The sequence below is a fragment of the Stomoxys calcitrans genome, chromosome 4 (genome assembly GCF_963082655.1).
Source record: "Stomoxys calcitrans chromosome 4, idStoCalc2.1, whole genome shotgun sequence".
Taxonomy (NCBI): domain Eukaryota; kingdom Metazoa; phylum Arthropoda; class Insecta; order Diptera; family Muscidae; genus Stomoxys; species Stomoxys calcitrans.
The window spans coordinates 6857909-6929997 of record NC_081555.1 but is presented as its reverse complement, the minus strand read 5'-3'; the positions used below and the strand labels follow the sequence as shown (position 1 = coordinate 6929997).

The window sequence follows — 72089 nt, the reverse complement described above, 5'->3', positions numbered from 1 at the left end:
CACTTAGCTTTGAAAAATCGTGTTCTACTTTCCCCCATACACACTTTTTCCCGAATGTTCATATCAGATTCGTGCTCTAGTCCTAAAAACCTTTTATTTGAGTCCCATATTGCTATGGTCGATAAACTTGTCCTCTTTGGGGTGTGTTTTGGTGGACGAGCGGCCCCCCAAATACTTGGTCCCACATTTTGATATCAGATTCGTATTCTAGTCTCAAATACCTTATTGTCGTGATTGGCCTATATATATTTTTGGTGGGTTGTGGGGGTGGTACCCCATCCGAAATTTGTATACAAAATTTGTATTTTTTGGTTGCTATAGGAGAGCACACAAAATTTCGCTTAAAATGCACCACCCATTACCGAGATCTGGCGTGTCTGAAAATAAGAGTAAGGGGGAGGGTCCGCCCCACCTTTAGGTATCAAAAATTGAGTACCCTGTTTTCACTACGGGATCATTAGGCAAAATTTCAAGAAAATCGGTTGAGCCGAGTCTATACGGAACATACAAACAAACACAAGTTGATTTTTATATATAAGATTTAGTAAACATTTTATTTCTATAGAAAATTTTGTAAAAATTTTATTTTTTTAGAAAAGTTTGTCAACATTTTATTTTTTTGAAAATTTTGTCAAAATTTTATTTTTATAGAAAATTTTGTCAAAATTTTATTTTTATAGAAAATTTTGTCAAAATTTTATTTTTATAGAAAATTATGTCAAAATTTTATTTTTATAGAAAATTTTGTCAAAATTTTATTTTTATAGAAAATTTTTTCAAAATTGTAGCTGATATTCTCCCTGAGGAAGAACATCGATGATGTATCGAAATTTTAGAGAAATAAGTGATTAAAACAATTAAAAAAACATCGGTTTTTTATAAATATATGGCCTCAAGGCAGACAAACAACGACGAATAAAATTGTATTTTTATGGAAAATTTTGTCAAAAATTTTATTTTGATATAAAAAGTTTTGTCAAAATTAAATTTTTATGGAAAACTTTGTCAACATTTTATTTTTATAAAAAATTTAGCAAAAAGTCGATTTTTATGAAAAATTATGAGAAAATTATATTGATAAAAAAATTTGTTGCCTAAATTTAGTTTTTTTACAAAATTTTCTTAAAATGTTATTCTTGGAGACATATTTGTCAACATTTTATTTCTGTGTGTTTCCCTTACTTATGGAAGCGGCCATACAGATTATGCCACATTATTATGGCGTATACGTAACAAAAACTCAAACGGAGGTCTTTGACAACCAGTTGAAAAGGAGTCGCTGTCGCCAAAAGTTGGTTGCCTCAGTCGCAATGATAGATAGTCAATGAATGCGAAGAGATCTCGTAAAGCACAATAAACGATGGCAGGTGACATGAAACAATCCAAGCAGCAAACAATTCCAATGGTAAATAAGTTTTCTGCATCGAATTGTTCGAATTGGATTGGAGTCGCAAGGCATTTCTCTTGATGGATAAGATTGAGATTGAAATAACAGCACCCCGCACAGGCTATTGCAACAATTGTAACGCTGCATGTTGCAGCATAGACGCAGCAGCAAAATTTAAATGTTTGATGGCAAAATGTTTGAGACTCTGTCTGCGGTGTCTAATATACATACTTGCCTTAATTCAGTATCATGTGAATATTATTTTATGCCTTTGCCTCCATATTAAATTTTGTTTGCTAGCAGTTGCAGTCTGTGACTTTGCTGCTGCCGCTGCTGCTGCCGCTGCTGCTGCTTACTGTCTACTGCTTACTCCAGCCGCCTATCTATCCAGCCAGCAACATGTCCGTCCATCTGTGTGCCTGTCCATGGATCCACATCCAAGTTTGTTAGTTGTTTGCTGGGGGTATAAATCGAATCTGGATTCCAACCATAATCACAGTCAAAGCCAAAACGTCTTAGAGCAACGTACTCTAAGTAAGCCCAATTGAAAAGCAAAGTAGCCTAACACTTAATCTACAGCCTTTTGTGATATACCTTGTAATCTTTTGAATCGCGTGCCTAGGAAGCGAGTTCAGTGTATTTAACATAAAAGAAAGTTTAATTCAAATCAAATTCGAAAAAAACTTGTTGTGTAAGAGAAAGAAGGAAATTACCAAGAAGCAACAAACCAAGAGAAAAAACAACCCCAAAACAAGAAATTATAAAAATGAAGTTTCTGGTAAGGAAGTGTTTTGCATATCAAATCAGTGAAATAAACAGTGAGCACAATAATCCTTTGTACAAAAAACTCCCTTTAGATTGTTTGCTCCTTGCTGGTGGCCTCCGCTGCTTCCTTGAAAATCCATGAATATGCCGAATATAAGCATGAGGGTGGCGAACATGAGGCCCACCATGGAGGCGAGGAGATCGAAGCCCATCATGAAGTTGAGCATAAACACGCCACCTCCCATCAGAGTGTAAAATTCCATCATTATCATCCCGTGCCGGTGTACATCAAAAAGGAAGACCAGCATTTGGTTAAGAAGCCCGTGGAGATTGGAGGCACCAAACAAAAATTGAAGATCCTCCATCCTGAGACTAAGAAGAATCATAATCATGGTTTGGTTTTGGAAGAGCATAGCGAATCGAAATTCCATCACATCGGCCATCATGAGGAGGAGCCCGAGCATCATCATCACGAAGAGGAGCATTCGGCCCACTATGAACACTACTATCCTCATCACCATGAATAGATAGATGATTAGATTTAACCAAAAAAAAAACCAAAACAAAATATCTCCCAAGCTCTATGACTTAGTTAAAGACTATCCAGAGATTTCGCTTAAATATTGCCAAATTATTCCATATGTTCTAGAAGTGTTAATTTGTATCTGTTTGTTTTTATTTTAATAAGTGTGTTAAGAATATAACTTTCATATACAATGTAGTAGTTCATTTTATTGTTAGTTTATTTTTTTTAATAACAAAAAATCTTAAATTTTAAGACACAAAGTTTTGATTGAAGGGGAAGGCTGAATACAAAATCTCCCAAATGAAAAAATTAAACACATTTTGAACCTTAAATAATAGTCTAAATTATTTTCTTTATAAACATGGCTTAAATTTAGGGAAGAGGCAAAAAGAAAATCATGGAAATTTTTTAAATTTATTCGTAAAAGAAAAAAGTTACCAAAACAAACGTCGGGTTAAACTTTTATTTTAAACAAAAATTGATTAATTCCAAATTTTCAACGTATTTTAAATTTTATTTATTTTCTTCTTTTTATATATTTTCTAAAAAAATATTATACTTTAGTAAAAGTCAAATTTTGGCGAACATTTTCCATTAAATCTGATTTATACACGATTTCTATGAAAGTGAAGAATAACTTTGGCTAAAAGTTTCCATACAAATCAAATATCGACAAAATTTTCCAAAACAAAAAACAAAATTTTGAATAAAAATCTTATTTTTATGCGAAGTTCTAAAAGCGAAAATTTCTTTAAAAGATAAAATTTTGATTAATTGTTCTGTTTGAGTAAAAGTCAAATTTCGGCGAACATTTTTTATTAAGAATTATTTTTGCACGATTTTTTATTAAAGTCAAATTTAAAATTTTGTTTTTTTTTTTAAATGTTTTCAAAACTTGGTTTTCTAAAATATTTAAGATTTTTTTGTTTCATTTAAAATTTTAAAATTTATAAATTAAGAAAAACAAGTGTTGAAAACATTTTTCAAAAAAAAAAATTACACAATTTTCGATAAAAATCTAATTTTTATCAAATTTGTATTTAAAGCAACTGTTGTCAAAATTAAAAAAATCATAAATTTGGCCGAATTTCCCATAATAATTAAATATTGAACATTTTTCCATACAAATAATTGAAAAAATTTTAGATTCAAACTATAACAAAAAAATTTTTTTATCTAAAAATAATGATTTTACAATTTTCTATCAAAGTCAATTTTGTCATTTTTTTTGCAAAAAAAAAATCAAATTTATCAAAATTTTTGACAAAAATTAGTTATTATAAAATTTTGATTAAAGCAAATTTTGTCAAAGTATTTCATAGAAATGAAAATTTGACATTTAAGTACAGCGGTGATAGTCTCCCATAAACAATAGTGCTCGAAAAAGGGTATTTAAACTACTATTTCTTTTGAGAATTGGTACCTAAACTACCCTTTTCCTTAAGTAAGGGTACTAAAACTACCTTTTTCCTTGAGTAAGGTTACCAAAATCAACATTTGTCTTGGGTAGGGGTACTAAAATTACATTTTCTCCAGAGTTACGACACTAAAAGTACCCTTTTCATTGGGCAAGGGTACTAAAACTACCCTTTCAATTGAGTGAGGGTACTAAAGTTACCATTTCCCTTGAGTAAGGGTACTAGAACCATACTTTCCCTTGAGAATGGGTACTAAAATTACCTTTTCGCTCGATTAGGGGTAGTTTTAACACCTATTTCCTCGGACAAGGGTTGTTTTAGTACCCTTTCCCTGGAGCAAGGGTAGTCTTAGTACCCTTTCCCTCGAGCAAGGATGGTATTAGTACCCTTTTCCTTGGCCAAGGGTACTAAAACTAACCTTTAAATTGAGTAAGGGTACTAAAACTACCATTTCCCTTGAGTAAGGGTACTAGAACCACCCTTTACCTTGAGTATGGGTACTAAAACTATATTTTCGTCTAATTATGGGTAGATTTAGCACCCTTTCCCTCAAACAAGGATAATTTTAGTACCCTTTCCCTGGAGCAAGAGTGGTTTTAGTACCCTTTCCCATGAGCAAGGATGGTATTAGTACCACTTTCCTCGGCCAAGTATGGGTACTCAAATTACCTTTTCGCTTGATAAGAGGAATTTTAGCATCCTTTTCTTCAAAAAAGGACAGTTTCTGTACCCTTTTCCCCTCAAACAAGGACAGTTTTAGTACCCTTTCTCTGCAGCAGTCGTAGTTTTAGTACCCTTTCCCACGGACAAGGGTAATTTTAGTACCCTTTCCTTCAAACAAGGATAGTTTTAGTACCCTTTCCCTGGAGCAATGGTAGTTTTAGTACCCTATCACTCGGGCAAGGGTAGTTTAAGTACACGTTCGCTCGGGCAAGGGTAGTTTTAGTACACTTTCCCTCGGGTAAGGGTAGTTTTAGTAGCCTTTCCCTCAGGTAAGGGTAGTTTTAGTAGCCTTTCCCTTCAGCGAGGATAGTATTTGTTTCCTTTTCCTCGAGCAAGGATGTTGTTTGTACCCTTTTCCTCGGCCAAGGGTAGTTTTAGTAACCTTTTCTTCGAGCAAGGGTATTTTTAGTAACCTTTCCCTTGGGCAAAGGTACCAAAACTGCCCTTTCCTTAGGCTAAGGGTACTAAAACTACACTTTCCCTATGGCATTGATACTAAAACTACCCTTTTTCTCGGGCATTGGTACTAAAATTACCCTTTCCCTTGAGTAAGAGTACTAAAACTACCCTTTTCCTTGAGTAATGGAATTAAAACTACCCTTTCCCTACCCTTTCCTAAGACTACCCCCTTCCCTTGAGTGAGGGTACTAAGATTACGCTTTTCCTTGAGTTAGAGTACTAACACCATTTTTTTCCTCGGGCATTGTTACTAAAATTATCATTTACCTTGAGTAATGGTATTAAATTATACTTTTCTCTTGAGTAGGGGCACTAAAACTACGATTTTCCTTGAGTAATCTTACTTAAACTACCCATTTGCTCGAGTAAGATTACCAAAACTACCCTACCCACTACAACTACCCTTTTCCTCGGTCGAGGGTACTACTACTACCTTTTGCTTGATTAAGGTTCCCTTTCCCTCGGGCAAGGATAGTTTTTGCAACCATTTCCTCGAGAAAGGTTGGTTTTAGTTCTTTTTCCCTCGGCAAGAGTAGTTTTTTTCTCTGGAGAACGAGTAGTTTTAGTACCCTTTCGCTTGGGAAAGCGAAGTTTTAGTACTCTTTGGCTCGGACAAGGGTAGTTTTAGTACTCTTTGCCTCGGGCAAGAGTAGTTTTAGTACTCTTTGGCTCGGGCATGGGTACTAAAACTACTCTTTCTCTCGGGCAATGGTACTATAACTACCCCTTCCCGCGGACTAGGGTATTAAAACTACCCTTTCCCTCAGGTTCGGGTACTAAAACTACTCTTTCCTTTAGTAAGGGAACTAAAACTACACTTTCCCGCAGTTACGGGACCTAAAACTGCACCTTCCCTTGAGTAGGAGTACAAAAGTACCCCTTCCCTAGAGTAAGGGCACTAAAACTACCCTTTCCTTTGAGTAAAGTAACTAAAACTACTCTTTTTCTTGAGTAGTGGTACTTAAACTACCCTTTCTCTTGAGTAAGGGGACTAAAAATACCCTTTGCTTTGAGCAAGGGTGTTAAATTCACTCTTTCCCTTAAAGTTCTTAAAACTACCATCTCCTTGAGTAAGGTTGCTAAATCTAACCTTTTGCTTGGGTAAGTGTACTTAAAATTCCTTTTCCCTTGAGTAAGGATACTAAAACTACCCTTTTCCTTGAGTGAGCATACTAAAATTATCCTTTCCCTTGACTAAGAGTACGGAATTTCACCCACTTCAAGTTTGTATGACCACACATCTATGACAGTAATCAGTTTTTTGTGCACTTGAAGAAATTAAAAGATATTGTAAATTTGGAGGAACTCTGTACTCTTCACATTTTCCCTTATCATCTTCCTTTTAGTCGTTTCAAGTTTGTTAAAAGGTGCGATCCTTTCCGGTAGGGCCTTCCTCTACCGAAAGCAAGGCATATTATCTTTTCTTCGTTTCCACACTCTATACACACTCCATCTCGAATGTATCACATGCTAATGAGCCTGCAAGACTATGTCTACCGTGTAGTTGACGAGTACTGAGATAATTCCTTCCTAGACTTCTCCGTACCTGCCACCTCGTCTTGGATATGCATAAAAGATCTTTGTCGTCCATCCAATGCTCAGTATAGTCTATAATTTCTAAACGGATCTCAAACGGACATTTGTACGAGCTTTGGCACAGCAATAGTTGAAGTGTTATCCAAGTGATGGTCAAAACACAACGGCCTGGAGCCTATTGTTAGACCTTCAAAATTGGTCAATTTGAAACTTGTTTTGGCTTTAAGAGACGCATTTGTTGTCCAGTTGTCTAACTGTTATTTCTGAATAATTATTTGAGTTCGTCGTTAACGAACCTTTTGCCGTTATCGCCAGCTTGTCTGCTTATTTTTTTTTTCTCCATACTCGACTGTGGGGCCTTACCATATGTACCGAAAGCATTCATCATACTCTTGCTATCCAAAACGATGGTCCTGATTATTTCCTCCATGGCCACGGCTGCGCAGTTGAAATTTTGGATTCGGAGAATTAGCTGGAGTCTGGCTCGGAGTTGAGCAAATTTGCTCCGACTCTAAACGGGCAAGTTTGCTTAGCTCCTAGTCGGAGTCGGAGAATTTACACGGAGTCCGGTTCTGAGTTGAGCTAAATTGCCTGAACTCTGGACGGGATTGGGAATAAATTCTAGGAATCCGCAACCCGATTACGCAATATACTCGTTAACGTATACCATGATCACTTGGTTTTCCGCCTGCATGCCTGGGTGCGGCAAGCTCTAGAAAAGCTCAACCTCTTGCTTTAGACTGCTGACACTCAGATCCTAGCTTGGAGCAAAGCGTGTAGCAATTGATTTAGGGTTTCTCCCATCCAATCCTGCATCCTTGAAAATGAATAGCTGAGTCTGTAACGGACAATTACTTTTACCAAACCTAACATAATCTTACTGGGGAGAAAGTCCCTTCACCAAAACCCCAACGGGAGGCCAGATGCACAGAGCGGGACATTGTTTTGACTCCATTTCTTTCGTTACCATTACCAAAATTGCTCAATCCCATGGCAGCTGGTTGTGCGTACCGGATTGGCCCGATTTAGTCTTTCATCGCCAACGGTTGCCACCCCAGTGTAAACACACTACTACAACAACAACCAAAATTGCTATTGAAAAAGCTATGCAGACTTCTAGCGTCGTCTATTCACAATAACAAATTTTTGCATTAACAAGTGGTATTGTGAATGACATAGCATACCTTAAGGAGCTCTTCAAAGTTTTTAAATATTTACATTTTTTAGGTATTTTTATCTCTTTTATTTTATCTTTTAATAATAAATAAATCAATAAAAAGTAAAATAAGGTAACAATAGGAGTTTTTTTGAATACTCATAAATAAATAAAACTATAAAATTAAAAAAATCGTTGTAATTTTTAGAAAATTTTACATTTTCCAAAGAAAGGGATTTTCAATATCAATTAAAGAGGGAGAAAAATAATAAAATAACTAATTTTACAGGAAATAATAAAAAAGTGCTTTTAACTAAAATTTAAAGAGGCTTCTTGCCTCTCTTAAACTTTTGGTGGAGGACGTAGTGCAACATTGGCCTCAAACTCCTTCATGGAACTATTGCGTATTGACTTCTTGCTTTGACTGGGATGAGGGGCTCCACCACGTTTTCCTCTTTTACCGGGGGCATGGCGACTAGTCAAATGGGTCTTGTAGGTCTGTTGATAGCCATAGCCCTCAGGGTTATTGTTGTATTTTGGGTTATAGCTATCGAATTCTAGGGACTTGTATTTATGGCTGCGTGGCTGTTCAAAGCTGGAAGAAGCTTCCTCATATTTACTGGGCATGGCCTCCTTTTTCAAGACATACTGCTGGTAGGGATTCATGACAGGATAGCCATCCTCGGACATGCCAGAACTGGACATATCTCGTTCTGCCTCTCCTGTGGGCGGCTCAGCATAATAACCACTTGTTACACCCGAATAGCCTTTATAATCTGGATGTGGCTCTTGGCTAGAGGTCTTCTTGCGATATTCAGGACGATACTCATTTTCACTTCTTGGCTTTTGTTTATATGGCATGGAATTAATGTCGTGGTAGATCTCCGAATTGAAATACAATTTGCTTGGTTTACTGGTGGAGGGGCTAATGGATTGGTGGTCTTCGGGATCTGGTGTAGTCACCACATGGGAAAGATCGAATTCTTCGAGATTTTTCAAAGCTGTTGAATGATCAAATTGCTCAAAATTATTTTTGATAGGTAGACTGTAGGGTTTGGAGACTGTCTTCACGGTGGCTGTGTGCAGAGGGGCCTTTGTCTTAATTTTGTAGATGAATTCCACATTTGGGGCGAGCACATCGGTGACATCGTGACCAGAATTTTGGTAAACATTTTCATTTTCCAGTAGATAGCTATTTTTGTTGCCTACTGCATTTTTACTGTATTTCTGGCCATGGCCTGCTTGAGACGATGAGGGGGCAGGTGCGGCTGGAGCATGTACTACGGTATGTTTGTAGCCTTCACCATAATTATTGCCCGAGGAGGTGTATTTCGGTTTGTAGGTGGAAGAGGCAATGTGTTTCTCATCTGTTCCAGGTATGGTAACCACTTTGAAGTAGGTTTTGGGTTCATGGCTTTTAGGAGCGGCTACAATTTTACCCTCTGCCTCCAGTTCCTTCATATACTTCATGACAGATTTTTCGATTTGTTTCATTATCTCTGCCTTGGGTATTTCTGTGGAAGCCGAAACGCGTATCTTCTCCTCATTCTCATTCGAAGCGGTGCTGCTGAGATAAGATGAGGAGGCGGGCTTGTATAGATACTTGGTGCGATAATTGCGTTCCAAATGTGCTGGATTGGAGCCATCATAGCCTTCGGTGTGATCCTCATAGATGTTGTAGGATCTGGTGACGGGATCCTTTTCATAGTTGCCGCTCTCCTCATTGGCTTGTTCTGACTGTTGCTGCTGTTGTGGCTGGGCCGGCTTCTCATGTTCTTTGGCGGCTATTTGGGCTTGCTGCATTTGTTCCTGCAGCTGAGCTTGCATTTGAGCTTCTAGCAAAGCCTTTGCTGCTTCATTTTCATTCTGTTCCTGGGCAGAGGCATAATGGTACTGTGGAGGTGCTGGACTTTGACTTTCCTCCTCCACAGGAATAATGGGTCTTTGGGTATCTTTGTGCGAGAACGAGTAGTAGTCATATTGTTGGGGCTTCTCCTGGGCTTCATGGAGATTTTGTAAATGTTGTTGTTCCTGCTCTTGTTCCTGTTCATGCTGGTGTTGGTGCTGTTGCAGGAATTGTTGATGATTATATTGTTCCTGCTGTTGCTGCAATTGTTGTTGATGCTGCAGTTGCTCATGCTGTTGTTGCAATTCCTGTTGGGCCGGTGCTGCATGGTGATGGGCAGTATGATGCTGCTGGTAGTGATGTGGCCTTTGCGAGGGTTCCACTTCCGGTTCACTTGGTATACGTATAGGTTCTCGCAAACGCGAACCATACATGCCCATAGCCTTGGCCACATATTCTTCGGCGGTTTCGGTATCCTCCAAAGAGTCTGAGGGTATGCTTATGCTGCTGGTATATTTGGCGGTAATTTTAGTGTGCAAGGGCTTACTTTCGGGTCGTATTAGATTTAAATCAGCATTATTATAAGAATAATCTGCAAAGTGTTGGAATGGAGGCTTTAGAAATATATTTTGTAAAATATTTCTTTAGACTTACCTCCCGCATCGGTGGAATAGGCTCCTCCTCTACGATATTGACTTGGCTCGGTGTGACTTGAAGCCGCTACCACTTGATCGGTTTTAGATTTTTCCGTCACTTCACTGGTAGTGGTTTTAGTGCTGCTGGCGGTTGATGGTCCAAAACGACGCCTACTTCGTCCATTAGCTATAGCATCATTGAGGCCAATGGAAGCTAACTGTAACGAATAAGGAGTAAAGGGATTATTTAAGGGCCCGCACCTCAAAATTCATATTTTCCGTGTGATAGTTTGCACATCTTGAAGGATGTGCACAATTAAGGTGTGGTGTGGACCCACAGATACGTGGTCCACAATGTGGGTATTAGTTTCATTCTCTACTCCCAGATACCATTCATTTGAGCCCCAAATTGCCATTGTCGGTAAATACGTCTGATTTAGGGCTGTTTTGGGGAGTGGGGTGGTCCCCCAAACACTTAGCTCTGAAAAAATATATGCATCGTGCTCTACTTTCAAATATCATTTATTTGAACCTTGAACATATTGCCTTTCAGATATTTCGCCCCAATGTGGATATCATATTGGTTCCCTTTTTTCAAATTTCTTACATTTGAGCTTCATATAGATATGGTCGGTGATTATGTCCGATATAGGGGTGTTTTTGGGGGTTTGGTGGACCCCCCTGTATCAGATTCGCGCTCTAGTCTCGAATACATTTCATTTGAGCCTAATATTATCATTATTGGTCTATATTTACATTTGGCGGGCTTTAGAGCTAGGGCGGCCGCCATAGATATCCTACCTCAAATAAGTATACCAAATTTATATTTTCAAGTTATTGTAAACAAACTAAATTTCGCGTAAATTGCCCCACTTATCTCCGAGATCCGATATTACAGCTTCTTCATTCTTTTGGTTTTGGTGGTGGTTGGAGTAGCCAAACCCTTTGCCCCGAAAGTGGATATCAGATTCATACTCTACTCCCAAAAACCACAGTTGAGGTACATATTGCTATAGTCGGTATATATGTGTGGTTCAGGGGGGTTTATATGAGTGACGACTCATATAAACCTGAAACACTTGGCCATAAAAGAGATATCAGATTTGAGCTCCATTTTGCCATTATCTACAAATATGTCCAGTTTGAGGGGTATGTAGGGTGGGACGGCCACTCACGCACTTAGCCCTGAAAAAATATCAACATCGTGCTCTACTGTTAAATTCCTTTTATTTGAGCCGCAATTGGTTTAGGGGGAGTTTATGGGGTGACACTACCCCCAAACACTTGGCCTCAAAATTGGGTATCAAATTCGTTTGAGCCTCTTATTACAGTAGGCAAACATGGCCGGTTTGAAGGGAGTTTAGAGGGCGGACCCTGAAATGATTTCAGCATCGTGTTGGGCACGATTTTGTTTGAGCCCCATAATGACAAGCATTTTGAAGGTGGTGATCAAGATATCCAGGGCTACGGGTCTCGTTCAGATCCACACTAATTATTTTTTTTTGTACTAGTTATCTACATTCAAAATCAAATTTCAAAGCTACCACTTGGTATGCCACATTTTTAAAGGTCCGCAGGTCCTGCTGTGTCTTTCCCAATTTGAGGGTAAAAATTGTACTCTCCTACAAAAGACCTTTTGTTGCTGTCCTATTCTATCCTGATGGGCCTTATTTTAATATTTTTTTTTTTAATTCCTTTTTTTGGATACGATGGGGGACCACGATTGCCCTCTGACACGTCCTTTCATTCGAATACAATATATTCTCGGTCGTTCTACATGACAGTTTTGTGTTGTTTTTATCGGAGTCGGTCCGACTCCGACGCTAAGACCTAAAAGACAACTTATTTGAGTTCTTTAATGTCGAGAGCTAGACATCCGGCTGAACGGCAGGACGTGACCTAGATACTTGAAACCTTATATCAACATAAGATTCAAACTGCATTTTTATAGACTGTAAAAATTCGTAAAATTCCCATATTATCCCGATCGGACTACACGTCCAAATGTGTATATCAGATTCGTAGTCAACTCACAAAGAACTTTAATTTTATACCCATTTTGTGACGTTGGACATTCATGGGGTTTTTGGGGTTGGAGAAGCCCCGTAGACACCTTGGATCAAATTCTTTTAACAGATGAGTACTCAACTTCCAAAAACCTTTCATTTGACACGCATATTGCCCCAACTGGTAAATATGACCTGTTGAGGGATTTTTGGGGGATGGGGGAGCCTCAGACACTAAGGAATAAATTTTTATATTAGCTTTTTACTATACTTTTAAATTTGATTCATTTGATATCCGTATTGTCCCAATCGGTTCAGATGTGTCACCCCAGACACTAAAGGTGACATTTTCATGCTAAGTACGTACTCTACTTATAAATTCCTCCCATTTGGTGGGGTTTTTGGGGGTTGGGTACCCCCCGACTCTTAGGTTGTCATTTTTATGCCAAGTTCGCGCCCTACTCATAAATACTTTTCATTTCATACCCACATTGTCCTAATAGGTAAACATTTCCGTTCGGGTGGGTTTTGGGATGGGGCGTCCCCCCAGGTTATTTGACCCCAAAGTTTTATACCAACAAACAAACAAAGAGTAACAATTTTATACCCTCCACTATAGGAACCCTCCACTATAGGATGGGGGTATACTAATTTCGTCATTCTATTTGTAACACCTCGAAATATGCGTCTTAGACCTCATAAAGTATATATATATTCTTGATCGTCATGTCATTTTAAGTCGATCTAGCCATGTCCGTCCTATTGTCCGCCCGTCTGTCCGTCCGTCCGTCTGTCTGTCGAAAGCACGCTAACTTTCGAAGGAGTAAAGCTAGCCGCTTGAAATTTTGCACCAATACTTTTTATTAGTGTAGGTCGGTTGAAATTAAATGAGTAAATGGGCCAAATAGGTCCATGTTTTGATATAGCTGCCATATAAACCGATCTTGGGTCTTGACTTCTTGAGCCTCTAGAGGGCGCAATTCTCGATTAGACTGAAATTTTGCACGTAATGTTTTGGTGTCATTTCCAACAACTGTGTTAAATATGATTCAAATCGGTTCAAATATGGTATAGCTGTCATATAAACCGATTTGGAATCTTGACTTCTTGAGCCAAAAGAGCGCGCAATTCTCAACCGATTTGGCTGAAATTTTGCATGACGTGTTTTGTTATGACTTCCAACAACTGTGCTAAGTATGATTCAAATCGGTGCATAACCTGATATAGCTGCCATATAAACTGATCTGGGATCTTGACATCTTGCGTCGCTAGAGGGCGCAATTCTCTTCCGATTTGGCAGAAATTTTATATGACGGCTTCTTTTATGACCTTCAACATACGTGTCTAATATGATCTGAATTGATCAATAGCTTGATACAGCTCTTATTAAAAACCTATCTCCCGATTTTGCTTCTTGAGCCCCTAAAAGGCGCAATTCTTATCCAAATGAATTGAAATATTACACAATGACTTCTGCAATGTTCAACAATCATTTATGGTCCGAATCGAACTATAACTTGATATAGCTCCAATAGCATAGCAGTTCTTATTCAATATTCTTTGTTTGCCTAAAAAGAGATACCGCGTATAGAACTCTATAAATGCGATCCATAGTGGAAGATATATAGGATTCTGCCCAGCCGAACTTAGCACGCTCTTACTTGTTATATATTATATCTACATAACTCTTACAATAAAATTTTTTGTTTTATGTAGTCCCGTTCATTGTAGTTGTTCCTAAGAATAACAATGGATATCCTTTTTTCATTGCCGAAAACTATGCGTGTTTCCTGCCTTTCAACCGTACATATATATCCTTAAGTGACATGTTGTTCATACCTGTCCATGATAAGAATCTAATCACTAACCTAACATGGTTTTCTGATTTGAGAGAGGTTTCTTTTTCGGTCTTTGTGTAATGGAAATAAATACTATGTACTTAGGAAAAACACAACCATTGATATTTTACTGTTTTAGAAGTTTATTGTTTCTTGGATGAATGAACTGTAAATTCAAGAAAAATTGAGTCTCAAATTAGGGTCCCTTAAAAATTCAGACCACATTTAGTCAGAGCAACATATCAAAATCTCTACAGTCGTTCCCTTGAACAGGAATTCAAAACTTGGTGATTTATGAAGCTGTAAAATAAGAAAATATGTTAGGGAATCAAGGTTTCTATTGAATCAAGAAGGTTTTGGTCGATATCGAAGAAGTTTTCCGTATTATACAACAATAAATGTTTTATACAATTCCAAACTAGAAGTTTAACAGAAAGAATTCGTTCTCTCGTTCCTTTGGTAACACAATGGACTAAAATCCTCAAGTTAGTCTAGATTGAACCATTGCTAATTTCGCTACCATTTTTGCTAGCGTCATGTGCAGAAGAACCACTTTAACCTGCATTGTATTTGCTGATTTTTATTTTTGCAATTCTTTATGATATTATTTGAATAGCTTCAATTACGTCGTCAATCCTTTTTTTGATAATATAAATAATATCCATGGACTCATGGAGATCCTTTTCACTATATGCTATTATTAAAGGACAAGGGCAATACATTTGAATTTATTAATCTGTAATCGTTCAATACGTGTATCACAATCTTTTCATTATCATTCATCTTCAATGTTGTTCATAACATCAATGTTCTATACACTTCCTTGGTTTTTCCAAGTTATTGACTCTTGTTATGTGTGTTGTTGTTTTTTGTTTTTGCTAAGAAAATCCAAACTTTCGCCTTTTTTTCTAATAGACTATGATTTGATTTATATTTGGCACGCTTGGTTAACATTTAACGCCATCATTCATTGGATTGGCTTGGCAGCGTTGGCATCAGCAACACCACTATTCATTCATCCAGCTTTGGCTGGGTGGTTTAAACGGCCGAGCAGTGTTTTTGTTTTGTATTGTTATGCTGATGGAAAAGTTCATTAACACAATATTTTTCAAAAGTGATGTATGAATGCATTGTAATTGGCCACAATTAATTGAATAGCACATTGAACACATATTAAGTAACAATCAGAGGGGTCCCAGAGTGTTATTAGTTACGAATTAAGTTTTTATAAATGGCAATTATCCTTTCAATGCAATGAAAGGAGGAATGGTGGCAATTCAATTGTCCATTTCACTAGAGCTTGTTTGTTTGTTTTTTTTTCGTAGCCAACACTTTAATCCAGTTTTTTTGTTTATTCGGGTTCCACTTTTTGTTTGATATTTGAACTTTATTATTGGCCAGGATATTTGATAATATGTTTGCAAAGTCTTTGTATTGTTGTTTAGCTTAGTAGGCTTTTCATCACTTGTTTTTCAAGTTGTCTTGTTTTTTTTCTATAATTAAGCCTTTGACTTACTATAAGCAAAGCTGTATAAATATATCTCAACTGTAGCGCGTACATTTCACGACGGTATCTAAACATCAATTGTTTTCGCAACATGTCCAGTCCATAGCTTTTATAAGGTGAATTGTGAATTTTATTTTGGATGAATTCCGATTTGTTTCCATTTCAAAAACTGCGTTGTTTCGGCGGCACAACGAGCCAGCCCGCCACAGTTTTGCCCAACGAGCAGCAGCGTGTTGATGGTGTTTCCCTCTTGCATAGAAATTGCATGCAAACATGCAGTCACATCACATCCAGGCAGGTAGGCTGGCAGCGGCAACAACATTTCCCATACCATTCATATGGAGGAGCTGTGTCCGCCGTCCATCTGTCTGTCCGCCTTAGCGTTAAGGAAAAATTAGTGCATTTGAAATGAGCAAACAAACAAAAAAAAAAACCCGAAACGAAACAAAAACTTGGCTGTGAAACAGTTTTTTTTTGCAGTTAGCCAAATGTTGTTTTGTTGTTGAATTGTTTTAATACATAACATCAATTATATTTATTTTAAATTAGCCAAAGACACAAAAAGTCTTTTTAAAATGCGGCTATTTAGTCTCTACTCTTTATCCTGTAATAATGGCTAAACTATGACAATTTTCGAGGTTTCGTTAATATGTTGCATGGTGACTAGCTGCATTGCCTTTACTTTGGGGTTTAAGGTTGAAGCTGTGCAAACAGTGTTGCCAGCTTTGAAAAATCTAAAAAAGGCTACGTTGGAAAAAAATTAAATTAAAGAAGATTGATCAACTTTTTTGTAAATCATCGAATCTTGGTCTGAGACCCTTGAATGTATCCATGTACATATATTATTGGTCGTCGTGACATTCTTAGTGCGTATATCAATGTCGGTCCGTCTGTCTGTCGAAAGTATGTCGACCTTTTGCATTATAAATTAATATTGAAATAGGTTGTTTGGAATTGTAAATGAACCAAATAGGTTCAAATTGGCAAATTGACTTCTTGGGATCTAGAGGGCGTAATTATTGTTCAACATTGTAAAATGTTTGGATTTGGTGTTCTGTTATGATTTCCAAAATCCATGCGAAATCAGTCCATAACGTGATATAGCATCCACGTAAACCGATCTACCGATTTGACTTTATGGAGGCTCACTTCTTATCCGTTTTGTCTCAAATTGTTTGCATTCTGGTATTCTGCTATGACTTCCAATATATATGCCAGGTATGGTCTGAATCGACTCTGGAACTGATCTTCCGATCTTGAGTCATGTAGTAAACCAAAAGCACGAATATGACATTAAAATGCTGATGCAGTATGTAGAGGAACAGATCCAATCCAAAACAACCCAAATGGTGGACAAACAGAAAGATAAGCAGATAAAAAGACTGATAGAGGGAAGAATGACCAGACAGAAAGATGGATTGACAGAAGGATGGACTGACAGAAAGATGGACAGACAAAAGAATGGAGAAGCAGAAAAATGGACAGACAGAAGAATAGACAGACAGAAGAATAGACAGACAAAAAGAGAGACAGAAAAAATGAAAGATAGAAGGACGAACAGACAGAAAAATCTACATAAAGACGAACAGATAGAAAAACGGACTGACAAAAGGATGGACAGACAGAAGGATGGATTGAAAGGCAACCGGACAGGCAGAAAGACGGACAGAAGAATGAATAGACAAAAGAATATAGAGGCGAAAAGAGCGGCAGACAGAAGAATTAAGAGACAGAAGGACGAATAGACAGAAAAATAGATAGAAAGGTGGACTGACAGAAGGATGGACAGATGAAAAGAGGGACAGACAGAATGACGAACAAGCAGAAAAATAGACAGAAAGACGGACTGACATAAGGATGGACGGACAAAAAGACGGATTGAAAGACCAACGAACGGAAGAATGAAAGAAAGAAGAATGGATAGACGGAAAAACAGACAGAAGAATGGACAAACAGAATGACAGATAGAAGGACGAACAGACAGAAAGAAAAACAGAAAGGCGGACTGACAGAAGAATGGACAGATAGAAAGAGGGACAGACAGAAGAATAGAAAGATAGAAGGACGAACAGACAGAAAAATAGACAGAAAGACGAACAGATAGAAATACGGACAGGCAGAAAGACGGACAGAAAAATTAATGGCCAGACGGAACAACAGACAGAAGAATTGGCATACAGAGTGACAGATAAAAGGACGAACAGACAGAAAAATAGATAGAAAGGGGAACAAATAGATAGACGGTCAAACGAAAGGATGGACGGACAGAAAGACGGATTGAAAGACAAATGGACAGAAGAAAGACGGACAGAAGAATGAAAAGACAAAATAACGGACAGACACACGGTAAAACAAAACAGAAGAATGGACGGACAGGCAGAAAAATAGACAGAAAGACGGATTGACAAAAAGATGGACAGACAAATAGTCGGATTGAAAGACAAACGCACAGGCAGAAAGACGGACAGGAGAATGAATATACAAAAGAATGGACAGACAAAAAGAGGGACAGACAGAAAAGCCGATAGAAAGACGAACAGACAGAAAGCTGAACAGATAGAAAGGCGGACTGACAGATGGATGGACGGACAGAAAGACGAATTGAAAGACAAACGGACAGGCAGAAAGACGGCCAAAAGAATGAATATACAAAAGAATGGACAGACAAAAAGACGCACAGACGGAAACGAACAAATAGAACAATTGACGGACAGAATGACAGATAGAAGGACGAACAGGCAGAAAAATAGACGGAAAGACGAGCAGATAGAAAGACGGGTAGACAGAAAGTCGGACTAATGTAGGGATGGACGGACAGAAAAACAAACAGATGGATAGGCAGGAGAATGGATAGGCAGAAGAATGCGCAGAAAAAAAGCCGAACATACAGTAAAACAGACAGAAGCATGGACAAATAGATGAATGAACAGACAGATTGGCGAACAGACAGTGGGACGAACATACTGATAGTCAGACAGAAAGACGAACAAACAGAAAACATGAAAACATACTTAATATTAATGTAGGCCATTGGGGATTGCAAATGGGTTTAGATTTAGATTTAGCTCCCATATAAACCGATTTCCCGATTTGACTTCTTGAGCCGCCGCAAGCCGCAATTTATGCCCGACTTGGCTGAAATTTTGCATGTAGTGTTTTGTTATGACTTCCAACAACTGTGCCAAGTACGGTGCGAATCGGTCTATGACCTGATATAGCTCCCATATAAACCAATTTCCCGATTTGACTTCTTGAGCTCTTTCAAGCCGCAATTTTTGTCCGATTTGCCTGAAATTGAGCATGCAGTGTTTTGTTATGACTTCCAACAAATGTGCCAAGTACGGCCAAAATCAGTCTATAGCCTGACATAGCTCGCATGTAAAGCGGTCTCTCGATCACCCTTGCTAAACATAAACTTTAAATTCGTGTTCTAGTAGTTTTACATATGTGAACCATATTGCATCGAAATCGAGGGGCGCTCTATACAGCGCTCTTTTCATAAAAATTTTAATAAAACATTTGAATATTTTCAATTAAATTTTTAATTGATCCAATTAAGAAATTAATTGGATATCTCGGAAAAGTCAATATATTTTTTTTTTTTAAATTGGATCAATTACAAAATTACTTGCAAATTTCAACAAATTCCATAATTTTTATACCCACCACCAAATGATGGAGGTATATTCATTTTGTCATTCCGTTAGCAACACATTGAAATATCAATTTCCGACCCTATAATGTATATATATTCTTGATTAGCGTAAAAATCTAAGACGATCTAGCCATGTCCGTCCGTCTGTCCATCTGCCTGTTGAAATCACTGTAGTTTTTAAAAATAGAGATATCGAGCTGAAACTTTGCACAGATTCTTTTTTTGTCCATAAGCAGGTTAAGTTCGAAGATGGGCTATATCGGACTGTATCTTAATATATCCCCCATATAGACCGATCCGTCGATTTAGGGTCTTAGGCCCACAAAAGCCACATTTATCATCCGATATTGCTGAAATTTGGGGCAGTAAGTTGTGTTAGGCCATTCGACATCCTTCTTCAATTTGGTCCAGATCGGTCCACATTTGGATATAGCTATCATATAGACCGATCCGCCGATTTAGGGTCTTAGGCCCATAAAAGGCGAATTTATTGCTTGATTTTGCCGAAATTTGGGATTATGACTTGTGTTAGGCACTTCGACATCATTCTTCAATTTGGCCTAGATCGGTCCAGATTTGGATATAGCTGTCATATACACCGATCTCTCGATTTAGGGTATAGGGCTCATAAAAGGCGCATTTATTGTCCGATGTTTTCAAAATTTGGGACAGTGAGTTGTGTTGGTCCCTTCGACATTCTTCTTCAATTTAGCTCAGATCGGTCCAGATTTGGATATAGCTGCCATATAGACCGATCTCTCGATTTAAGGTTTTGAGCCCATAAAATGCGCATTTATTGTCCGATGTCGCCGAAATTTGGGACAGTGAGTTGTGTTAGGCCCTTCGACATCTTTCTTCAATTTGGCTCAGATCGGTCCAGATTTGGATATAGCTGCCATATAGACCGATCTCTCGATTTAAGGTCTTGGGCCCATAAAAGGCGCATTTATTGTCCGGTGTCACCGATATTTGGGACAGTAAGTTGTGTTAGGTCCTTCGACATCCTTCGTCAATATGGCACAGATCGGTCCAGATTTGGATATAGCTGCCATATAGACCGATCTCTCGATTTAAGGTCTTTGGCCCATAAAAGGCGCCTTTTGTCCGATGTCGCCGAAATTTGTGTTGGGCCCTACGACATTCTTCTTCAATTTAGCTCAGATCGGTCCAGATTTGAATATAGCTGCCATAAAGACGAATCTCTCGATTGAAATGCATTTTTCACCGGATTTTGACGAAAGGTTTACATATATACCCGAGGTGGTGGATATTTAAAGTTCAGCACGGCGGAAGTTAACGCCTTTTTACTTGTTTTAATTGTATCAATTAAAATATTAATTGGAATTTTAAAAAATGTTCAATAATTTTTTAGTATTTTTTTGTGTGTTTTTTTTTTTAAATTGTCAAATTTCGAAAATTTTTATGTTTTACATTATTGGCTTTTGTTATACTACATGTGGCATGTGTGTTGTACATGCGTTATTAATTTTTGAAATATTAACAGAATTTATTTTTCTGTGGCAACATTGAATAAAGCAAAACCAAGTGCACAATAATTAAGAGGTTTTCTTTAGTAAATCTTGAGTTTAATAATTTTGTTAATGTTTCTGCGACAATGACGTTGACTTTTGTGCCGTTTGTTTAACTTCTTGGGGTGGTAAAACAACTTTTCCATTTTTTTTTTCTTTCTCTACTGGCTGCAGATCATAATATTTTTCCCTCTACTTTAGTTGTGGATGTTAAAACAATAAAATGATTGTGTTAGCAACAAAATATAAATGAAGACTATGTTGTTAGCAGAAGTTACAAACTCTAAAAGCAACATTGTAACATTTTCCTTAATTTTATAAAATACTTTCCTGTTACCCAACTAGCTGGCTGCAGCTTCTTCCAGTTAAGTGGGTTTTCTTTATGACTCTTACCATGTCTTTTGATGAGTGTTTTATTTGTGGGACTTTTATGGCTATTCAGTGACAAGTAATTGACTTAATTTGCTAGTTAGTAGCTATTTAAGGCTTTGGATAATAGTTTATTAATAAACACCTGAATTGGTTAATATATGTGGTTTATATTTAACAAATTGTTCAAATATAAAACTGACAATTGAATGTGCTGAAATATGCTTTGAGTGTCTGTAGTTATGCAAAAAACAGTTGTTGGCAAATATTTCAGACGTCCTAGCAAAAATGAAACAACTCCTTTCCCTTGTACATTCTTTTATTTGCAAACTCTATGATATAACACCTTTGGCTTAATTGTAAAATATATACTCATTTGCAATACAGAAAAGGCTTCATCAACCCATAACCAACATCATGTGTGTTAATCTCAAGCAATTAAAAGTGCATCATAAGTTCATTAAATACATAAATACTGCCAAACTTCCCCTCAAAAATACTAACAGCTACTACTTATTCAATTAAGATAACATTTGTAAAATGCAATTTTGGTTGAAAAAATTTTCTTCAAGTGTTAATTGAAATTCCTCTACTTTTAAAAGAAACTCACATTTGAATTTTATTCCAATTTTTCAAGTTTAGTTCAGTAAAAAAAATGCCACAATTAATCTTTGGTAGTCCAACAGCACCAACAGCATTTTGGCCTAAGCAACAAGCTGAGTTTGCCAATTTGGAAGTAAAAAGCATGGCTTAAAATCACACGCCATGACGCTAAGGTTTGGGCTACAGCTTCAAGGTGGATCCACGTTGGAGTTGAGAGAAAATGAAAAATATTTTTCACACTTCTTGCAGACAAAGAAATGGATAGGTTTTAGTTTTCCATAGATCATCCTTTTTTTTGGACTCTCAGTGTTTTTTTTTTTAATTTCTTTCATTATATTGCAGATGATTACTTCCTTGGCATTTCCTCTATGAACCTTTTGCTTCAAATTTTCTTCTCTAGCATATGTCATACTTGTCTTTCTTGGCTGGTATCATAGGATTTTGTCTGACTGACACTTGGGCTAATGATATGCCTTTGTGATTTCGATTCCGTCATAATTTGCATAACATTTAATTTGAAATCTTTGGGCCAATAAATCATGTCAGGAAGCTGTTGCTATAAACAATGCCTTGGATTTTCTTGTTGGTTAACTCTCTTCAAGTATTTTTTTTTTCCAAAGCCTCATTAACATTTTAAATGTTTTCCTACTAGACTTGTAATAGAAATATCAAAAAACAAATGCAGTTTTATCTTTGCCAGATTATTTCCAGTTTCCATCTATGTTTCCTTTTTGTCTATGTTATTATGATGGTACTGTTGTATACTTGTAAATGGCTGCTTGGGAAAATTGAGCACAATTGAAATGAAACGAGTTATGTAGGACATAATGACGTGTGTCATGACACCGGAAGATTTCCAAGGTCAATTTTGCTAAAATGGGGATGGCCTAAGGATATAATGAAACATAGATCAATTGTGATCCCTTATTCATTTTATTTGTAGACACTGACCTTCCTACTTTGGTTAAAGGTAGTGAGGCAAATTTGTGCTTTAAGTTCACCAAACCCAGCTGAAAATAGTAAGCGCAGCAGGAGCCAATGGGTTCCTCAGCTGCATCCGAGAATGACGTCAAAATTAGTTTTCGTTCGATTTACTATGGTTGCCTATTACGGCTGGTTAATGAATTTTATTTTACGTTATTTCATCCGAAGGGGAGAGAGTCGAGCTAATGACCATGAGAATGAGCGCCACCAGAAATTGATGAATTTTAATTGATTACTGAAAAGAAATTGCCAGACAACCGATGGGTTTGATCACAGACAACACGCCTACGGTAGACGTTTCTAGCAGGGCGAGTGCTTTCTTCAGTACCATAGTGTTAGTCTTTAACCTTCCGTCTGTGGGGCCTACAGTTCATTGCTTGATAATTTGCAGCGTCAAACTTAAATCCAAATTGAAATGGCATATTGAATTTTTTAAGTTTGACTACCACCAGCCAATTCGTGTAGCCGTTAGGTCAATATCTCCTCATGTGTCAATATCGCTTCTATTTCTTTCAGTGCGATTTCAATGTTTCAAATGACTGGCTTTATTCCAGCTTCATTTGTTGTTGGTTCATCGGTTCCTGATGGCTTTGGTTTGGAAAGCCAGCAGGAGCCGATGAGTTACAGGCTGACGTTACCAGACAGAAAGTTATGCTGAGAATATTGAAAACAATTGTTATGTATTACTGGCATGAAATTAGCGGCCATGGTAGGGAATAAGCTACTGGTATGGTATAAAAAAGCAGCAGAAGCCGAAGGGTTGCTAGCTGAACTATTCAAGATCACAAGTATATGAAAAGAAGAAATTTTCTTAACTTCTTGTACTGAGTAATAGCGAAAAAAATATCAATAAACCGCTTTAGTCAAAATGAGGCCAATATAGCTATTAACAGGCTGAAGAAAACTTAAGCAGCAGGAAACGATGGGTTGTTAATTGAGTTATTGAAGGCAAACGCATATGGCGGACATATTGGAAAATAATTTCATTATCTGCTGGTTCTTGTTGTAGCAGTTTGTTGTGTTCTATCTTTTGTCTGTTTGATTCTGTTGAGTGTCAAAATCCAGGAATTCTGCGACTAAGATGGGGTGCGTCCAGAGAGCTCTGGGTTTGAGTAGAGTAGGTCTGGCTGGACAGTTAAACAGGTGACGTGATTATCTGGTGGTATTTGATATAAGCTATGAAGGTTGTACCCGGAACTGCCTAATAGAATGAGAATGAAATAAATGGGTTGCCAGTTCAACAGTTCAAGGTCAAAGACAACGACACTAAAGAAAAAAGTTTTTTCTGGTGTTTTGATAACGGCTGAAGACGAATAAGTCAGATTTACCCACTACTGAAATGGTTTTACCCACGCCCAGCCTAGCCAAAATGTGATCAAAATAGCATTAATCCGTCTGAAGAATAATGAGGCAGCAGAAGCCGGTAGTTAGTTAGCTGAGCTCTTAAAAACAGCATTTGCTGGGAATGCTGAAAAAGATTTTTCACAAATTGTCAGTTTTGACGCAGATGAATATATCCCAAAACAGCCCAGTCAAAATGATGCCCAAAAAACGACGTTGAAGAAAAGTTAGACAGCAGAGACTGATGTGTAGCCAAGCCATGTGTCCGAGACAAAAAGGATATGTTGAGATTACTGAAAAGTTGGTTGGTGCAAACATTTTCACCAACTGATATGTTATAAACGGTGACGTTATAATGCTAGAACTGCTTAGCTAAAGTGGTCAAAATAGCTGTAACAATAATAAGGCAGCAGGAGACGATGGATTGCCAGTAAAGATTTTCTTGGTGCCAAACATGGGCTGAGGCATGAAAAAACAGTTTCAAACACTACATCTTGCTGGTGTTATCGGTATAGGTATCCTCAAACCAACCTAGTCCAGATAGTATTTACCCGGATAAGGAAAATAGAGGGGAGTAGGAGCCGATGGGTAGTCAACTGAACTATTCAAGACCGCAAGCAAATGCTGGGGATTTATTAACTGGTAGTCTTCTTCTATATAAAAATCTCGGCTGAACCGAGTTCCTTGAACTTTTCGCAGATTGTGTAGGTTGGTCGGATTGTGTGATATCGGAAGGGGGCTGGACCGTCCTCTTACGCCAAAAACGTCAAAAAACGTGGGTATCAAATAAGAGGTATTGGGAAGAAGAATGCGATTATGATATTAAAAGTTGAGTCAAATATCCAGTGAACCGCCCCAATCCCTAAACTCCACCAATCAGGCCCACTACACGTTCATATCAATATGGGATTGAAAAGAAAGGTATTCCGAAGTAGATTATGTATGTGGCATAAAAAATCAGGTCCAAAATTTGTGTCCAAGTATCTACAATAGATGGCACTTTACCTCCTAAAAACACCTCAAATAGGCTAAATTACCCACCATGCCAATATTGAACTCAAATGAAAAGTATTTCTGAGTAGAAAACGAATCGATGGCCTAGAGTTTGGAAGTACGCCCCAAAACACCTTCTCAACTAAACTTATATTCAAACCCTGGGTATATAGGGCTCAAATGATAGATATTTGGGAGTGGATCACGAATATATTTGGAGTGAAATGTCTAAGGGGCCATCTCGATCTCAAGCACTCCCCTTTATCCTAATTTTCAAAGACGCCATATCTCCGATATGGGTGGTGCGATTCAAACAAAAAAATTTATTGCATACTTATAGTAACCTAAAACAAAAATGTTGTCTCCAATGTTTCCAAAACTCGTCAAATGGATATAAAGACCAATCACGACAATATGGGATTCAAATGAAAGGTATTTGGGAGCCGCTCCATCCCCAAAACCATTCCAGAATCGGACATACTTATCGACCATGAAAATATGGTGCTCAAAGGAAAGCTGCTTGAGAGTAAACCACGAAATTGATACTCACTTTCGGCACAAATTCTCTAGGGGATCCACCTCACCCCCAGGAGACGATGGGTTGCCGGCTAAACTATATACAACTGAAAGCAGTTAAAAGTGTAGTTTACAGCATAAATCGCAAAAATCAAACATTGATATACAATTGCAAATTTTGCCCATGAACACTCCACTAAAGAAGAGGGGCAAACATTTTCTATATCAATGAGAGCAGTCCGATTCAAGTTTTAAGCTTAATGATAAGGGGCCTCATTTTTAAAGCCGAGTCCGAACGGCGTGCCGTTGTGCGACACCTCTTTGGAGAGAAGTTTTTACTTTGCATAGTAACTCACAAATGTTGCCAGCATCAGGAGGGGAATACCACCGCAGAAAAATGTTTCTGATGTTCTCGCCAGGATTCGAACCAAGGCGTGCAGCGTCATAGGCAATAGAATGAGGAATGAAGACAATATGGTGCTCAAATTAGTCAAATTTCCAAAGAAAACATATAGCCTTGAGAACGTTTAGTCTTTGAACAGGTAGCTCTATCCGGAAAGGTGGGCGTTGAAGGACAAGTAAGTTGTCCGATGCTTTTTCTATATTTGATTAATGGGCCCATCTATTTTGGCTCCGATAAAGCCCGTATTCAAATGACAATCATGTTTGCATTTTTAACAAATCAGTGCATAGAAAGGTTTTGTGCTCCAGCTTTGATGACTGCTTAGGAATTTAAGCTATGAAATGTTTGCCTTAAATTTCTTTTTTGATTTCATTTTTTTCATTTGTAACCCATTGCACATACTGGACTTTAACCATGCTATTGTAAAGAAAATCTCTTCCTTCATTGCTAACAATGTGTTTGTTTGTTTGGATCCTCACCAAATGTAAAAAAATGCAAAATAATTTTTGGGTGGAGGTTGTTTTTTTTCTCTTAGCTATTACCTAGTTACGAGTATTCATATATTTACTCCCTCATTCGTTCATTCATTGAAATTGAAATTAATGCCAAATTGCATAATCATTTTGCTACATTTTTAATTTTTATTTAGGAAACGCCTTAATTGTTTAAACTCCTGTCATCAGCTCCTAAGTTTTTGAACGCTTATCTTCCTCTTCTTTTTAAAGGGGAGCGTGGTTGATTGTGAGACCACAATCATAATCGGTAAATTGATTTGAACAAAAAAAATGTGTTGGCATTGTAAATATTTTACAATTTGGCATGGGATATGATTTTTATTGCTTTTTACATATGGTCGCAGTTAGTATCATTAGCTAGTCTACACGAATGCTGCGTAGCAAAGTAGCAATTTAATTTAAGTGAAATTTTCATTTTATAAAAAACAATCTTTTATTTCATTTAAAAGTTTTTTTAGAGAAAAAAAAAATTATGGAATTTTTTTTTTAGTAAATATTTGTCTCCACGACAATTTTTCCATAGAAATTATGTCTCCACGACAATTTTTCTATAGAAAATTTGTCTTCACGACAATTTTTCTATAGAAAATTTGTCTCCACGACAATTTTTCTATAGAAAATTTGTCACCACGACAATTTTTCTATAGAAAATTTGTCTCCACGACAATTTTTCTATAGAAAATTTGTCTCCACGACAATTTTTCTGTAGAAAATTAGTCTCCGCGACAATTTTTCTATAGAAAATTTGACTCCACGACAATTTTTCTATAGAAAATTTGTCTCCACGACAACTTTTCTATAGAAAATTTGTCTCCACGACAATTTTTCTATAGAAAATTTGTCTCCACGACAATTTTTCTATAGAAAATTTGTCTCCACGACAATTTTTCTATAGAAAAATAGTCTCCACGACAATTTTTCTATAGAAAAATAGTCTCCACGACAATTTTTCTATAGAAAATTTGTCTCCACGACAATTTTTCTATAGAAAATTTGTCTCCACGACAATTTTTCTATAGAAAATTTGTCTCCACGACAATTTTTCTATAGAAAATTTGTCTCCACGACAATTTTTCTATAGAAAATTTGTCTCCACGACAATTTTTCTATAGAAAATTTGTCTCCACGACAATTTTTCTATAGAAAATTTGTCTCCACGACAATTTTTCTATAGAAAATTTGTCTCCACGACAATTTTTCTATAGAAAATTTGTCTCCACGACAATTTTTCTATAGAAAATTTGTCTCCACGACAATTTTTCTATAGAAAATTTGTCTCCACAAAACTTTTGCTATAGGAAATTTAACTCCACAACAATTTTTCTATAGAAAATTTTCTCCACAACAATTTTTCTGTAGAAAATTTTCTCCACAACAATTTTTCTGTGGAAAATTAGTCTCCACAACAATTTGTCTATAGAAAATTTGTCTCCACAACAATTTTTCTATAGAAATTTGTCTCCACGACAATTTTTCTATAGAAAATTTGTCTCCACAACAATTTTTTTATAGAAAGTTTGTCTCCACGACAATTTTTCTACAGGAAATTTGTCCCAACGACAATTTAGAAAAATTTTTTTATACAATATTTGTCTCAGCAACAATTTATATAGGGTTCATTTTGTTTTGTTCATACCCACCCTTGAATGCCATCACTTGATTAATGACGGATGTTTGTCAGCTGGTATGCGCATTGCGTATGTGCCTGCTGCGGCTTGGTATGGATGTCAGTAGTCATCGCTAAAAGGCTCAAGACTTATGTCACATGGAAATATTTAAACAACTGGTATCATGCCGAACAGGTTGTCTGTAAACCACCGCCATAATTAGTGGCTTCAGTGGATGAGACGGATTTTCTTTGTTTTTCATTTGCAAAACAACTCAAAAAGTCGTAAAAGAGGATTTGTCACAGGAATTGGCAATGCTAAGGCCAATAAATAATATCACGCACACAAAAGTGACAAAACTATCAGTAAATCGATGATGAAATGGAAGTGGAAAGTTACTATACAACGCACTGAAGACCCCAAAGATTGATTAGTAAATGCCAATATCTTAGTGATTTATTGATGGACAATTAACAAAGACAAAGACAGAAAATTTGGATATAGAAACGACAGGTGTTTCAATAATAAAAGCCAAAAAGCGTGAATGAAATAGAAATTGAACTAAAGTTTGCAATGGTATCAAGAAAACCCCAATTTTAAATAAAAAGTAAATAAATTTATTTGGGAGATTTGGATTCCAAAGCAGGGATACCATTTGAGATCGAAAGGATAGCACTGGGCCGATTTACTAGTTAGAAAGGGCCATCGCACTGGAGTCTCGTATATGGTTTATCCATTTTGATATAAGTTTAGTAAAGCCTTCAAGGCTAAGCTCACTTGAACTCAGATATTTGGTTAACATAACCTTAATTTATTTTTTTTATTTTTTATGTGATTTTGTTTTTTTATAATTTATTTTACTATGCTTTATTTATTTATTCTGTTTTATTTTATTTTACTTTTTTATTTTATTTATTTTATTTTATTTTATTTTTTGTTTTGTTTTATTTTATTATATTTAATTTTAATTTTTATTTTATTCATATCTTTTGAAATTGTTATCGAATCCATTTTTTTCTCTTATATTTATAGAAATATGAATTTACTTTCCTTTCGCCACAGAAAATTTTTAAGCATTTATAATTTATCATTTGCAGTTAGCATTTTTCAAACTAATTTCCATTTTTCTGCCTGTTTCTTTTTATTGTTATAGGAAAAATTGAGTGTGCCACAAATTATTGCAACTTTGGATTTCCTGACTGATTGTTGATAACAAACATTCCTAGTCTATAAACGCTTGACTTTCCTACACACTATTTGCGCCAGTTTTCAACCCAGAAATTTTACAAAGAAATGAATACTTGTATATCAAGACAGGTAAGTACTTTAATTGGTATAATGAGAATGTGTCGAAAAAAGGTGTAATCCAACATGCTTGTACATATCCATGTCCATCTGCATGTCTATGCCCATGTGGAGTATAATTTAACATGTTTTACTTTGAACAATGCATCAGACCTGCTTCAATGGTTTTGCTGAAAGCTTATTTGGAATATTTCCATTCACAGCTAGTGCTCGTGCTGCGGGAATTTTATTCCTTTAATTTTGTTATTGTTGTTATGTTTTAAAATATTTGATTAAACAGAAGCGTGGCATTAAAAAGGCAAAAAAATATAAAGTTTAACAATATTTCCTTCCATTGTAGTAAGATGCGGAGTGTTATGCGCACTTCTATTTTCTTTGTAACTTGTTTAGCTCATACTTATTTCGAGGCTGCAATAGTGAAAAGTGTACTCAAATTAAACAAAATTTTGCAGAACACGAATATGGCGAAAAAATCGTAGTATCAACTTTAGGCAAATTTACCATATCATGCCATTATAACAAAGCCTTCTCCCCTTGTATCGGTATCTCTTTATTCAACGTCACTGGTCTCCCATATTATTAAATACTGCATCGTTGGAAATTGTTGTTGTTTTTTTTCAGTGGCTTTGTTTACTTCAATATACATAGACGCATATTTTTGCGAGTTCCTTGACCATAACACTCATTAAAAACGTGAATTATTTTAAAAAAATTGTTGTTGTTTAATATTTTTGTTGCATGTTAAAAGTTGGTTTTATAACAGCTAAAAGAAAGCTTAGCTGTTGGTATCAATAAAAAAAAGCTTTAAAACATCCCAAAATTTTACTAAAAATTAAAGCCGACTTTTAGGATGCTTTTAAAAGAGCGAAAAATAAAAAAATAGTTAAACAATAATTACTTAATTTTCAACACAAAAAAAAATTTGATTAGATACATTAACAAAATTTCCTATCGAAATGAAAAAAAAAATCCCTTACAAATGAATTTTCGACAACTTTAAGATTGCAACCATTTTTAGCTCGTCGATAGACAAAACCAAACTACATGCTCTTGTGTGCAAAAGTTTTACATGATTTTTTCAGTAACTATCGCCACCACACCAAATATTTAGACTGGCAAATTAGTTCTTTACCACAGACAATCGTTGAATTTGGCAATTTGATTTGATTTCAAAAAAAGACTAAATAATGAATATTTAATAGGTTGTCATATAGTCTTTTATAGACAACCACCACATGATGATCCTCTTCAAGCGAGTAGCACTAACATTTAAATTAGCGCCATCTGCTGGTTGCTTTCCATCGGATTTAATTAATTCAATTGGATTTAGTTGATCCAATTGAAAACAGCCAGTAGATGGCGCCAATTTGGAGAAGCCAACATAAACAGAGAGAGGGCAGTGTGGTAAAAAAGAATCATACAGCATTTATCTTTGTTATTACATTAACCATAGAAAAACTCTTTTCTAAAGAAAAATTCCTAATTTTGAAAAATACCAGATCTCGGAGATTGGTAGGGCGATTTAAGCGAAATTTTGTTTGCACACTTACAGTAACCTTAAAACAAAAATTTGGTATCAAAATCTGGCTTGGGGGCCTAGAAGGGCCGCTCACCCACAAAGCCCTCCAAACGGATTTATTGACCAATCACTACAAAACGGGTATCAAAGGTATTTGAGGGTAATGAATCCGATATCCAGTTGTGGGACCTAGTGTGCCGTGGGTCACCCCTCCCCCAAAAAACTCCTCCAATTGGACATATATGCCGACCATGGCAATGAGGATCTTAAATGAAAGGTCTTTGGGAGTACAGCACGAAGTCTCTGGGGGTCCATCACACCCCCAAACAGAACTTTTACCTTGACACTGGAAAAAATCCACAGGAAAATTGAAATACTTTTTAACTGAAATTAGGCAGAAATTTCTAAATTTAGAATACTCCTCTCCAACATTGCATTATCGGGGGCAGCGGAACGGGCCGGGCTCAGCCAGTCTTCTTCTTATGTATAAAAATTAATTTGTGTTTGTTTGTCCCGTATAGACTCAAAAACGGCTGAACCGATTACCTTAAAATTTTCACAGATTTTGTTGGTTGGTCTGGAAGAAAATATAGGTATATAATTTTTTGATATCGGAAGGGCGGCGGACTCTCCCTCTTACCCCAAAAGTACTACTCAAAAATAAAAGTGTACCGATCAGGATAATATGGGATTCAAAAGAAAGGTATTCAGGAGTAGAGTACGAATTTCATATTAAAAATTTAGTCCAAATTGGTGATGGCCGCCTTAACACCAAAACACCCTAAAATGGGTTTATTGGACGAGCATGACAATATTTGAGTCCCATATTGTCATGCTCGACCAATAAATCCATTTTAGGGTATTCGGGAGTAGATTTTGAATATAGTCAGAAAGAAGAAATAGGCTTTATATTTTGTTAATATCGGATGCAGGTGAACCCTCCTCTGTTACCCCAAAAACATCACCCAAAATCAAAAGTGGACCGATAAAGACAATATGGATATCAAATGGAAGGTATTGACGAGTAAAATACAATTAAGGCATAAGTCACCAGGAAGTCGCCCTAACCCCAAAACTTCTAAAAGCAGGTACATTGAAAGTCCATATCAATAAGGTAGAAGATTACGAATCTGGCATACAAAATCAGATCGAAGTGTACGGGGTCACCATATGGGGGGCATATGACCCATCATGACTGTATGGGACTCGGTTTGTTTGTTTGTTCCGTAGCATCAAAAACGGCTGAACCAATTTTCTTTAAATTTCCACAAATTGTGTAGGTTTTTGTCGAAGGAAAGAAACATAGGTTATATAATTTTTAGATATCGGATGGTGGAAGGATGAGGGTCCCCTTACCCCAAAAACACCAATCAAAACCAAAAGTGGACTGATAGGCACAATATGGGTATCAAAAAGTATTAGAGACTAGAAAACGAATATTTTATTTTTATTTTATTTTTTAAATCTTATAGTCATAGTGTAGGCTTCTTATAAGAAACAAGAGAGAATAAAACAATATCGTATTAAATTTTGGTCCAAGTACCAGCGGGCCTCCCCAACCCCAAAACTCCTCTAAACAGATATATTCGACGTTCCTATCAATAATGGGACTCAAAAGAAAAGTATTCGGCAGTAGATTACAAATATGGCATAACCCACCCCCAAATGGACAAATTAGCCTACCATAGCTAAATAGGACTCAAATGAAAGGTATTTGGGAGTAGTTTACGAATATGGCATTAAAATTTGCTTTCAGGTCTAGGTGGTGCTTTTTCTCCTAATAATACGTCAAATAGGTTCATTGAGCCATTATGACAATAAGGTATTAGAGAGTAGAAAACAAATTTGATATTCAATTTTGTAGCCAAGTGTTTGGGGATAAATCTAAATCACCCCCTAAACTGAACTTCAAATCAACGGTATTTGGGTTTACCGACGATTTCAATATTAGGGTCTACCTAAGGTCCACTCCACCCTCAAACAGAATTTATTTATTTTAAAATGTATTTGAAAGTGGAGCAAGCTTATATTTATCTTAAAGGCCAAGTGTCTGGGTGGCCACCCCACCCCCGAAATACCCCGAAAACAGGAAATATTTACCAAAGTGATCCGAGCAGGGGCAAACTTCTTACACATCAATGAGTGCTTTCCGATTCAAGGTTAAACTCAATGATAAGGAACCTTTTTTATGACCAAGTCCGAGCGGCAGCCAGCAGTGCGACACCACATTGGGGAGAATTTACAAGACCATGCATGGCTTGGTACCTCGAAAATTTCGCCAGCATTAAGAGAGGATAACCATTGCTTTAAATTTTTGTCGATGTTCTCGACAGGATTCGAACGTAGACGTTCATCATCATAGGCGGATATGGGCTGCAGTGGCACGAGTTCGATATCCACATTCAGAGCGAAGTGTCCCTACCCTAAAAAGACATTAGAGAATCAAGGAAGGCGCAGTGGAGCGGGCCGTTAGTTTCCTATAGAAATGAAATTTTGGCAAAATTTTCTATAGAAATCAAATTTTGACAAAATTTCCTATAGAAATGAAAATTTGACATAATTTTGTCAACATTTCATTTCTTTGAAAAAATTTCCTTAAATCTAAAATTTAGGAAAATTCGAGTTTCCCTAGCTTACTGAAACATCATCTTTATTATATTTGGTAGTTTTTTTTATTAAGGTATAAAAACAAAAAAAAATATTATAAAAAATTCTTATTAACTAAATATTGCACATTTGTAATACGATTGGTTTTGTGTTGCGTGAATTTTGTGGATGAAAAAAATCTAAAGTTCTAACAAATGGAGATAACAAAATGAGTTTGATCTATAAGAATGATATGAAAATGAATGCTTAGCCAATTATTTATACATACATATAACAATTGATTTAATAATTAATGAGTTATAAACAAAAATCAGTACCATATTTTTTTGTTTTGCAATAGCTGAGACCATGTGAGCATTAGAGCTCTTTTCTCATACTGCCTTCTTTTTCTACTCCCTTAGGGATTTATCACTCGTGTGGTTTTGAATTCTGAAGTCGTTCCTGTTTGAGCACCCAATTTATCCCTGACATAGTCATTGATCTTTTGTAAGCCCTCATCGTTATTAGGGACAGTTGTGTCAGTGGCTCTTCGCTTATGGGAAATTCGTCCACGAGCTCGGCTTTTAATGGCGTGAGCATGGTAGTTGAAGGGTTTTTGGGTTGCAGCCATCACTTGCTGATGTTTACCCGGTGCAGCGGCCTCATGCTGTTGATAATATTTGGCTGATTCCTGGGGCTCTTGCTGCACTGCTTGATGCGAGTATATTTGCTCTTGATAATCCTGATGATAATTGGGTATCGAATGAGGAGGACGTCTTTCGTTGGGCTTAATGGAGGGCAATGGATAACCATTCGAGTAGTCAGCACCTGCATGTTCTGCATTTTGAGAAAATATGACTTTGGTATGTGAAGCTCGGGGATTATTTTCACTAATAGGCAGGGAGTTGTGTTCCTCAACTCCTCCCGTCGCTGAGGGTTCATGCACATAGGTGTCTTGGTTGTCTTGTTGAGGTGTTTGGGCGTGTGTAGCTTCGTAGCCCGTGTGAGCTGGAACTGCCATTGAGATCAGAAATACATGTTGATAGGTATTGGCGGGAGGTCCTTCGGGTTGAGCATATTCTTGCTGGTGGGTATAATAGAACTGTGGTGTTTGTTGTTGATGTTGTTGTGGTGCTTCTGGAACAGCATAATGTTGTTGTGGTTGCTCTGCTACCTGGTGATCGGGAGCATAATATGACTGCTCTGGCTGTTCTGGTTGTTGGGCCTGTTCAGGATGTGAGGGATGCCGATGTTTATAATGCTGATAGACATCATCAATGTCAGGATATTGGGGTTGTTGCTCATATTGTGGCTGTGGCTCATATTGTTGTTGTTGTGAATAATGATGTTGTTCTATGGCAGGACTCTCAGGCTGCACTTGGTGTTGTTGTTGTTCCACTTGTTCTACAGACCCTGCATGACCATATTCTATTTGCTGCAATTCTGGCTGTTGATGCTGCTGCTGTTGCTCCAAATGTTGGTGATGATTACGATGTTCGGCCTCTTCTAGGATACGCAAATATTGGGTAGCTCTAATTTCCAAATATTGTTGCAGCAACATTTGCAAATGGGAAGCATATTTGGCTGGACCAGGTATGCGTAACACTATAACTGGTTCCTCATATTGTTGTTGTTGTGGTTCGACTTGTTGGTGCTGCTGATGATGTTGGTGTGGTGAATTTAATTCGGGGTGTGGCAGATCAGCTTGTGCACCAATACCACCACCATGACCACCATTATGTGTTATATATGTTTCTGGTTTGAGCTCATATGAGTAGGAAGGCTCCACAGATACTTCCGTTTTTGGTAGATAGTATTTCGGCGCATTGCTGGGTATGTCATTTTGAGAGTAAGGATAGAAGGAGTATTTTGGTGGACTATAATCATAACCATTATGAGAGTAGCCGTAACTGAAAAAGATAACAAAAATTTTAATAAAAACTTTAAAGACAATAAGATTGTGATGTCAAGGAAAGTAAAGAGGTCATGATGCTGATAAAGTTGGTGCACTCTAAACTTCTGTCTAAGCTGTTTTGTCCACTTTTTATTAATTTTTTGACAAAATTTAACTTTTATGGAAAATTTTGTTTAGTTTATTTCTATGCTTCTTTTTTATGCCGAAACCGAATAGTGTGTCGTAAGCGACACTGCCAAGGAGAGAAGGTTAAATATTGCAGGATACCCCACAGTCATAGGTGGGTATGGCATGCCTGTTCAAAATTTCCTATTCATAGAAAATTAAGTAAAATTTTAATTTTTGTTGGAAAGTTTGTTAAACATGAAAATTTAGTCAATTTTTTTTCACTAGGAAGTTTGATCAAATTTTCATTTCTATAAGAAATTTTGACAATATTTCATTTCTATAGCAAATTATGATAAGGATGGAATAAGGAGGGATAATGATAGGGCAAGTAACAAATAAGTATTGGAAAAAAGTAGAGATAAGGATAAGGAAAAGGATAAAGATAATGATAAGGATAAGGATAAGGATAAGGATAAGGATAAGGATAAGGATAAGGATAAGGATAAGGATAAGGATAAGGATAAGGATAAGGTTAAGGATAAGGATAAGGATAAGGATAAGGATAAGGATAAGGATAAGGATAAGGATAAGGATAAGGATAAGGATAGAGATAGGGATAAGGATAAGGAAAGGAATTAAGGATAAGGATAAGGATGAGGATAAGGATAAAGATAGGGATAAGGATAAGGAAAGGAATTAAGGATAAGGAAAGGAATTAAGGATAAGGATAAGGATAAGGATAAGGATAAGGATAAGGATAAGGATAAGGATAAGGATAAGGATAAGGATAAGGATAAGGATAAGGATAAGGATAAGGATAAGGATAAGGATAAGGATAAGGATAAGGATAAGGATAAGGATAAGGATAAGGATAAGGATAAGGAAAAGGATAAGGATAAGGATAGAGATAGGGATAAGGATAAGGAAAGCAATTAAGGATAAGGATAAGGATGAGGATAAGAATAAGGATAAGGATAAAGATAGGGATAAGGATAAGGAAAGGAATTAAGGATAAGGAAAGGAATTAAGGATAAGGATAAGGATAAGGATAAGGATAAGGATAAGGATAAGGATAAGGATAAGGATAAGGATAAGGATAAGGATAAGGATAAGGATAAGGATAAGGATAAGGATAAGGATAAGGATAAGGATAAGGATAAGGATAAGGATAAGGATAAGGATAAGGATAAGGATAAGGATAAGGATAAGGATAAGGATAAGGATAAGGATAAGGATAAGGATAAGGATAAGGATAAGGATAAGGATAAGGATAAGGATAAGGATAAGGATAAGGATAAGGATAAGGATAAGGATAAGGATAAGGATAAGGATAAGGATAAGGATAAGGATAAGGATAAGGATAAGGATAAGGATAAGGATAAGGATAAGGATAAGTATAAGGATAAGGATAAGGATAAGGATAAGGATAAGGATAGAGATAGGGATAAGGATAAGGAAAGGGATAAGGATAAGGATAAGGATAGTATGAAGGTTATAAGAAACAGCATAGTCGAAATAGAAACAAGCGAAATCCTACTCTTCGGCCTCAGGGATTGATTTTTTCGTCAAAAGACACACTCAGATGAAATATATTTGTAAAATATGAAATCGAACTTTCATCTGAGCCTCATGTTGCTTAAACTTCTAGGATACCTGGTAGCTATAATCGTCAATTTGAAGAATTTTTGGGCATTTATTTTTTCAGCTTTAAAGAAGGAAAGATTTTTTAATTATTTTTATTCGTTACTATATGCCAATGAAACCCGAACTCGAGCTTAAATTTTTCCAAAACACTTTTATTTTTGGGTGTTATTCTATTAATTGTCGTTAACTGAAGAGACCAACCAAACATTCCTTAAATCCACTCTGATTACCCATCTTTAAGATTTCATTTTAACTCACCCCAATTCTCCATCAATTGTTCTCTTGCTGTTCTTTGTATTTAAAGTTGCATTATCATTTTCCACCTTGATTTTCACCTTGCCACCATGTTGTCTAAACTGTTTGTCTAATTCTTTGATAAAGGCCAAGTCCTCGGCAGGCAAATCTTTAAACTTGTCTGTTATATCAGCCACCTTCTTCAATGATGATTTGGGGGGACGTTTCTTTAATGTGCTGACCTTTTTGGGATATGACAGCTTGTCGATTGCTTTGCTAACTGTAGCAGCTGCTGCTGTTGCATCTTTGGTATTGGCTGATTTTGTCGAGGCATAGCCATAGTCCGTTAAAAGTAGAACTAGTAGACCACACTAAAAATAGCAAAAAAATATATAAAAAAAATCGTTTTAAAAACTGTATGACTTCTAAATAAACGAAAACGGAATCGAAATGGCAGCACCAAAAATTATTGTTGCATTCCCAGCCCAAAGCAGTGACCAATGCAACCAACCAATTGTATCCACTAACAAGTTATAGCCATTGCCTCTGCAGAAAAACTCATATAACATTGCTTTGCCTTGCATTGAACGTAAACTTTCGATTTTCAATGTTTTTAAAGTTTTTCTTCATTGTATGGCCAAGTTTTTCTTTATCTTGTGGTGGTGCCGCTGCTGGCATCCAACGCAAGTCTTCTTTGGTTTTATTTATACGCTGCACTTAATTGTAGTCAAGTGGTTATAGCCAAGATCCAAAAAAAGAAATGAGAGTAAGGTTTATATATGGACTTGCTGCATGAAACCCAATATCAGGGTGGCCAGCCAGCCAATTGAGAATGTTTTGGGCAAAGTCATTATTGAACTCCCTAGCAAAATCTGTGCCGAAATCTGGTTTACTATGTCAACTCTTTGACATCTTGATGGAAAACGAAACAAAAAAAATTTCCCTTGTTAGATAATCCCAGTGTCCCCGTGGCACGATTTCTTGTAATTGATTAGCAATGTGTAGTAAAACAGGAAACGAATATTTTTGTGGTGGTAAGTTTGCATATGGTTGTTACAAACATGACCAATTGCTGATTTATGCGGTTAGTTTAGCAATTTTTGTTGATGCAGCACCACAACGACATTTTGTGTGGTTAACATGCCAATGATCAGATGTTTCGTTTATCCCCTAAAAAAACAAGGTGCTGGCCATTTTTCTATGTTTACAAAGAAACTTTTACTTTTGACAAACTAACTAATAGATATGATTTCAATAAGGAAATGAATGATAAATAGTTTTGCAGTTTGGAGACAAAATATGTTATCTGTTAAAAAAAAACTATGGTAAAAACAAAAGACTTAAGCAACAAACATTAAATATTCTTTGTTTAAGTATAAGCCATGTTCGTGTCTTAAGTCTTTTGTTTATTTCGTTGCACCTAATGTGGTTTTTCTCTTTTTCCATGCTATTATAATCAAAATGCAAGCAATTATTTTAACATGCTTGTCAAATTTGGGGTGCATATGGCTCATAATGACGCAATCTATTTTAGCAAAACAAAAAAAAAATGTAAATAAATATCAAATGAAACTAAAACCAAAAATACAACAAATGTGTTATTTTTTTTTTTTTTTTTTTTTTGTTAAATATGAAAATGCGAAAACCAAAAAATTTGCTAAGCCACATAAGTGTGCATGCCAACTCTATTTTCCCCCAATTAGGTATATATGTGGTTTTTACAAAATGAAAAAATGAAACACATCTGGAGAAAAATAAATGCAGCAAAGCAAAAGCTAATAACAAAACTTGTTGCCAAACGTTTGCAAACAACGAAAACTCCTTTCATGTTCATTATATTGGTGCGACTTATTTATTGGTCATTTGTTTGGAAGATGTTATCGACGATTGTCACGCGTAACAGTAGCAACTCATAGCCATAATAAATAAAAGTGAATTGTTGAGTTTGTTTTTTCAGGCAGTTGTAGTTTCATCATCAGTATTTTGGTGATGGTAAAATGTTTTGGTATAATTTCTAAACATTTAAAAAAGTTATTAAAAAAAAAACTCAAAAATCATGTTTTAAAATCCAACCGCCCGTTTGAGGACCATCATAGCGCAGAGGTTAGCATGTGCGTGTTTTTCTTATGATAACGTAAAAAAACAGATTTCGGCGGTGGTTATCCCCTCCTTATGCTGGCGGCATTTGTGAGGTACTATGCCATGTAAAAACTTCTCTCAAAGAGGTGTCGCTATGCGGCACGTCGTTCGGACTCGCCATAAAAAGGAGGCCCCTTATCATTAAGCTAAAACTTTAATCGGACTGCATTCATTGATATGAGAGAAGTATCCAAATTTGCATTTGAATAATACCCTGTACCACTAGTGATTTAAACCCTTGGAATTGGACATTTTAACCCATTAACGCCGAATGAGTACCCAAGAAACGAGCTGTCTAGAGCTGTCTTTTAGCTGGAGTTAGGAAAAGGTATCCGAATAAAATTTGGATAATATTAGGTAAATGACTTTTGTGTTGTTGTTAAATCATAGTAGTATAGACAATAAAAAGGATTTTATTAATTTTTATTTGAAAAATTTTTTAAAATCTTTTTTCCAATTTTTTTTTTAATTTTTTTATAATTTTTTTTAATTTCTTTTTTAAAATTTTTTTTTGTTAATTTTTTTTTTTAATTTTTGCCAAAAAACAGAAATTATAACGTCAATAAAAATGCTCTAAATAATGAATATAAGCTATTTCATTCAAAATCAGATAAGGGAATCGAGGCTCAGGCGTTAATTGGTTAATATGGATAGACAGACAGACCGAGTCACATGGCTAGATCAGTGAGTCTATGTTAATCAATTAACTTTAGTCTTTATATATGTCCTCTGTGTATCATCCAATTCTATGAGTTGTTAAACCCTGTACCACATTCGTGATTTAGGGTTTTAAATGAACTTCAATTTCTGTTCAATTGTAAACATGGCCACCTTGTACTCTTGAAATATGCGTTGAGTTTTATTTGATCTACTTTTTGTGAATTTCTTTAAATATTTATTGCTGATTGCTGTGCGTAATCTGCAACACTTTTATTGATTTAATTTCTGGTCTAGATTAAGAAATTATTTCACGTATAAACCAGTTTGGTTTTTTTTCGTCTGCTGATCATTGAGAGTGAGTCTAAAGGTGCTACGTCTGGGAAAGAATAACAAAAACAGATAGCAAATGTAATGTTAAATCATTTTCTAAATGCAAGTAGGTGTCTTAAGTCTTTTGTATGTGATATCATTGTCATGGGAAAATTAAACGATTTGTTAGCTAGTTTTTGTTTTAGATATTTAAATTTGATTGAAATTTGTTACAGGCAATAAGATGTCAAATGCATCCGGTTTAAGTTGAGTATAATTAGAAAATTGAAGAATAAAAAGAATGATTTCAGCTGATAGCCTCAGTAGCCAATTTACTTTATTTGGCTACAGAGAATAGCATTCCAAGCGCCTCGATCTTCTGCGCTCATTTTAAAATCTATGACACCAAGTTTCGAGGTGTCTCCCACCACTTGATCTTTCCAACGGGCTTTTGTTATTCCCGGTTTACTCGATCTTCTGCGCTCATTCTCAAATCTCTGACACCCAATTTCGGGGTGTCTCCCACCACTTGATCTTTTCAACGGGCTTTGGTCCTCCCGGTTTGCGTGTACCACCGTGTTTACGTTCAAAAAACTTCCTTGCTGGAAGTTCTTCATCCATTCTGACAACATGACCTAGTCAATGCAGCTGTTCTATTTTGATACGTTTAACTATGCGTTCGTCGTCATACGTGGTTCATACGTCGCATATACTCTCCATTAATGCAAACTGCTTCATATATTTTACGAAGAATCTTTCTCTCAAATACTCCAAGCACTGCCTCATCTGCTTTCACAAGTACCCATGTCTCAGAACCATATAACAAGACGGGTAGTAACAATGTCTTGTATAGTGTAATCTTCGTCTGTCGAGAGGTGACCTTGTTTCTAAACTTCTTAATTAATCCAATTAATTAAAGCGAGGAATAATACTTGCAAACAGATGCTACTGTTTGCAAGTATTATTCCTCGCTTTACCTCCAAACTGGTGCCATTAGTTTCGTTTACGGCGGAGCCGAGGTAGATAAATTTGCTGACTATCTTAAAGTTGTGGTTCCCAACATTCTCCATTTGTTTAATCTGCTCGGTTGTACAAGGCGTTTGGGGAGTTGAAACCATCCATTTCGTCTTATTTCCAATTAATGCCAGACCCATTTTGACTGACTCTCTTTCAATTCTTTCAAAGGCTGCAGTTACTACTTCCGGTTCTTTTGTGAGTAGTGTGCCATATCTCTTGACATCTGCATCTCGTATAATCTTCTCCAGCAGGATATTAAAGAGATCACACGATAAGCGGTCTCCTTGTCTGAATCCTCGTTTGGTATTAAATGGTTCGGAGAGATTCTTTCCATATTTTTACTGAGGAACGCGTATCAGCAAGTGTCATCCTGCAGAGTCTTATTAATTTTGCAGGGATACCAAACTCAGACATGGCTTGAAATACCTTTGAACGTAATGGAGTATCGAAAGCGGCTTTGAAGTCAACAAAGAGATGGTAGGTGTTGATTTGTCCTTCTCGGGTATTTTCCAGGATTTGGTGCAGTCAGAATATCTGGTCTAGGGTGGTTTTACCAGGTCTAAAGCCGCATTATTAGGACCCAATTATCTCATTGAGTTTTGGTTTTGATCTTTCACACAGTACGCTCGAGAGTTTCTTGTATGCGATGGGGAGGAGACTTATTCCTCTGTAGTTGGCACATTCCGTCTTGTCTCCTTTCTTGTGTACGGGACATAGTATGCTGAGGTTCGAATCATCGGGAATGCGTTTTTCTAGCCAGATTGTGCAGATAAGCTGATACATACGCCTTTTCAGCATGCCGCCCCCGGTCTTAAATAGTTCAGCGGGTAGCCCGTCGGGTCCTGCTGCCTTGTTGTTCTTCAGTCGGTTCACTGCTACTTGGACTTCATTCTGACTAGAAGGTAAATATTCTACGTCATCATCAGGGATTGGTTCTGCGGTATCCTCTTCGCCGCCGACGTTGGACACTAGCATTTGGGTAAAATGTTATTTCCATATCCTCAGCATGTGTCTGTGTCAGTTACCAGTTTTTCTTCTTTGTCTCTGCAGGAGGATGTGCCTGCACCAAAGCCATCGGTTTGATGTTTAATTCTTTGGTAGAATTTTCGGACTTCATTCGAACTCCTGTAAATCTCAATTCGCTCAAACTCACGTCTTTCTCGTTTCTCCTCCTTTTCTTCCGATACCTCTCTTTCATCTGGCACGTTGCTACTGATTGCAGGGTTGTTCTATATGCCGCAGTCTTGGCTTCAGTAGCATCTCGACACTCTTGGTCGCACCATGGATATTTTGGGGGAGGCTTTCGGTACCCAAGTACGGATTTCGCGTTATTTTCCATGGAGTGGGCTATGGTTTGCCACTGCTCCATTATACATCGGAACAAGGAGTGCTTTCATCAATCACTTGGGTCAGTCGAGTAGAGTATGCCGCTGCCATCTGTTGTATTTGCGGCTTTTCATTGTCGAGCTTCCGTGCAGTGTCAGATCGTACTTTCCTCGCCATGTTCAAACGGTTGCGAACCTTTGCTGCAACTTTGCTTCATGTAATGATCCGAATCTATATTCGCTCCATCTAACACGCTGGATGAATACCTTCCACCTATCACAACGTGATCAATTTCGTTCCTCGTGTTTTGATCGATGGACAGCCATGTGGCTTTGTGAATATTTTTATGTTGAAATCTGGTGCTACTAACTACCATGTTTTTTGCCGCGGCGAAATCTATTAGCCTCAACCCATTACTGCACGTGGAGGCTAAACTTTCCGACAGTTGGACCAAAAATGTCTTCCTTCCCTATCTTCGCATTCAAATCTCCAAGAACGATTTTAATATAATGGGCGGGGCAGCGGTCATATTCTTTCTCTAGGCGCTCGTAGAATATATCCATAGTCTGCTCTTCGTTTTCTTCCGCCGGGGCATGGGCACAAATAAGGCTGATGTTGAAGAATTTGGCTTTTATGCGGATTGTGGCTAGCCTCTCATCCACCGGAGTAAAGCTGGGGACAAGGTGTTTCAGTCTCCGACTAACCACAAATCCACAGCCAAATTCATTGTGGAAGCTATAGTATAGTTCGTCAATGTTCGGTGTTGTAGTGACGCCATTCCCAGTCCATCGCACTTCCTGTAAGGCAGTAATATCTGCCTTGTCCTTGTCCGTTTTACTATTCCTTTGTTTCTCATGGTTTTCCGGGGGCGGGTTACTGGCCCATCGCCCCAACCGCATGTATCCCTCGTTGTGGCGAGCCGCTTGCTCCAAGATCCGACTTTCGCCTTCATCCGCCCCTAACCTGGGAACAGACGCTGATGTTGGCCATTTGTTATTTGAAGGCGCCAATGACTCGCCTTGTCATCTCGCGTATCATTGACACTCAGTTTTTAGTTAATAGCCAGTGCAACCTGACTCCTCACTGAGACTCTTCTCTCTAAAATCGCCCACTGCCCGCCCGCCCGCCCGACTACTCCGCATAATTATATTGAACATAAGTTTAGTATAATTTAAAGAAATAGAAAGATTTTCAAGAAATATAAGGAAGGAATTTAAACAAGCAAATTAATCTAAAAGCTTTAAAATGCAGTTGGAAGTAGGCTTGTTGACCTTAGCAGATATATATGCTAAGGTCAACAAAAACTACTTTCAATATAGTTTTTCTAAAAAATGAAGAAAATATGTTGGCAGTCAATTTGTTTGACTTCTCCAACTTCAGTTTCCTGCCTTCAAACATAAAACAGTGTTCCAATTTTGTGTTTTCAATAATTACACCATAAACAGTTATTAAAAATTGCCAAATAATTGCTGACAATAGAGTATGGTTAATAATTTTATGGCATCGCCATTACTGTAGCGCACTCTCGTTTAAAAAAATTAATGAAAATTGCACAACCAAATTGTTAACCAAAACTCATGATGCCAGCCTAGTAGTTGACCAGGTTCATAATTTATGCTCACCATAATTGAAGAGCATTTATATTGAAACTCTGACAGCGGCTAAAATATCCCCCCGGCTAATTAATTATCCGAATAATTAATTATCACATCAAATGTAACTGCCCCAAAAAAGCTATAAGCATTGTCATCGGATAAGATAAGAAGACAAGAAGCAAAACAAAAGACTTAAGAAACGAACATCCAACCTAAATCATATTCACACACACACACACACATCTCATTGCAAGGGTAGGTCAATGGCCATCATCAACATAGTCGTTGTATGTTATCAACCAAAAATCATATAAAATTTCAGTAGCATTATGGCTATCAACATTCAAATGAAGCCGCTTAAATAATTTAATGTGAACAAAAGAGTTTAAGGTCATCCCTCAAACGTCAAGTGTAATCAAGCTATTTAATGTAATTTAATTAAGACTTAAATAATTTTTTTTTTTCACTTTTACTTGCTACGGTAACAAAACATGGGCACTATGTGGTGGTATGAGATTTTGCAAAACATAAAAAAAAAATAAATAAAAAAGAAGTTGGACTACAAAACCCACAGATCAAGGAAACTCCCAACTGTTTTAATTATGCTGATGTGGAGTTTAAACGCTTGAATGGCCAATTGTGGTTTAACTTGTGAAGGGGAAATGGACAGTTTATTTAAGAGTTTCCCTGCTGTTGGTGAAAAATTGCATTGCCATTGCAGTTTAACTAGTTCTTTGACACAGACTCACACAGATGGTATTATTTTTTTGCTTTGTCTTTTATCTTACCTATGATATCTTACAGACAAAAACAAAAAGGCAAAATTTTGTTTTTGTCTGTAAGATAATTTGCTGAGAATTTATAGGTGATTTGCATAAAACTGTCACAATTGTCTTAGTAATTCGCATGATTTGTAACTACAGTGGCAACATCGACTAGTGTGCAAATATTTTTTTTAACAAATTTGCATTTAATTAACATAGGTTTTAGCTTCCTACGAGTAGTATTTAAAAAAAAATAAGTATTAAAAACGGGTTAAGTTCGGCCGTGCCCAACATTGGATACCCACCACCATGGATATATTTACCATCCTCTTTCATTATAACTGCAATACTATAGTCATTGTTGTATCCACATAAGGGCTGATCTGCGTCATATTAGATTCAGACACCGAGAAGCCTTATACAATAATCGAAATGAGGCAATGAATGCGCTTTATATGGGATTAAAGCCCTAAATTTGAAGATAGATTTATGTAGTAGCTTTGTTTAAATATAGTCCGATCAGATACTTTATAATTTACTATTTAAAATTTCATCGAAATTGGGTAGTAAATGCTGCTGTTATGGTTCAAAGTCCCTAAATCAGCACATCGGACTAAATGGCAGCTATGTCTAAATATAATGAGTTGCCCAAAAAGTAATTGCGGATTTTTTAAAAGAAAGTAAATGCATTTTTAATAAGAATGAACTTTAATCGAATATACTTTTTTTACACTTTTTTTCTAAAGCAAGCTAAAAGTAACAGCTGATAACTGACAGAAGAAAGAACGCAATTACAGAGTCACAAGCTGTGAAAAAATTTGTCAACGCCGACTATATGAAAAATCCGCAATTACTTTTTGGGCAACCCAATAGTCTATCTGAACCATATTAAAGTTGGCTGTCAGTAGTCTTAATGCAACTCACAGTTTCAAATTTAAGCACCATCGGGTAATAAATAAGGCATTTACTAGCTGAAGACCCTAAATCGGCAGACCGGTTTAATTGGCAGCAATATGTAAATATGGCCCGATCTTTACCATATTCAGGACAGATGTCAAAAGTCTTCATATAACTCAATGCTTGAAATGTCAGCAAAATTGGATAATAAATGCGGCATTTATTGGCTTAAGACCCCCAATTGGATACGTTTTGGAACGTATTCGGTTCGGAAGGCGTAAAACAAGTCACTGGTTTAAATTTCAGCACATAGAGTAGCAAATACGGCATTTATGGGCTTCAGACCCTACATCGGCAGACCGGTTTATATGTCAGTTATATGTAAATATGACCCGATCTGAACCATCATCGGGTGGAATAACTTGTATGAATCACTGTTCTTAATTTCCGCGAAATCGGCTATCAAATTTGGCTGTTATGGGCTTATCACCCTAAATTGGCAACTATATCGGAATATGGTCCGATCTAGGCCAAAGCGTGATTTTTAAGAGCTATAGAAAACTGTTTCAAAAAAAAAAAAAGTAAGAACGTGCTAAGTTTGGGCGAGCCGAATCTTATATACCCTCCACAATGGATCGCATTTGTCGAGTTCTGTGTGCGGTATCTCTTTTTAGGCAAACAAAGAATAATAGGTAAAAATTGTTATGCTATTGGAGATATATCATGTTATAGTCCGATTCGCATCATAAGTGAATTGAATGTTGAAGACCATAGTAAAGGGAGATTTTTTGAGGTTAGGATTTTCATGCATTAGTATTTGACAGATCACGTGGGATTTCAGACATGGTGTCAAAGAGAAAGATGCTCAGTATGCTTTGACATTTCATCATGAATAGACTTACTAACGAGCAACGCTTGCAAATCATTGAATTTTATTACCAAAATCAGTGTTCGGTTCGAAATGTGTTCATTCACCGTAACGTTGCGTCCAACAGCATCTTTGAAAAAATACGGTCCAATGATTCCACCAGCGTACAAACCACACCAAACAGTGCATTTTTCGGGATGCATGGGCAGTTCTTGAACGGCTTCTGGTTGCTCTTCACTCCAAATGCGGCAATTTTGCTTATTTACGTATCCATTCAACCAGAAATGAGCCTCATCGCTGAACAAAATTTGTCAAAATTTGAACACATTTCGAACCGAACACTGATTTTGGTAATAAAATTCAATGATTTGCAAGCGTTGCTCGTTAGTAAGTCTATTCATGATGAAATGTCAAAGAATACTGAGCATCTTTCTCTTTGACACCATGTCTGAAATCCCACGTGATCTGTCAAATACTAATGCATGAAAATCCTAACCTCAAAAAAATCACCCTTTAGAAGTCATTGGGTAATATTTCAGTTCATTCGAATAAGAATTGCGACTTGTAGGGGCTCAAGAGGCATATGGGAGCTGTATGAAGCTGTAGATTGACAAAGACCATATCTGACTCGTATGGTGAAAGTCATGGGAGAAGCCGATGTACAACATTTCAGCCAAATCGGATGAGAATTGCGCTCTCTAGTGGCTCAAGAAGTCAAGATCTAAGATCGGTTTATGTGCCAGCTATATCAGCTAATATACCGATTTAAACCATACTTAGCGCAGTTATTGGAAGTCATAACAACACACTTCATGCCAAATTTCAGCCAAATCGAATGAGAAGTGCGCCCTCTAGAGGCCTCAGAAGTCAAGAGTCCAGTTCGGTTTATATGGCAGCTATAACAGGTTATGTACCAATTCGGACCACACTAACCACATTTGTAAAGTCATAACAGAATACCTCATGCAAAATTTCAGCCAAATCGGATGAGAAGTGCGCCCTCTAGAGGCCTCAGAAGTCGATTCCAGGTTATGTACCGATTCGGACCACACTAAGCTCATTTGTTGAAAGTCATAACAGAACGCCTCATGCAAAATTTCAGACATATCGTATGAAAATTGCGCCCTCTAGTGGCTCAAGAAGTCAAGACCCGAGATCGGTATATATATCAGGTTATAGACCGATTTAAACCATACTTAGGACAGTTATTGGAAGTCATTACAAAACACTTCATGCAAAATTCCATCTAAATCGGATAAGAAATGCAACCTCTAGTGGCTCAAGAAGTCAAGACCCAAGATCGGTTTATATGGCAGCTATATCAGGTTATGAACCGATTTGAACCATACTTAGCACAGTTATTGGAGGACATAACAAAATATTTCATGCAAAATTTCAGCCAAATCAGATAAGAATTGCGCCTTCTTGATGTTCAAGAAGTCAAGACCCAAGATCGGTTTATATGGCAGCTATATCGAAACATGGACCGATTCGGCCTATTTACTATCCTTACTGACCTACATTAGTAAAATATATTTGTGCAAAATTTCAAGCGTCTAACTTTACGAAACTTCGAATGTTGGCGTGCTTTCGACAGACAGACGGACGGACGGACAGACGGATGGATATGGCCAGATCGACTTTAAATGTCATGACGATCAAGGGTCTTAGACACATATTTCGAGGTGTTACAAACGGAATGACGAAATTAGTATACTCCCCATCTTATGGTGGAGGATATACAAACACATAAAATTCAGAAAAATTCATGTAATCTTCATTTTAGCCGATAGTACGGTACATATAAATTAATGTTTGAAGATTATCTTATGCAAATGTTGACCCTGACTGCCTCTGAAATAGTCCATCCGCTTAGTCCAATTTTGCCATACTCTCTCTCTCTCTCTAACATTTCGCCAGGTATCTCCCGAATAAATGCTTCAATGTTGTCTTCCAATGCGTCAATTGAAGCGGGCTTGTCTGTATAGACATGAGCTTTAACATAGTCACACAAAAATGTTCTAAAGTCGTTAAGTCTCACGATCAAGGCGGGCATTTGACCGGTCCCGAACGTGAAATAAAGTATTCACCGCACTCGCCTCTCAATAAGTCCATTGTTACGCGTGCTGTGTGACATGTGGCACCGTCTTGTTGAAACCACATGTCATGCAAGTCAAGCTCTCGCATCTCAAGATAGCGCTACCCATTCACAGTTAGTTACGATTCGTCTTTGAAGGAGTACGGCCCAATGATGCCACCAGCCCATAAACCGCACCAAACTGTGACTTTTTCTGGATCATTGGTAGCTCTTGCAATGCTTTTGGCTGATCTTCACTCCAAGATCGACAATTCTGCTTATTTGAGTCAAAAATTAGCTTCGACGCTGAACATAATTTTTTTTGATAAAAAAGTGGATCTTCGGCCAACTTTCCAAGAGCCCATACACCAAAAAATCTGCGTTGTGGTAGGTCGTTCGGCTTCAATTCTTGCACCAGCTGCAGTTTGAAAGGCTTCACACCTAAATCCTTGCCCAAAATTTTCCACATTGTTGGGTATACAAATATTCACGAGTAAACAAAAGTAAGAAACTTAAAACAAAGAAATAAGAGATCCTGGATTCACCAAAAAAGGGCATCTCTTTTAAGTTTGAATCGCAATGCAAACTTAAGAAATGCCTTTACAAATGTCTTCTACTCTACCTCTTTTATCATAATCAACTTGTTTCATTTATTTTCGAGAACAATGAACTTTGTTCTTTTGTGTAATAAGTTAAATTTATGGCAAGTTTGTTTTAAATTTCTTTCTTTTGCATTTGTCTACATATTCTTCAAGCTTCTATTCCCATTTAATTTAATCCGAATGCAGTTGACATTTAATTACCTCAAACAAATTTCAATCTAAATAGAAAACAAAAACTAGCTTCAAAACGATTAATTTTCCCATGGCAATGATATCACATACAAAAGACTTAAGACACCTACTTGCTTTGAAAAATCTGAATCGCCAAGCATTAAGTGTTTGTTGTTCTTTTCCAGCCGCAGCACTTTAAGACAAACAATCTGCAGACAAAACAACAAAACAGGTTTATACGTGAAATAATTTCTAGATCTAGACCAGAAATTAAATCAATAAAAGAGTTACAGATTACGCACAGCAATCAGCAATAAATATTTAAAGAAATTAAAAAAAAATACTTATGGCATATATCAAGAGTACAAGGTGACTATAGTTCCAATCAAACACATTTAGAGGTTCAATATGGGTTTTAGTTTTCTTGTTCTCTTGATGCAGGCCAATGTGGTACCTAAAATAGACGCCAATACATTTGTCTTCTATTTTGTTCACCTCTTTCATAATCCATTTGATTTTTTCTATTACAAGTTTTTGTTTCATATCCAATTCCTTTAATTTTGGAGTTACTACTTCATTAATAACAAAAACTTCATTTTCTAAAATTTTTGTTTGCAACAATAGTGGAAATATTTTTAATGAAATCTACTTTCTTAACTAAAACTCTCCCACGAAATTTCAAATTTTTATGATCATTTATAGCATTTTCTATTTTTAATGGCGATCCATCCTTTATGGCAAACCTATACACTCTAATTACAATTACTTCGGGTATTAACCTACCCATTAGGCCCCCAGCTATTGTGGCTATCACTTTAATTTAGATTTAGACACATTTCCGTTTCGCTTAATTGGCTGTAAAAAATGGTTAGACAAGTTCATGGTTTCTATAAATTGTGTTTAATTATGCCAAATAATTAAAATGTTCATAAGATACACCAATGAGTAGTTGAACTCAATGTTGTTAATACAAGTATGTGTCTTAAGTCTTTTGTTTGTATTATAAAACTTATAAAATGAATGGGCGCAATGATCGCTGGCGTTAAAGCCTAATAAATGACGAATTGTTGCACTGATTCAACATAACATTTAAAAAAAAGTTAAACAGGATTTTTGAAAAATCAATTAAAAAGTGGTTGAAATTGTGCTGTAAATGATGGGAAAGGCTTATCATTGCTAATTACGTCTAAATGATTTGATATTCAAATTTTCTTTTTCATAGCAGTTATGGCGGCAAAAAGTGTGATGGGAATATATATATAATTGGAGATCTGGTTCTAGGCTCCTTTCATGTATGTCCACACCTTCATATCAAAGATTTAAATTTCATTGAAGGCACAACCAGAACTTTTGTGTGATAATTGCTATGGGTCAATTTGACTCTTTTATATTTCATATCGACCCACATCATTAAAATATAAAGTTTGGGACGATAGCTTTATTCATACAGGAGCTAACGTGGCTTCCATATTCGGAAAGCTGATCAAACAGACAGATGGACAGACATAACAAGATCGGTATACATTGTCATCGTACTAAAGAACAAGGTATTACATATTGAATGACAAGGGTCTTCCAGTACAAAATCTGGTTAGCTAAGGTATAGTTAAAATGGTTCTTGAGTCTTTTGTGTATATGATTCATGGATACTAGCCCTCTATAGGACCATAAGGACCATACAACAAGTTCAGATAACATGTTGTCTTGGCATAGGCGGAGCGATGAGGACCGACCCATACACAAATGCAAATGCAAATTTTGCCCATGAACATTCCAATCAATTAGTGCTGTCCGATTCAAGTTTAAGCTCAATGATAAGGGGCCTCCTTTTTACAGCCGAGTCCGAACGGCGTGCCGCAGTGCGACACCTCTTTGGAGAGAAGTTTTACATGGCATAGTACCTAACAAATACACATACATATTAAATGTGAGGCAGCCACTGCGACTATGAGACTTAAAGCAATGGGAGAAATTAGATTGAAGATGGGAGCAGTTCACACCATCGCGGTATAATCGAGGCGACGATAGGACACCTGGAAGAAAGGGAAGAGGTTTCTGATTGGATAGATGAGACAACACTTGAGGTCGAGTGTGAGGCACTGCTGCCTGCGGCACAGTCTTGGACAGACGGAACCCAAGTATTGCCGTCTGGAAGATCATGTTACGCGGATGGATCAAAGCTAGGAGACAGAGTGGGTCTGGGGGTCTACATTGAGAAACCCGGGGACTGAGATCTGTTTAAGACTGCCTGACCATAAAACGGTCCTGCAGACAGAGATCCGGGCGATCACTGAATGTGTGAGGTGGTGTGGTACTAACGCGAGGACGTCGAGTGGGATCTTTACAGTAAAATGGCCTTAAGGGCAATAAAAACCAGGACAGTAAGGTCACGAACAGTCTTGCAATGTAAGAAGGAGATTAACGTCTTCTCTGAGGATGGCACAATCCTCATCGTTTGGGTGCCGGGCCATAACGAAGTAAGGGGAAATGAAAGGGCAGACGATTTGGCAGTGAAGGCCAGATAACTGCCCTCGATAAACTTGGTTACACCAAAGCCATTTGGGTCGACGCAGTCCGATTTAAGGGAGTGGGCGACAAACGTGTATATGATTCATGAATACTAGCCCTCTGTAGGACCATAATGACCATACAACAAGTTCAGATAACATGTTGTCTTGGCATAGGCGGAGCGACGAGGACCGACCCATAGACATACATATTAAATGTGAGGCAACCACTGCGACTATGAGACTTAAGGCGATGGGAGAATGGATTGAAGATGGGAGCAGCTCATACCATCGCGGTACAATCGAGGCGACGATAGGACACCTCGAAGGAAGGGAAGAGGTTTCCGATCGAATACCAGAGACGATACTTGAGATCGACTGCGAGGCACTGCTGCCAGCGGCATAGTCTTGGACTGACGGAACCCTAATATTGCCGTCTGGAAGATCATGTTAAATGGATGGATCAAAGCTAGGAGACAGAGTGGGCCTGGGGTCTACATTGAGCGAAACGGTCGGTAAGACGGCGAAAATCTTATGGGGTGATGCGGATCGTGAGAGGACGAGGCTATTACTGAAAAGAAGTAAGAAGGAAGTCAGTATAGCTTTTGGTGTCATAACGGGACACATAGGACTACAAGCTCATATGTAAAATCGGTGCAGCAAGTGATAGCATACGGGGAAGATTATGAGACGTTGGAGCATTTCAATATCATTGCCCGGCTATGGCGGCCAAAAGACACCGTTACTTAGGTGGGGACACGATACCAGACATGAACCAACTTAGGGGAGTGGTATGGAAAACAATTAAGGTTTTGTAAGTAGCACGAGGTTACTTTTTAGTTATTAGAGCGCATAACAAGCCGATTAACTCTAAGGAAATAGTCAAATGAGAGCTGAAAAACTGAACGATTAGTGTGCTCGGAAACACAAAGGTAGCCATACAACGCATATCATTTAAGAGTGGTACGGACGGGAAGAGTGCAAGGGGATACTCAAAATATTGAATAAAAAATATGAAGTTGAGCTGGTAGGCGTTTTTAATGAGAATCCGAAGGTGTGGCAAGCGATATGACATCCAGGTTCTACCTAAAGAAGGATCAACAAATTTAAAGCCGTTGTATAGTTAATCACTAATTACTAGTTAGGAAAATATAAGATGTGTGAAAATAAGAGACTGCCATTTCTAATTGGGATCACTCGGAAGGAAGGAAGGAAGGAAGCGAAATACCTCGTTATATTGGGTTGCCCAAAAAGTAATTGTCGGTAATATAGTCGGCGTTGACAAATTTTTCAAAGGCTTGTGACTCTGTAATTGCATTCTTTCTTCTGTCAGTTATCAGCTGTTACTTTTAGCTTGCTTTAGAAAAAAAGTGCGCGAAATTTTGTTTACATTTGTTTGTTTGGCGTCAATTTTAATATGGCTACCACATGTATTGAAAGAAATTCATTTAACAAACCGAATCAACGCTTGTGATATGCACCTTAAACGCAATGAATTCGATCCGTTTTTAAAACGAATCATAACTGGAGATGAAAAATGGATTGTTTACAACAACGTTAGTCGAAAACGATCATGGTTCAAGCATGGTGAACCAGCTCAAACCACTTCAAAGGCTGATATCCACCAAAAGAAGGTTATGCTGTCTGTTTGGTGGGATTGGAAGGGTGTGGTATATTTTGAGCTGCTTCCAAGGAACCAAACGATTAATTCGGATGTTTACTGTCAACAATTGGACAAATTGAATACAGCCATCAAGGAGAAGCGACCAGAATTGGTCAATCGTAAAGGTGTCATATTCCACCAGGACAACGCTAGACCGCACACATCTTTGGTCACTCACCAAAAACTGAGTGAGCTTGGCTGGGAACTTTTGATGCGTCCACCATATAGCCCTGATCTTGCACCATCAGACTACCATTTATTTCGATCTTTGCAGAACTCCTTAAATGGTAAAACTTTCGGCAATGATGAGGCTATAAAATCGCACTTGGTTCAGTTTTTTGCAGATAAAGGCCAGAAGAATACTAAATTTGCCAGGAAGATGGCAAAAGGTTATCGAACAAAATGGCAATTATATATTTGATTAAAGTTCATTCTAAGTTTTATTAAAAATGCATTTACTTTCTTATAAAAAATCCGCAATTACTTTTTAGGCAACCCAATACTTTGCCATGGACATTCCACTAAAGAACTCAAGTTTTTAGCTAAATTATATGGGGCCTCCTTTCATGTCAAGCCTGAACGACGTGCCGCAAGCGACACTACTTGGGAGTGAAATTTTAACATAGCAATACACCTCACAAATGTAGCCAGCATTAGTAAGGGGATAACCACTGATGAACATTTTTCTGATATTCACGCAGGGATTTGAACCCAGGCGTTCTACGTCATAGGTGGATAACCTCTGCGCCACGGTGGTCTCTACAGCTATTGCAGTCCTTAAAACGTATATCGGCTTAAAGATATAAGCAAATACAAATTTGCCCATGAACATTGCATTGGGGAATAGGGGCAAACTTCCCATAATGAGTGCTCTCCCATTCAAGTTTAAGCTCAAAAGGAGGTCCCCTTTTTATAGCCGAATCCGTAATACCTCACAAATGTCGCCAGCATTACGAAGGGAAAACCGCTGCTAAAAAGTTTTTTTTTGACAGGATTCCAACCCAAACTTCCCACATATCAATGAGTGCTAACCCATTCAAGTTTAAGCTCAAAAGGAGGTCCCCTTTTTATAGCCGAATCCGTATTACCTCACAAATGTCGCCAGCATTACGAAGGGAAAACCGCCGCTGAAAAGTTTTTTTTACAGGATTCGAACCCAGGCGTTCAGCCTCATAGGCGGACATGCTAACCTCCGTGCTACGGAGGCCTCCAAAAAAGAAAAGAAATTCCTATATGGGAGCTATATGTTAATCTGAATCAATTTGATGAAATTTTTTACATGTCAAATAAAACATCTCATGCTCAATTTTGTAAAGATCAGACCAATATTAGGCTGCTACAGCCTTAAATGGCCATATCGGACATACATAAGATCAGATGGACATAACATAAGTGTTTCTAGGCCGATCGGTATACTTAACAACGAGTCTAGCTCTTTTCCTTCTTAACGTTGCAAAAAAATGCACAAAGTTACAACACCCTCTACAACAGTGGTGTAGGTGTAGGGTATAAAAATATGTAAGCGTTATGTAGACCCAGCTTATAAAATGTTTGAACTTACTGAATCATTAAATTCTTAACAATACTTTTAAATCATGTTTAAAGCATTAATACTCATCATTCGTCTTGCAACACCCTAACATTTGTAAAAAGCCGGCACACAGCTGTTGGTTCACTGCACCCACAGACTCAATATCCCCGTATAGTTTTTTTCGACCAGTTTTTCATTCCTTTTTTTCTTTCTCACCATAAAGATGCTTTGTTATGTCTGTTTGGAAACTTTTTTTAGCTAAAAGAGATGCTTCGTTACATTTTTGGTTTTTTTTAGACCAATTTGTTTAACCAAAAAAAAAAACTTATTTGGCCAGTTATACAGTTGAGAGAGGGAGAGAGAGAGAGAAGAAAAACTTCCGGCACACAAAAAAGCAAAGCATGGACATCAGTAGGAATTTTATTTTCTTTTTTCTTTTAGTCTTTCACTTGGGCACTTCGGGTCTTGGCCATAGACTAGTACATTTTAAATGTGGTAAAACAAGTGGAACCACTATAGTCGTTGTTGTTGTTTTTTCTTGGTATTTTATTTGGACTCGGGCGAGGATTGCACTTTTATATCAAACGTCAGGCTTAAGATAAAGCGGAAAACTTAAGACCATGATGGCCAGCATAAGCATAATAAAGTGATTATGTAAATTTAATAGTTGCTTTGGGTGGTGGTCATGTAATCAGTAATCCAGTCTCTAGACACTGAGGATGCTGTCTTTCTTCCACACGATCAAAAGAAGATAGGCCAAATCTTACCACCAAGGATTGATATTTCAGTTTCATTTTGAAAATTAAGCACCACAAAACACAGCCGTTTTTGATGAAATTTTAATGTTTTCTCTTTTTTGAGTTTTGTAAATTTTTTCAATATTTTTTTTTATATTTTTGTGTTTTTTTTCACTTCATTATTATTTGTTTAATTGTTTTTCTTTTTTTTGATTGTTTAGTGTTTTTTGTTTTCTAATAACTTTATCCGTCGTTATCCGTACTCAATTTGATGCTGAGTTTCAAAATATTTGTCTTTTACTGTGTTTGGCACTTTGCTTGCATTTGCTTTATATACTCCCCATGCTCTTTGGCCATTGTCAATAGCGTTAAGCCTTTGTGCCATAAAAACTTACCACACTTGGTGTGGTGGGTTTATAATTGAAAAAAAAAAAACGTTGGTTGTGTCATTATTAAGTTAGATGAGAGCAAAGACTGCATGCAGACTCTCAACTCAGTGTTAGGTTTATTTTTTTTTTGTGGGCCATAAAGATGCTTTATGGCCACTTTCATAATGAAGATTCAACCCATTAATATTTAAAAGGCAGAAAAATGAAACGCTTTTAGTTTAACACCATTAACGCCCCAGTAAAATGCCAGCCTATTTCAATTACAAAAAATAATAAAGCCATCATAAATTTCAAGTTCAAAATTATAAAAAAAGACTTTCATAAAAAAACTACAGGGACAAATTTCGAAATTTTTATTCAATTAATGAAGTGAATAAGCAACAAAAAACTGTTTCTTAGAAAATTTGAATTTATTTTCATTTATTGATTTTAATGCATCTTTATTCTTTGATTTGAAAATCGATTTTTAAACAGAAGCTTAAAATATGCAATTATGCTAATATTTTGCATAATAAATTCCCATAAAATGCGACATCATTTGTTCGAATGATTATTAGAGATATATGTATTTTATTCAAATTAATTTATTCCCATACATTATCAATTTGTTTTTAAAAATCTTATGGCCGGTTTTAGTTAACAAAATTTATTTGTAACAAAAGTTGCTTATTAACAAAATAAAATGACAAAATTAAAACAAAAGCAATCTGAAATATTTTTTTTTATTTGTTGTCAACAAACAAAAGAAAAAAACGAAAAAATCAACAAATTTTACAAATCTGAAGTTCGTAAAGTATAAAAACTATTAGATTGCAAAATAAAACAGTTTTCGTAGAAAAATATAAAAAAAAATGATTCTCACATAACATTTTATAAATTATTAATTTTCATTAAAAATATTGTCCAAATTTAATTGTCAGAAAAATTAAAATTATTGTTTCTAAAATGCTTATTATTTTATTATAATTGAAAACAAGTAAAAACGTGCTAAGTTTGGCCGGGCCGAATCTTATATACCCTCCACCATGGATCGCATTTGTCGAGTTATTTTCCCGGCATCTCTTCTTAGGCAAAAAAGGATATTAGAAAAGATTTGCTTTGCTATTAGAGCGATATCACACGACCACAATTAAATTATATGTTGGAGACCTGTGTAAAATGTCAGCCAATTCGAATAAGAATTGCGCCCTTTGGGGGCTCAAGAAGTAAGATAGAGAGATCGATTTATATGGGAGCTGTATCGGGCTATAGACCGATTCAGACCATAATAAATACGTGTGTTGATGGTCATGAGAGGATCCGTCGTACAAAATATCAGGTAAATCGGATAACAATTGCGACCTGTAGAGGCTCAAGAAGTCAAGATCCCAGATCGGTTTATATGGCAGCTATATCAGTTTATGAACCGATTTGAACCTTATTTGACACAGTTATTGAAAGTAAGAATAAAATACGTCATGCAAAATTTCAGCCAAATCGGATAAGAATTGCACCCTCTAGAGGCTCAAGAAGTTAAGACCCCAAGATCGGTTTATATGACAGCTATATCAGGTTATGGACCGATTTGAACCATACTTGGCACAGTTATTTGATATCATAACAAAATACTTCGTGCAAAAATTCATTCCAATCGGATAAGAATTGCGCACTCTAGATGCTCAAGAAGTCAAGACCCAAGATCGGTTTATATGGCAGCTATATCAGGTTATGGACCGATTTGAACCATACTTGGCACAGTTGTTGGATATCAGAACAAAACACGTTGTGCAAAATTTCATCCCAATCGGATAGGAATTGCACCCTCTAGAGGCTCCAGAAGTCAAGACCCAAGATCGGTTTATATAGCAGCTATATCAGGTTATGGACCGATTCGAACCATACTTGACGCAGTTGTTGGATATCATAACAGAACACGTCGTGCAAAATTTCATTCCAATCGGATAAGAATTGCGCCCTCTAGAGGCTCAAGAAGTCAAGATCCAAGATCGGTTTATATGGCAGCTATACCAAAACATGGACCGAAATTGCCTATTTACAATCCCAACGGACCTACACTAATAAGAAGTATTTGTGCAAAATTTCAAGAGGCTAGCGTTACTCCTTTGGAAGTTAGCGTGCTTTCGACAGAGAGACGGACGGACGGACGGACGGACATGGCTAGATCGAGATAAAATGTCGCGACGATCAAGGATATATATACTTTATGGGGTCTCAGACGAATATTTCGAGTAGTTACAAACAGAATGACGAAATTAGCATACCCCCCATCCTATGGTGGAGTGATTAGAAATATATAATTGGATCCAACGTTCGTCTCAAATAGGCGTGCATGTGATTGAATAAATTTTCAACTAAAACCAGTAAGAAAAGGCAAAAGTCGGGCGGCACCGTCTATATAATACCCTAAACCTACCCTATAATTATAAATTCGGGCAATAGATATAAGTATGTGAGAGCTACATCTTAATCTGAACCTACTTTTTTCGAACAGATAGTTTGAAAATTGTTGATACTACGGCCACATAAGTGTGGCAGATATATCTAAATCTGAATCGATTTTGATGAAATCTTGCATATATGTTAAAATCAGTAACAAAACAATCAGTGCCAAATTTTGTGCAGATCGGTTGAAAAATTTAAGTTACTACGGCCATTAAAGTACAAATCGGGCGATACATATATATGGGGGCTATATCTAAATTTGAACCGATTTTGATACAATCTTGCAGATATGTGAAGATCAATAACAAAAGAATACATGGACCCACAGACGGACATGGCTAAATCGAATCATAAGGTGACTCTGAGTTGATCAATGAGTCTAACTCTTCTCCTTCTAAGCGTTGCAAACAAATGCACAAACGTACAATGCCCTGTACCACATTGGTGCCAGGTAATCGGTGCCAGAATCGGCAGCAAACATCCTCCTTCAGCATACCGAGCTCCCTCAGCCTAAGCGCAATCCTAGCGGCGCTGGTCTAAATATAGGTCTCAAGGGGCTGCATATCTAGCATTGCCCCCAGGCCTGCCTGCAATGCGGATCTCAGTACCGCTGTGATCCCGACGCAGGGCAGTCTTTGGACCTTTTCGAACTGCCTCTCACGCGTCCTTTTCCCTATGGCATTCCACCATACCAGTGATCCAAAGGCCAGTACTGGTCTCACGATGGCCGTCTACATCCAATAAATCATCTTGGGAGTTACTGAACATCCTCCTGCAGGAGTAAAACGCGCACAGTGCCTTATGACATCTTTCCTCGGCGTTCCTCTTCCAGTATAGTTTCGAATAGAGGACTATGCCTGCGTGCTTCGCCTCCTTCGACAGCCGCAGGGCGATATATTGCATAGTCAGTTAAAAAAAAAACTATTGAAAATTTTTGAAATTGGCGATTAATTTTTTGATTGTTCCAATTAAAAACATGATTGAAATTTTCCAAATATTCAATTCATTTTTAACTGGATCAATTAGGAATTTAATTGAAAATATTAATTGAATTTAATTGAAATTTTTCAAAAATGGACCGTCATAACAATGCGGTTAGGTCTAAGAAAGTTTTCGATTCAATTAAAAAATGATTGAAAGAACATACTGCCGAGACCGCTAACATTTATTTACCTTACACCATAGTAAGGGGATATACTAACTTCGTCATTCCGTTTGTAACACCTCGAAATATTCGTCTAAGATCTCATAAAGTACTTATATTCATGATCGTCATGACATTTTAAGCCGATCTAGCCATGTACGTCCGTCCGTTTGTCTGTCGAAAGCACGCTTACTTCCAAAGGAGTAAAGCTAACCGCATGAAATTTTGCACAAATATTTCTTATTAGTGTAGGTCGGTTGGAATTGTAAATGGGCCATATGGGTACATGTTTTGATATAGTTGCCATATAAACCGATCTGGGATCTTGACTAGAGGGTGCAATTATATCTGATTTGGTTAAAATTTTGCTCGAAGTATTTTTTTTCCAACAACTATGCCAAGTATGGTCTAAACAGTCCTCATTGCACCTTCTACGCCAAAACACTATATTCTATGAACCAGTTATAATGCCCTTTATGGCATTTTTTCTCCATAGCCGCTCACCAAATTGCTAAGGCGTAAGTTAGTATCGGTCTTATTACATTCATGTTGAGCCAGTGGAGATTCTAGAGTTCAGACACCATTTCGATTCTACGGCCTGTTTACATAGTGTCCAACATCTGCGACTCTTTCCTCAGTACTTTCCTGGATGTGTCACTTCCATTTAAATTTCCTATCCGATCACTCCCAAGTATTTGACCTTGTTGGATATCGAATTCGTTCTGTTGAGGAAACATGGCGCCTCAAATTGGCTCACCTCTGAGTTCTTGTAAACTGGCACATTGCAATCTTATCTGAGTTTAGGTTCAGACAGCTAGATCTAGACTAGTCGTATGACATCCCCAAGACCCTTTTAGACATTCTGCATAGCTGATTCGCACTTCTAATCCTTTGAAGTATAATAACATCGTCTGCATAGCATACGGTTTCAAACCCCTCCCCATCCATCAGAATCCGTTGTAGACTTTTTTGTGGTTACTCATGGGACCCACAATTTAGTTAGCACTTAGTTTATTCAGTCCCTTAGGACCTGATGCACTCGGTACTGGTCTAAGGATTTCATGAGTTTTTCGATCCGTCAAGGTGTACATTTTCCCAAATTTAGGTATCGGATTCGTTTTTGAGTTACTATAAGAATACAAACGAAAAATTCCCTTTAATCGTTTCATCCATTTTCAGTATTTATTTAGATTTAGATATAGCTCCCATGCGTATGAGAGTTACATATATGTGGGAACAGATCTGAACAGATTTCTATAAAATTCACCAATAATGTCGGAAGTCATAAGAGAATCCTTTCGTATCAATTTTTGTTAGATTCGGCCATACATTGGATCTTGTGGATATCAGATTTAAGCTCTACTTTCAACTTCTTTTTTCAAAGCCCGTGCGCTTATGTTCTTGTATACATAAGTGTGCAATGGTGAATGTGTGTGTTTACCCAACGCTGGTCTTGAGTCTAATCACCTTAAGCCTACCTAATATAAAGGGAATCGATAAAATTAGCATGTCTCGTCTCCAACAAAAGTTTTGCTTGTCAAGAAAAGCTTTTAAGATTTTTTTTTTGGTTAACAAAAAGCTAATAATTATGCAACTTTTTGTGACGGTGACTATTATTCTGAAAAGTAACCAACTGACCATTCAATTACAATAGTGGCCCCGGTTTGGTTTAAAACAAAAGACTTAAGACACGAGCATCACTAGTGAGTAATCCATTTGATGTTTGCCTTTTCATAAATCCAACTGGGATGGCAATGCTATCAACGCTTAAAATGCATAGCATTTGATACGATGAACAAAGCTTTTGACTTTAGTGACTTCGCACAACGCACACGCTTTTTGTTTCTATTCGATTATTATTAGGCCACACCATGAATAATAGAAGAAATAAAACAAAGAAGATGAATAAAATCGAAAAAAAAAAAATTGTAAAGTGAAATAAAAATACTAGTCATTGGGTCAAATGGTGGTTAAATGCTCATTTGCAAAATCGTAAAACAAATTAAGTTTTTGGATTAAGGGGAATGTTTCATGGGAATTTCTTTGCTGCCCACTCAAAATAGAGCGGTATGGAAATTCAGCTTATTGTGCTCCTTGGTATGCCAATTTAATTCATAATTCGCAACAAGATTGAAAGATAATTGCTAGAAATGTTAAAAAAAAATAATTCATTCATTCATTCATTGATTTAATCTGTAATGGAAATTAGATTTACAATGCAACGGCTATATGGCTCTATGGCTGTGTGGCTCTTTCGCCAATTAATATCAACACATTTGCAATTGAAACGAATAAATCTATGTAAGCTATGGTTGCATCATGCGACGCCACTTAACGCTAACAAACAATTTTTTAAATGACGTTCAAATCTGTATGCTTTTGCTTCAAAATTTATTTTTCTTAAATCTCTCAGAAATTTTAAATGAAAAAAAAAGAAACCAAAATCCTATATGCCCCTAATGGTGGCATAAGGCAAACAGCCTTGATCTGAAGAAATGTGGTAGCTGTGCCCCATCATCTTCACTTCTTCCCAGTGGCAAAATGCTGGAGCCAGATCCCAGTCTTTGTTTAGTTAGGCTTTCAATCCCCTGGCTGGAGTTTTTGCTGAAGCTAAGGCTGAATGGCGGCTCTTTACTTCCTACTTGCATAAATATTTAACACTGTCATCATCATCTTCTTTTCTTTCTTCTCCTTCATGCTGTGTGACCAGGCAACAAGATGTGGAATGCACAAAAACTTTACTGAGTGGCGCTGAAATGTAAGTCTCGCATATTAAAAAAGAAAAAAATAATTATACAAAAAACACACTAAGGCTTACATGCATTGCATCTCTACCATAGTTAATAATACCCCCAGCTTGTTGTGTGTCACCCTTCTTCTCCCCTGCCTTCTTTGAAAATGAAAAAAAAAAAAAATATGTGTTAGGCATAGTGGCACACTTTGTGCTGTCCCAGTGCGGGGTTTTTAATGAAAGTTTAGTTTTTCTCCATTTTTTTTTTCAACGAAATGTGCCATATCTTAATTCCAAGCTATAAACCACACATTTTCTAATCATAATCATGATTTATGGGGCTAATTTTTGGCCAAACAAAGCTATCTTAAAACGAAAGTAAAAGGGTGTCATACAAAAAACAAAGTAAGTCTCAAAAAACAGTCTTTAAGGTTTTTGTTTCTAATGATGTTTGGAGTAAGGTATGGAGTAGATAAACATGGTTTTGCTCTATCTGCTATTTTTAAAAAATTTTAAGGTTTTTAACCAGATGGTTTATTTTTACTAAAAATTTTTATTTCGACTAATTTGTATACCCACCATCAAGGTGGGTATAGATATAGTCATTTCCTTTGCAACACATCGAAATATCCATTTCCGACTCTAAAAAGAACGAATCTGGTCAAAAAATTAACCATGATTTAAAATTTTTCAAAAGTTTTTAATTATTTATTAATAGCTATGCTGTCCCCTTCAAAGTAATTCCCTTAGATATTTTTCCAATTTTTTCCATTTTTTCTAATCCTCAAAACATTTCTGAAACTCGCTTTTAAGTTACACCAAACTGAATACAAACTGGCAATCCAAAGAGGCTGATATTACCAACATATATGTGTACCAACATAACAGAAAAAAGGTAAAAGCGTGCTAAGTTCGGTCGGGTCGAATATTATATAACCTCCACCATGGATAGCATTTGTCGAGTTCATTGCGCGGTATCTCTTTTTAAGCAACCAAAGAATAATGAATAAGAACTGTTATGCTATATCAAGTTATAGTCCGATTCGAACCATAATTAAATTTAATATTGAACATTGCAGAAGTCATTGTGTAATATTTCATTCCATTCAGGTAAGAACTGCGCTTTTAGGGGCTCAAGAAGCAAAATCAGGAGATGGGTTTATATGTAAGTTGTATCAAGCTATAGATTGATTCAGACCATATTGGACAAGTATGTTGAAGGTTATGGGAGAAGCTGTATTACAAAATTTTGGTCAAATCCGATGAGAATTGCGCCCTCTAGAGGCTCAAGAAGTCAAGATCCCAGATCGATTTATAGGCAGTTATGGACCGATCTGCGCCATACTAATCACAGTTGTTGAAAGTCGTAAAAAACACCTCATGCTAAATTTCAGCCAAATCGTATGAGAATTGCGCCCTCTAGTGGCTCAAGAAGTCAAGTTCCAAGATCGGTTTATATGGCAGCTATACCAGGTTATGAACCGATTTGAACCATACTTGGCACAGTTATTGGAAGTGATACCACAACAAAATATCAGTCAAATCGGACGAGAATTGCACCCTCTAGAGGCTCAAGAAGTCAAGACCCAAGATCGGTTTATATGGCAGCTATACCAGGTTATGAACCCATTTGCGTTATACTTAGTGGAGTTATTGGAAGTTATAACAAAACACTGCGTGCAAAATTTCAGTCAAATCGTATGAGAATTGCGCCCTCTAGAGGCTCAAGAAGTCAAGACCCAAGATCAGTTTATATGGCAGCTATGTCAGGTTTTAAACTGATTTAGACCATGCTTAGCACAGTTATTAGAAGTGATACCATAACACCGCGTGCAATATTTCAGTCAAATCGGATGAGAATTGCTCCCTCTAGAGGCTCAAGAAGTCAAGACCCAAGATCGGTTTATATGGCAGTTATACCGGGTTATGTACCGATTTGCGCCATACTCGAAGCAGTTGTTGGAAGTCATAACAAAACCCCTCATGCTGAATTTCAGTCAAATCGGATAGGAATTATGCCCTCTAGGGCCTCAAGAAATCAAGAGCGAAGATTAGTTTATATGGCAGTTATATCATTTTGTATATTTGAGCAAAATTTCAAGCGCCTTGCTTTACTCCTTCAAAAGATAGCATGCGTTTGACAGACAGACGGACGGAAGGACGGACAGACTTAAAATGTCATGACGATTAAGAGTATTTATACTTTATGGGGTCTTAGACTCATATTTTGAGGTGTTTTACAAACAGAATGACGAAATTAGTATTCTATGGTGCTGGGTATAAAAATGCGAAAATCGAACATACGTAACTCAAAAAATTTGAAAATAACGGTTTTTTTTCGATAAGACCTCGTGTACAAATTTTTGATCTTCGTAAAATTCTAAGACAATTTAACGATGTCCGCCAGTTGTAATCACACTATAGGTCTCAAAAATTGAGACGTTGGGCTGAAATTCTACACAGATCTGTATATCTTCAGGTTTTGTTCTTAAACAGGACAAATCGGTTCATATTTGGATATAGCTGCCGTATAAATCAATCTACCGATTTGGGATCTTAAGCCCATAAAACCCGTATTTGTTGTCCTATTTCGCTAAAATTTGAAACAGGGAGTTTCATTAAGCCTGTCAATATCTAAGCCACCGTAGCGCAGAGGTTAGAATGTCCGCCTATGACGCTGAAAGCCTGGGTTCGTATCCAGGCGAGACCAACAGAAAAAAATTTTCAGCGGTGGTTTTCTCCTCCTAATGCTGGCAACATTTGTGAGGTACAATGCCATTTAAAACTTCTCTCCAAAGATGTGTCGCACTGCGGCACGCCGTTCGGACTCGGCTATAAAAAGGAGGCCCCTTATCATTGACCTTAAAACTTGAATCGGACTGCACTCATTGATATGTGAGAAGTTTGCCCCTGTTCCTTAGTGGAATGTTCATGGGCAAAATTTGCATTTTTCGCAATATCTAAACCGAATAAAGTCGAGATCGAACCATATTTGGACACAGTTGCCATATAGGCCGATCTGCCGATTTAGGGTCTTAAGCTTATAACAGGCCCATTTATTACCCGATTTCGCCGAAATTAGGAACGGTGAGTTTCATGAAGCCCGTCGATATCCGAACCGAATATAGTCTAGATCAATCCCAGTCTAGATCAATCCCAGCCCATAAAAGCTGCATTTATTCAAATTTGGATAAGTGAGTTGTATTAGGTTATCGAATATGGTTCATATCGAGCCCTGTTAACATATAGCTGCCATATCGACCGATATGCTGATTTAGCGTCTTAAAACCATAAAAGCCGCATATAGTACCCGATTGAAATGTAGAACAATGAGTTGAAATTTGCCTCTCGTTGTCCAAACTGAATATGGTCCAGATTGGATCATCTTTTGATATAACTGTCATATGAACCGCCTAATCTGCCGATTAAGAGTTTCAAGGCCATAAAAGGCGCATTTACTACCCTATTTCGCTAAAATTTTGAACAGCCCGGCTTTCCGAATAAATATGGTTTAAATCGGACCATGCTTGGATATGGGCACCGTGTAGGCTTATCTGCCGTTTTTGATTTTTAAGCCCATTAAGTAATTTTTATTACCCGAATTCGCTGAAATTTGAAACTATGACTTGTATAAGACTTGTCGATACCTGAATCCAGATCGGCCCATATTTTGATATAACTATGGATATAAATCGTGAATTTTTAAGAGCTATAAGAAAGATTTTCAAAAAAAAAAAAAACACATAAACTGCATGAAATCTTTATGTGAATCGATAGTACGGTCCATATTATTTAATGTTTGAAGATTATTTCATGCAAATGTTGGCCGTAACTGGGCCTCAAATGGTCCATCCGCTTAATCCAATTTTGGCATACTCTTTCCAACATTTCGGCCGGTATCTCATGAATAAATACCTCAATATTGTCTGCCAATGCGTCAATTGAAGCGGGCTTGTCTGTATAGACATCAGCTTAAATAGCACGATCTAGGAAGCAAATTTACCGGTCCCGAACATGAAATAAAATGTTCACCGAGCTCGCCCCTCAATAAGCCTATTGTTACGCGTGCTGTGTGACATGTGGCACCGTCTTGTTGAAACCACATGTCATGCAAGTCAAGCTCTTGCATTTTGGGCAAAAAAAAGTTGGAAAACATCTTACGTTGGCGTTTACCATTCACAGTTACGTTACGATTCGCATCATCTTTGAGGAAGAACGGTCCAATGATGCCACCAGCCCATAAACACCTCCAAACTGTGACTTTTTCTGGATGCATTGGTAGCTCTTGCAATACTTATGGCTGATCTTCACTCCAAAATCGACAATTCTGCTTATTTGCGTACCCATTGAACCAAAAATGAGCTCCTTCGATCGATGGAAGAAGCGCGCGATTAACTTTCTTAACAGAGCATGCATTTTGATAATAAAATTCAATCATTTGCAAGAGTTGTTCGTTTGTAAGGCGATTCATGTTTAAATCATTGACCAACTTAAATTATAGATCAACCAAATTAATTTATAGACCAACGAAACGTGCGTGAGCTGTTTAAACCATTGATGCCAAAATAGCTAAATAACTAAAAAATCACCCTTTATAACCGAAAAAACGGTTTATGTGGCAGGTCGATGTTGGATATTGTTATAGAAATTTAATTGAAAAAATTCAAATAAATCGCATGTTCGTCCCATTTTCCATACGTTCGTCCGTCTGTCTGGCAGTCTATCTATTTGACTGCGTCCATCTGTCTTCTGTCCGTATGTCTGTCAGTCCATCTGTCGGCGTGTCTGCCTGTCCATCCTTCTATCTGTTCGTCTGTCTGTCCGTCTGTCTTTCTTCGGCCTGCCTATCAGTATCTATGTCCATCTGTATCGCTCTTTGGCCTTCTGTCTGTCTGTGTCTGTCTGTCTCTCAGTCTACAGACAGACAGGCAGGCATGTCTGTTCGTCTGTCTGTCTTTCTGTCGGCTTACCTGCCCGTGTCTTTGTCCATCTGTTTGTCTCTTTGGATGTCTGTCTGTATCTCTCTTCGTCTCTCTGTCCGTCTGTCTGTCTTTCTGTTGGTCTACCTATCTGTATCTCCGTCTATCTGTCTCTTTGTCCGCCTGTCTGTCTTTCTGTTTCTCTCTTCGTTTATCTATCCGTCTGTCTGTCTCTCGGTTCGTGAGCCTATCCCTTTGCTGTCCATCTGTTTGTGAGAACATATGAAGCAAAACGCTTCAATATTTTTAACAAATACTTTTTATGGGGTTTTATGGTTTGCAACTCGTCCAAATCGAATCATATTTGGAAATAGCTCACATCCTTAATCTCAGAACCCTTCCTAAACTATTATAATCTGAGTTAGGTTACCGGGTGCGCATATTAATCCGCTCCATGCCACTATGGGCATACATTTCAGCTAGTAATGTGTAAATTTTTGACAAATTCTATGGTGGTGTTATTTCGTATTCAAATCATTTTGTTCTGTTGTTAATGCTGAGAAGGTTTCTGAGAAATATATTTGCAAGGTCAATTTTCGATTTCGAAAATGCAAATGCAAATTTGCCCATTAAAATTCCATTAAGGGCAGACTTCTCACATATCAATGAGTGCTGTGCGATTTAGGTTTAAGTTCTATGATAAGGGCCCCCTTTTTTATAGCCGAGTCCGAAAAACGTGCCGCAATGCAACACTTCTATGGAGAGAAGTTTTTACATGGCAAAGTACCTCACAAATGTCGCCAGCATTGGGAGGGGGTAACCACCTCTGAAAATTTTCTCTTTTTTTTTCACCAGGACTCGAATTCAGGCTTTCAGCGTCTAGGCGGACTTGCTAACCTCTGTGCTACGATAGATTTGACTATCTTTAAATTCAGGGTTTTTGAGTGTTGCCATACCTTTTACATAAGTCCCGATTGTGAGAGTGTAACATTTTTCCTGGCATTTAGACTGCCTATGGCCATAACGAAAGGAATTTCTGTCTGACTGTCCAGCACCTTTAAAGGTTTTTTCTTTTATTTTTTGTTTATTCTGACTTAAAAAATATATATCAACTAGTTGTTCCTTTGCTTTCATTTAATGGTTGTTTTTATTAAAAATAATTTAGGTAACATAAAAACATTTACAATTAAAAAAAAAAACACTTTAAATAAACGAGTTATATAATAATAAAAAAATACTTAAAACCTTACGACTCTTTTTTTTAGCTATTTAAAAATTTCCCTGATTACTGGCATTCCTTTTAAAGTGTCCCTTATAGGGTGTTGCCAAGGTTTGCAAATTGCCATTATGATTTATATTCCCACCCTGGTGTTGCGGTTGCTGCTGAAAACTTTGCAGCATTTTCACCACCTGCCAACTGGGTATGTAGGAGTCCAACAGAGATTTGGCATTGCGATGATCAAATAAATCAGGTATCTTGTTGTAGGCCGATTTGTGATCATAAGAATAGTAGTGTTGTGGGGGAGAAGCAAAATGCTGCTGCTCATATTTCACAGGCCTTTCGGTGGTGGTCAGGGAGATAAATGAGGGTGGGTAGGGGAAGGTTTTTGAGGAATAAGGCAATTTGCGATCGAAACGCATGGGAGCATATAAGACTTGTTTAGAATGTTTGCCTGGGGTTTGGGGTGGTAGGCCATATACCTCGGCAGGATGACGTTCAATAGGTGATGGGGGTGCTGCTGGTTGACTATATGGTTTATTATGGTGTTGGTTGATGGTAGCATATTTTACACCCGTGGCAATTGCATATTCGGGCAATTGGTTGCGTTGGTGCTCTGATGGTGGTGGCAGACTTTGATATAATTTTAGGTTTATGGATGGCGATGGTGGTGATGCTTCGTTGCCAGTTGCGTGTGACACAATTTCTGGTGGCGGTGGTGGTGGTGCTAAAAATGTCTGTTTTGCCTGATGTTGTAAGTTTGGATGCACTGTTGCCTGGGTTATAGCCAACGGTGATGGAGTGGTGATTTCTGTTGACTGTGCTACTGGAGTGACAAAGGCGACAGCCAGTTGCTGCTGCTGTTTTGGCTCGTAGAGGATTTGTTGCAGCTGTGTTGGTGGTGGTGGCCGTTGTTGCTGCTGCTGCAGTTGTTCCTCCTGTTGTAATTGTTGGTAATACAAGTGTCGTTGTTGTTCTTGTAGTTGTTGGTAATGCAACATTTGAGGATTTGTTTGTTGGAGTGTGCTGTCATGTTGCTGTGCCCGATTGTCGCTGAAGCTTAAATTTAAAGAAAAAGCAAAAACAAATTTATTAATATTTTTGTTCGAATGAAATAACTTGCAATGATTTTAATCGCTTCTCTCTATGTAATAAAACTCTTACACATCGCACATTATTTAACATCAACAACAAATGAAAAAAAAAACACAAATTGAAAAAAATCCTCCACTGACTACACTGCTTGTTTTTAAAAGTGTGAATTTTATTTCATTGGCTTGAGAGTAGCACTACATTCACATATTGGTTAACCACCATTGCCAGCTCACTGCTGTTGTTGTTTTTTTCTGCAAAAACTTTAATTTAAAAATTTTTTCTTTGCTTCAGTGACATTTGAATATTTGCACGTTCATCGAAAGCCCAAAAACATAAAATTGTTGCCCGCAATTTATGTTTTGTGCATTTATCTGGCATTACTTGAAAAAATCCTTGATAACGGTAATTAAATATGACTGAAAGCGAGCTTGAAAATATGCCAGAGAGATGTTGTCTCTTGTTTTTTTTTATTAGGCAAATAATTGGTAGTGGTGGACTTAGGCAAAAGAAATTAATAAACAAAAGACTTAGGAAACAAACCTTACATTGACAAACTATCACAATGGCAGTTAAATATTTTTTGTTTATATTTGTTTTGGTCAAGGTCATGTAACTGAGGTTAGGGTTAGGGTTAGGGTTAGGGTTAGGGTTAGGGTTAGGGTTAGGGTTAGGGTTAGGGTTAGGGTTAGGGTTAGGGTTAGGGTTAGGGTTAGGGTTAGGGTTAGGGTTAGGGTTAGGGTTAGGGTTAGGGTTAGGGTTAGGGTTAGGGTTAGGGTTAGGGTTAGGGTTAGGGTTAGGGTTAGGGTTAGGGTTAGGGTTAGGGTTAGGGTTAGGGTTAGGGTTAGGGTTAGGGTTAGGGTTAGGGTTAGGGTTAGGGTTAGGGTTAGGGTTAGGGTTAGGGTTAGGGTTAGGGTTAGGGTTAGGGTTAGGGTTAGGGTTAGAGTTAGGGTTAGGGTTAGGGTTAGAGTTTGGGTTTGGGTTAGGGTTAGGGTTAGGGTTAGGGTTAGGGTTAGGGTTATGGTTAGGGTTAGGGTTAGGGTTAGGGTTAGGCTTAGGGTTAGGGTTAGGGTTAGGGTTAGGGTTAGGGTTAGGGTTAGGGTTAGGGTTAGGGTTAGGGTTAGGGTTAGGGTTAGGGTTAGGGTTAGGGTTAGGGTTAGGGTTAGGGTTAGGGTTAGGGTTAGGGTTAGGGTTAGGGTTAGGGTTAGGGTTAGGGTTAGGGTTAGGGTTAGGGTTAGGGTTAGGGTTAGGTTTAGGGTTAGGGTTAGGGTTAGGGTTAGGGTTGGGGTTAGGGTTAGGGTTAGGGTTAGGTTTAGGGTTAGGGTTAGGGTTAGGGTTAGGGTTAGGGTTAGGCTTAGGCTTAGGGTTAGGGTTAGGATTAGGATTAGGGTTAGGATTTTGCAAATTTGTAAATTTTGCCCATGAACATTCCACTAAGGAACAGGGGCAAATTTCGCACATATCAATGAGTGCAGTCTGATTCAAGTTTAAGCTCAATGATAAGGGGCCTCCTTTTTATAGCCGAGTCCGAACGGCGTGCCGCAGTGCGACACCTCTTTGGGGAGAAGTTTTACATGGCATAGTACCTCACAAATGTTGCCAGCATTAGGAGGGGAAAACCACCGCTGAAATTTTTTTCTGATAGTCTCGCCAGGATTCGAA

At 37.3% G+C, this 72089-nt stretch overlaps 4 protein-coding genes across 4 annotated transcripts in view; 1 reads left to right on the top strand and 3 right to left on the bottom strand.

Moving 5' to 3' along the window:
• Positions 1 to 1997: 1997 nt before the first annotated feature.
• On the top strand, positions 1998 to 2679 carry LOC106087856 (uncharacterized histidine-rich protein DDB_G0274557). Its single transcript, XM_013253047.2, has 2 exons — positions 1998 to 2165; positions 2245 to 2679. Exons 1-2 carry the CDS (start codon positions 2154 to 2156, stop codon positions 2677 to 2679), a joined length of 447 nt encoding a protein of 148 aa, XP_013108501.1. The 5' UTR covers positions 1998 to 2153.
• Positions 2680 to 8312: 5633 nt separating this feature from the next.
• Positions 8313 to 10724, bottom strand: LOC106087846 (probable serine/threonine-protein kinase DDB_G0280133). The gene is made up of 3 exons (XM_059366452.1): positions 10713 to 10724; positions 10471 to 10669; positions 8313 to 10408 (listed from the first exon to the last, which is right to left on the bottom strand). Exons 1-3 carry the CDS (start codon positions 10722 to 10724, stop codon positions 8313 to 8315), a joined length of 2307 nt encoding a protein of 768 aa, XP_059222435.1.
• Positions 10725 to 33909: 23185 nt separating this feature from the next.
• On the bottom strand, positions 33910 to 56772 carry LOC106087850 (putative mediator of RNA polymerase II transcription subunit 26). Its single transcript, XM_013253038.2, has 3 exons — positions 56522 to 56772; positions 37653 to 37999; positions 33910 to 35637 (listed from the first exon to the last, which is right to left on the bottom strand). Exons 1-3 carry the CDS (start codon positions 56546 to 56548, stop codon positions 34146 to 34148), a joined length of 1866 nt encoding a protein of 621 aa, XP_013108492.2. The 5' UTR covers positions 56549 to 56772; the 3' UTR covers positions 33910 to 34145.
• A 12613-nt stretch (positions 56773 to 69385) lies between these two features.
• LOC106087847 (basic-leucine zipper transcription factor A) overlaps positions 69386 to 72089 on the bottom strand; it is a 22399-nt gene continuing 19695 nt past the window's right edge. The window contains exon 3 of the mRNA XM_013253034.2: positions 69386 to 70394. Within this exon, the coding sequence (XP_013108488.2) occupies positions 69386 to 70394 (1009 nt within the window). The remainder of the gene's footprint in view (positions 70395 to 72089) is intronic.

Excerpts from the sequence above, each read along its gene's own strand:
- LOC106087846 (XM_059366452.1), bottom strand. Across the intron at positions 10,409-10,470 it reads CTATTCCACCGATGCGGGAG|ATTATTCTTATAATAATGCT; the intron begins GTAAGTCTAAAG and ends AACACTTTGCAG.
- LOC106087850 (XM_013253038.2), bottom strand. The coding sequence starts at position 56,548 with ATGAAACTGAAATATCAATCCTTGGTG. Across the intron at positions 38,000-56,521 it reads TGAAATATCAATCCTTGGTG|TGTGGTCTACTAGTTCTACT; the intron begins GTAAGATTTGGC and ends TGCTATTTTTAG. Across the intron at positions 35,638-37,652 it reads ACAATTGATGGAGAATTGGG|TTACGGCTACTCTCATAATG; the intron begins GTGAGTTAAAAT and ends TATCTTTTTCAG.